The sequence below is a fragment of the Peromyscus maniculatus genome, chromosome 9 (genome assembly GCF_049852395.1).
Source record: "Peromyscus maniculatus bairdii isolate BWxNUB_F1_BW_parent chromosome 9, HU_Pman_BW_mat_3.1, whole genome shotgun sequence".
Taxonomy (NCBI): Eukaryota; Metazoa; Chordata; class Mammalia; order Rodentia; family Cricetidae; genus Peromyscus; species Peromyscus maniculatus.
In genome coordinates, this window is record NC_134860.1 from 30,743,447 (window position 1) to 30,815,306 (window position 71,860).

The window sequence follows — 71,860 nt, forward strand, 5'->3', positions numbered from 1 at the left end:
TCTTTAGTCCCCCCTTTTTTTTTGTTCCCTTTTTTTTCCGTCCCTTTTTTTTCTTTAGTCCCTTTTTTTTAGTCCCTTTTTAGTCTTTAGTCCCTTTTTTTCTTTAGTCCCTGTTCACGGCGCCATTCTGTGGGGCGTTTACCCACCACCCCCACAGCTTCCCAGAGTTTTCTTGAGTGCGAGCAGCAGGAAATATTAGATAGAAGGATTTATAGCGGAGAATCTTGCGGAGATAAACAGATAGAAAATAAAGGATAGCCTCGAGAGGGCCTGGAAACTATTCCAACAGGCCCGGACTGTCTCTGGTCCAGGGTTTTTATAGAGACGCCAAGGGGTGGAGCAAAAGACCTCCTCCCCCAGCATAGCCAAGTGCAGACCATCTCAGACACCTGCACTCAGGCCCGTGGTCCTGATCATCCTCTATTCGGACCTGCTGGGTAAAGCCACGAGGAACCCCAGAACGGGCTCCCACAAATAGGGAGATGGACAAGGTCCCAGATAGGAAGACACCTACCCAGAATCACCAAGCTTCAGAAGTCTTGCCAGGAGACCTGGCTCTGTGACTTCTTTCCCAATATTGCACAAATGGAGCAGGAGTTCATCTTTGTCACCTGACATTTGGTTCAAATTTCAGGTTGGTGATTTATTTATTGCACAACCTGGACACATGGCATTACCTAGGTCTTCACTTAACACATGAAGATTCACCCTACCTTCTCTGGGAAAGGGTGGAGGGAAAAGAAGCTCTCAGTCTGCCTCACTCACTTGTGGAGACCTGGTTCTCCTCAGTACCCTACATAACATACTGCAGTACTCCTCAAATACTGAGCCAGGAGTCAGGGGTCAGGTGTACATCAGTGATGAGCATGATACAGACAAGGGCACATTTAGAGCAAAGCCATTCACTTCACAGAGCAGTCCTTTCCCATAAGAATCACTGGGAAGCCTGCTCAGCTCATGTGACACTTACAGGCAAGTAGGGTCAACCAGGACTTTGTCCAGGATCTCCCTGTGGAAACACCACCATGAAACATGGCTTTAGGTCCTAGCACCTCAAAAGGATCCCCAGCTCTGAGACGGGAGGCTGAATCTTTCCAAGAGCGCCTAGCACCTGACACAGTACACCCCACCTGCCCAGGAACACTGGCAGGAAAGAGCAGGGCAGTGCTCTGGCTGGGCCTGTAAATTCCAGCCCTAAGGGAGGAGAAAGGGGTGGAGCCAACAGTCTGAAGATTGGGCCAGTCAGAGAGAAGCCAGCCCAGGCGACAGAGCTGCCCCAGGACAGAGGTGAGTGAAGGAGAGTCCCAGGCCGCAAATGGAGAACTGACAGACCCTACCTAAGGTGCAGCAGGAGCCTAGACACCCTTAATGGCTTTGAGCGCTGCTGTTCTCCCGTCCCTCTTATTTACAAGCACCTCCTAGAGGCAGCCAGTTTAAACTTTGGTAGGGGGAAGCTGGTAAGGGCAATAACAAAAATGTAATGAGTAACTTGTCCAGCCTGTTAGACGGTTAGAGCAGAGAGAGGGTATCAGCAATGTAGGTAGGGGGCTTGGGCTGTTAAAGGAGGTGCAGGGAGCGTCACTGAGGTCTGATACTGAGGCAAGACAGGGGAAGCCATGGTGACATCTGAGGAAAGAGTGTCTAGGCAGAGGCAGGGCCCCGGCAAAGGCTGGCCATGGCAGGAGGCTGGAGAGCTGGGGAATAGCAAGGGTATCTGGCACAGAGGAAGCTAGAGGCAAGAAGAGGCAGCTAGGCAGCCTCACAGGAAGGCAAGCAGACAAAGGGCTCTTGTACATGCCAGGTCCCTGTCAGTACCCCACAGCCCCACTTCAGAAGCCTGCCTGGGCTAAGGCCTGACAAGGGTACCCTTTCCTCAGTCCTGTGTCCTCACTATGAAATGGCTAGGCCCTTACTATGTAGGCTCAGGAGAGGAAGGAAAGGAAAGCAGGTGACAGCCACACTCTGGGACAAGGGAGACACAATGCCACCTTCCTAGCACTCACTGCTTGCCCAGTTCTTACAGGAATGTTCTGTTGGGAGGGTTGCATTTCTGTAAGGTCTCCAGAGGCTGGAACTCACTAGGAACACTGCAGAGCTGAGCCTTGGCCAGGGAGAATAGGGCAAAGATCAGGAAGAGAGGGGGGTTGGGAATAAGGTACAGAGCGGGCAGCCTAGCTGCAGGGAAGCACGTGGTCATGAAAGGACTCCTTTCTGCAACCGACTCCCTTCTGGACACTGAGGATCCACTCACAAACAAGAAAGGAAAACATGACCAGAGACACTGGGGCCAGGTGAGAGGTGAAGGTGGCTGAGTGATAGCCAAGGAGATGGCAAGGAACAGATGGAGTTTGGGTGCTCAAAGAAGGTGAATGGATGAGTCTAGCTGTTGACTCACTGTGAGAGAATAGGGGTTTTGAAAAGGCCAAGGGTTTGGTTGAAGGAGGCAGGAGCCACCTTGGCTATAGGGAACTCTGGGGACATGGGGGGGACACTTCACAGGAAGAGAGCAAACTCCCCCGCTCTGTCTTCTTTTTACAAGTGTCCCTTCTTCCTCCTCTTCCCTCCATCCTCTTCTTCTACAGTGACAGGAACTTAACCCAGGGCCTTGTATGTGCTAGGCAAGCACTCTCCTACTCTTCTATTACCATTTTGAGACACAGTGTCACTAAATTACCCAGACTGTCCTTGAATACATTCTGTACTCCAGGTAGGTCTTGTGATCTTTGCTTCCCAAACAGATGGAATTACAGGCCTATGCCATCAGGCCCCACTGCACAGTACTCATTAGGTATCGCAGAAATGGAGATGAATGAAGTGAGTGGGACCACAGCATCCCTGCAGTGAGGTCCCAGTAAGGTGATAATGGGGTCTGACACAAAGGTATATGCTTTGTGTCAGACCCCAGCCAGCTCTCAGCCAGCTCTAGTAGTAGCAGCTCACAAAACCTCTCTAGGACTGTCCTCTTCCACATGCCTCCCACTGACTCTTCATGAAAACTATCCCAGGCATTGCTATGACACAAGCTATAGAGGGTGGAATAGGAGCTTTGTGGTCAAATCATCATGACCTTGGCTACTTCACACAGCAACCCAGGCTGCATTCACTCATGAACAATGTATGGACCACAGCCAGTAGCCATGAGAACAGGGTAGGAGTGTGATGTCATTCGGGTAATTAAGACAGGCTCTGACTGACCTGAGCCCTGGGCAATGCCTTTTGCATGCAGGTTCTTGGCTCCTCCCAGTGCTCAGAGCAGACCCTCAAGGCAGCCAGGCCAGAAGTGTTTCTCTCTCAGACACCAGGCAGATCCAAGATGGGGAGCCCAGTGCACCGAGTATCACTGGGAGACACCTGGAGCAGGCAAGTTCACCCTGACATAGACAGCGAAAGGTGTCTACCATCCTTCAGTGTGGAGCGGCTCACCAACATCCTTGATGGAGGCGTCCACAACACTGTGCTGAGGAGGAAAGTTGGTAAGCAGAGGCAGGAGGCCAAGAGTTGACTTTGAACCTGTATGTTTTTTTTTTCTAGAATAGTCCTTTAATTCTGTACGCCTCCTTTAACTAATGGTCATTGTTGTTGCTTGCTTACTCTTTTGAGACAGAGACACTTATAGCCCAGGCTGGCCTCAAACCACTACATAGCCAATGATGATCTAGAACTTTCTGCCTCTACCTCCCAAATGCTAGGTTGAAGGTGTAGGCTGCTGTGCCTGGTTTCTATGGTTCTGGGGAACTGGTGCTATGGATCAAAGCCAGAACTTTATTCATTCTGGGCAGTCATTCTACCAACTGAGTTCCATCTATAAGCCTAGTCCCTCCTTCAAGTAACAAGATGGTCCTTGACACCAGACACCTGGGCAACAGAATATCCACATGCTGGTCCTGGTTCCACCAGAGCATAGCTTTGCATGAGCGGTCAGAGCACATTTCTCTCCTCAGGGGTCTCAATGGTTTCATTTGTTAAATGACAGTGACAACTGACCTCCTTCCAAAATCCATGAGGCAAGCGGGTGGGAAAATTTGAAGGTATCAGGAACCTTCTCCAAGCCACCAAAGTCCTCTGTTCTCTCTGCTGCAGAAAGCATCGTCCAAGGTGACCCAGTGTTCAACCTGAAGGACCATTACTTCATGACTCAGGATGAGCAATACGAGGCTGCAGTTCAAAAAAGATTCCACCTTGAGATGCTAGCCCGGCGTCTGGGCTGGTCAGAAGGCAGTCCTGAACGCAGTTATGCTGACAGGTGCTCATTGGGGCAGCCCCACCAGAGAGGATTGCCTGCAATCCCTGGGCCCATGAGACATTTCCCTCAGCAAAGGACGACTTACTGGAAGATTAGCATGCCAGATGGCCCTTCCCTCCTGTGCCCTACCCAGGTTGAACATTGATGGACCCATCTTCCAGAGGCTACTCATCTATAACTTCTCTCCCCCACAGGGTACTTTCTGGATATGCCAACTTAAGCTTACATGGTATTGCCATGAATGCTCTAAGAAGCCTGGGCTCAGATGAGCAGATTGCCAAATGGGGCCAACTCGGCAAAAATTTCCAAATCATCACAACATATGCCCAGACAGAACTGGGACATGGTGAGCCAGAGCTACTGCATAAGTGTTCAGACTACACAACTCCAGGGGACCTATTCATAGCTCATAAATATGCATGCTAATTTGGAAACGTCCCAGCAGATGGCAGTCACGGGTCTTGAGGAAGGAATGCCTTTTTCTAATGTGTATACATACATTGTATGAGCTACCAGAGGGGCAGGTTATTCCTCTTGGAAGTGTTAGCATGCATTCCTATGTCCTCACACAGCCCATAGATAAAGGGAGAGAGGGCTGCAAGTGCATCCAGGAGCTCACCTTGGCTCAAACAGTCTAATTCTCCTCCTTGATCCCAAGGGACATACCTGAGGGGCCTGGAGACCGAAGCCACCTATGATGCAGCTACCCAGGAGTTTGTGATACACAGCCCTACAATGACTGCCACCAAGTGGTGGCCTGGGGACTGTGAGTATCTTCCTTCCTATTTCCCTTTCTCTCCACAATGAAGACTAAGCTGGAGCTGAATAGCACTAACTTTGATGCCCAACAGACATCAGGTTGATTTTCTGTTCTAGGCTGATTACCTTGAAATCAATTGAAATAGGTAGGATGTAAGAACTTCCTTAGTAAGTGGCAGGAAGGTCTCAAAGGAGCTTTGAGTAGATAAGGAAATGCTCCCACCCTGTGGGTGATAAGGGCCAAGAACATACCACATATGCACTGCCCTGACACAACATATGTGTGATGCACACAACACACACACTACCTCACAGAGAGATATGCAAGCATAAAACACAAATAAACACATACTGCCCCCTACAGTCACAGATACATACAACATGCATTGTCTCACAACACAAACTTTGTCCCTACAGACATGTACACACTGCCCATACATAGACAACACGTAGATGTAAACATACACATACTGCCCCCCCCCAGACACACATGTGAGAAGAATCCTGTGGCCAGTCTGGCTGGTCTCACTCTGGCCCCTGTAGGAGGCTAGTTACCTTCATTTCAAGGCATTGTATTTCTGTTCTCAAGCAGACACACCTGTGCATATACACACCACACATACCCCAATGTGTATGTACATAAAACTGACACCCACATGTAGGTACACAGCGTACACTACCACCATACAGACACACCTATACATGTATATAACACACAGACACTACCTTTATCAACACATGTACACAAAAATATGCACACTACCCCATCACAGACACTCATGCATGTATAGAACACATATGCTGCCCCTCTAGACACACTTATGTACATATAACAATACTCATACACACACACCACCTAGTCTTATCCTAAGAGCTTCCCACAACATCATGTTTTAGCCCCTCAAGTTAACAATAAGCTTGCCACCTACCAAAACACATGCCCTGAAACTAGTTAGTGACTAAACATCCTCCCTGCCCCTGCCACTCCATACTCAGACAAGATCCAACCACATAGATAGCAGGTGGCAGCCACACTAATGTCACTGAGCTCCAAGACTGGGTCCTACCAAAGGCCCCTTTGAGAAATCATTTCTCAAGACTCCACTGCAGCACTTTAAGACCCAGTGAGAGAATGTCTGGTATGGACATTGAATAAATAAATTATTTGAATTCAACAAAAGCAGGGCAGGTGGCAGAATGGGGAAAGCAAGGCAGGAAAGAAGAGAGGGTAGGGGGGGGACAAAGACAATTGAGTGATCAATATCAAGTTTTCAGGGCAAAGAAACCCATCTTTAAGATCAGGCTGATGTGGTTTAAATTTCAGCTCTCCCCCTTCAGGCCAGTGACCTCCAGTGTGTCACTCTGCACAGAGCCTCAGCTTCCCTATCTAGAAAATAAGACTCCCCTTACCTGCCCTGCAAGAACCAGGAAACCTCAGCCAAGAGCTGGGCTCTTGCTAGGTCTTGATAAGGGATGGCTGTGCTCATCATGGGGCTGACAGCAGAGCGCCTTAGCTGTTGTGGTAGAGTACAACTATTCTTTACAAGTTTGCTCACTTCAAACTCCTTTGCCAAGTCACTGTTTCACTCTAGCTAGATTTTGTGTGTGTGGCAATTCCTTCTGTCATCAGTGACTTTCCCAAGCCCAGGAGGCAGGGGTAAGACATGGCACATAGGGCTTCCTGTGATGGGCCTCTCCTATTTCTGCCTAGTGGGACGGTCAGTCACGCATGCTATAGTCCTTGCCCAGTTGATCTGCTCAGGAGCCCAGCATGGCATGCATGCCTTCATTGTGCCCATCCGGAGCCTACAGGACCACACCCCACTGCCAGGTAAGCCCTGCTGCTTCCTCAAGAACCCCTCCTATAAGATGGTCCCACCAACTTGCCCAGTCCTGAATCCCCAAGAGATGTGCCAAAGAAGCTGGGGCACGTCTCTCTTCGCCAGAAGAAATCCAGTTGACAGAGCTGATAGAGCTGGCTGTTTGACTGGCAAAAGACTCAGCATCTGTCTGACTTCAGCTTGCTTACCTGCCTCCTGAATACCACGTGTGTGTGTGTGTGTGTGTGTGTGTGTGTGTGTGTGTGTGTGTGTGTGTGTGTGTGTATACCTGTGTGTACACCTGTGTGCCTATGTATGTCTGTGTACCTGTGTATATGCCTGTGTGTGTGCCTGTGTATACCTGTGTGTGTGTGCGTCTCTGTGTGTGTGAATGCTTGTGTCTGTGTGTCTGGCATACTATATGCACTCAACTGACAGGTGTTCTCATCTCTACCCTCTTCTAGGAATCACAGTTGGGGACATAGGGCCCAAGATGGGCTTGGAACACATAGACAATGGCTTCCTGCGACTGAACCACGTGAGGGTTCCCAGAGAGAACATGCTGAGCCGCTTTGCAGAGGTTAGGTGCTGGGAAGACTATAAACCCAGACTGCCTAGGGAAGGGGCTTTCCCTTTATGTACTTGCCACAGGCTCTGGTTTGCCTCAGCAAAGCTGAGTTTGGACCACAAGCCTCCTTACCCCCCAAAGAGGCTCAAAGGTCCCACAGATAAGGAAAAAACCCAGCTTAGGAGCATAATGGTGTTGGGAAAATCTTGTCACTTTAAGTCTCAGACTCCCCATGTGTAAATACTTAGCACATGGTTTTCATGAGGTACAGTGGTAAGGATATCCCCAGAAAGGGGAGGAGCTGAGGGTGAACATATTGCTTTCTACAATCAGTTACAGAACAGATATGACCCAGGTGCTGGCAGAAGTCCCCTTCTAGCCAGGCTTTACCTCTTTGGTGTAAAAGGTGGGGGTTTCTGGGGTATCTCATGCAAGCATTTTCACATGTCAGTGGTCATGCTGCACAAGGGATCTGCTTTACGTGAGCAAAAGTGGGTTGCCTGCAGGGATGGAGGCTCCTGGAAGAGCAGCCTGGGGAGCCTTGGCTCCAACCCAGTACCTGTCTCTGTTGCACACAGGTCTTGCCAGATGGTACCTACCGGAGGCTTGCGCCAGCACAGAGCAATTATCTGGCCATGTTGGTGACCCGGGTGGGGCTGCTGTTAAAAGCAATCCTACCTTACCTCCAGAAGTCTTGTGTCATTGCTGTGCGCTACTCAGTCATTCGCCACCAGTCCCATATTCGGCCTAGGTAAGGAGTAATCCAAAGGCTGACCCTGACAGAAATGGCTGACACTCAGCCCCACAGTGTCTGCACTGACACCACCTCTGCCAGAGCCATGGTGTTGGAGCAGATCACACACTTGCACGTGCACATGCACACACATGCATGCAGTCCAGATGGGGTCTTTGGCTCTCTCTACTCCAACACCAGACTGTCTGACGTAACCTGTTAGTCTCTTATCAGTGTGTGGTCCCATCAGACTCTCCGTGACCATGTCTTCCACGCTGCACCATCTGCTGTGACTCAGGCTGTTTGCTGAGTTCCAGTTTGTCCTACATGGCTTTGACTAGCTAGTGAGTTTGTGTCTGCCAATTGTCGAGGCTGGTTGGTTGTTGTCAAGTTGCATCTGATAAAAGCCAACTGCCTTAGGCTGCATGTGGCTAAGCTCGTGCTCCTTGGCTCAAACTCAGTGCCTAGCTGTGAGAAGGCTAAGTCTAGACCTTTCTTTTCATTACATCTGCTGCATCTGGCTCTCATTCCCTCCATTCTATGACACAGAATGTCAAGGGCTGCTATATGACATCTAAAAGTATATGTGTGTGTTTCCAGCAAGACTCCACTAGTTACCTTTAAATTCAGGGAAACAACAGTCTTTTGGGATAGGTCCCAAATGGACATAACTCTCAAGATGCAGCAAACTACAGTGAGAACAGGAAGCAGGAGCAGAGCATATCACACAGCCTTAGGGTCTGTGGCGCTGAGGAGAGTTTTCATCTCAGCCTGACTGACTAGTCCTGGACTTGAGGAGGCCCTCCTGGGTCTATGTTCTCCCTGTGCATAGTGAAGTCAGGAGGACTGAGCTTGAAAACATGCAGCCCTGGGGCCAGGTGTTCTTTCATGCAATGGGCCCTCGCCTGCACTGAGGATTAGATGCCAGGCAGACCTGGACATCATGCACTTCTTTCTCCTTTAGTGTCCATGTCTGCAAAATAGAGGTAACGGGCAGAGTTTCAGGGTGGTGATAAGGGTGAAATATGGAAAAAGTACAGAGCTTAAATCTCAGTTGCCCTTCCTCTAGAAACCCACAATAGCCTCAGAGTAAGGCCTGGGCTTTCAAATTCTAGGCTGAAGGCATCTTCCTTGGAGGACTGAGGACTGAGAAGAAGTGATGCTAGTGCTGCTGCTGCCGGCAGCAGAGGTTTCCTAAGGGCTATGGGATGTGCTGTGTGCACGTTGTGTGAAGAGATCATCAGCTTCGAGGGACTTTCTCTCTCTCTCTCTCTCTCTCTCTCTCTCTCTCTCTCTCTCTCTCTCTCTCTCTCTCTCTCCCTCCTCCCCCCTCCCTCCCTCCCAATCCCATTACTCAGGTCTCTACATGCTGGAGGTAGTCCCAGGTCCAGGTACTGAAGACATAGCAATAGACATGGACGACAGTTCCTTTCTTATGTGTCTTTGGGCCCAAGTTCATGCCCTAAGAGTTGTTAAGCTCAACACATTTCTTATCACACAGCAAGCACATGGTCATAGGCAGTGAAAAGTCATGAACTCTAGTCATCAGTGGGGTAGGGCCACACCCCTTCACCTGGTCTTTGGGTCCAGGAGGTTTGGAGTTCAGATTTTCAGATAAGATTTATATGCTGTATTTATTTTTACAGGAAAATGTGTGAATGTTGGTGATAGGTAAGGTTTAAACCATAGTAGCCTCATGTTGGCCTTTCAACGGTCCATTGTTATGACTTTGACAGTCTTGGGAATATGGGAACATGGTTTGGAGTGGAATTCTAAATCATTTGCTTCTTTTCCTCTCAGTGACCCAGAGGCAAAAATCCTGGACTACCAGACACAGCAGCAGAAACTCCTTCCTCAGCTTGCCATGAGTTATGCCTTTCATTTCCTGGCCACTAGCATCTTAGAATTCTTCCACAGCTCCTATGGTGCCATCCTGAACAGAGACTTCAGCCTCCTGCCTGAGGTATTCTGTTTGCTGAAAGCTACTGATGGAGGGTAGCTAATGCTGCTCCAGTTGTTGAGAAGTGGCTACAACCTGGCTCCCATAGGCCCTCACTCTCCCAGTGTCCCAGGGCAACAGGGTAAAATGTACCATACTACATGGGTCCACAGACAGTTGGCCCCTAGAGAGATCCAAGAATGTTTACAGTAATGTGAGTATAGAGTCACAATCCCCAGTGCATGATAGAAACCAAAACAACCCCAAACACAGTCATTCGAACTCTTTTGATGGCACAGTTTGACCTGAACTAACCTGATTTATTCTGCTGGGCACAAAATAACAGAACCATCAATATGTTCAACCATGAGTATAACATACCTCAGAGGCTCTGTGTTGCCTTTCAAAAAACCAAAGACCTATCAGGCCCAGAGAGAGCACCACAGTCCAGGCTATGCATTGATCCAATACCTCAGAGTCTAGGATGAGGCTGTGACTCACACATCTTCAGTCTGTGTAGGCACTGCGCTTTTAAAGCATTGCTTCATTAACCCTTCCCATAGTAGCTACCACTTATGTTCTTATTTTGCAAGTAAGGAAACTGAAATAGAAAAAGAAAAGGAGGCCTTTCTCCCATGGGTGTGAAAGTCTGAAAGATGGATAGGGGCTTTCAAGAACTAAAACCTTAAACCAACCTGCTGCCTGGCAACTTCTGCCAGCCCGTTCAGTTGCTCTAGCAAACGTCTATAAACTCAGTGGCTTGTCCACAACAGAAATTAATTTCTCACTCTTCTGGTGATGTCCAGCCTCTGTCATGGTGCTACTATTTGGGAAGGGCCTTCCTGATGTGTGGTAACATGGTGGAAGATATCATATGAACAGAGAAAGAGTAAGAGGGTACTGAGAAAGGGGACTCAGGTTTATAACAAAGCAACTTCCACCACACCAAATTCAGTCCCACAACAGCATTAACTTATCCATGACATAGGAACTCTCATGGCCCAGTCACCTCTTAAAACAGTTAAGATGGCAACTATAGGGCCAGCAACATGGCTCCGTGGAGAAAGGCACTTGCTGCCAAGCCTGATGACCTGAGATCAATCCCTGAACCCACATGCTAGAAAGAGAAAATTGACTACTGCTAGTTGTCCTCTGGCCTCCACACATGCACTGCCATCATATTACACACACACACACACACACACACACACACAGAGAGAGAGAGAGAGAGAGAGAGAGAGAGAGAGAGAGAGAGAGAGAGAGAGAGATACAGAGACAGAGACAGAGACAGAGAGAGACGGAGGTGGGGGAGAGAATGAAAGCTTTCAGCGGCAGCAATTGTGCAATTGTATTTCAACACACGTTTTGGAGAAGACATCCCAGCCATTGCAGCCATTAACACTCCTCATGGAGGTTTCACCTTATGACCTTATCCTTGTCAAAGGTCCACCTCCTAACACCATTGCTCTGGGATTCAGATTTCAACATATAAGTTTGGGTAGACAGTTGGACCATGGTACCCTCCTACAACCTGGGAAATGGGCTGATAGTAGACACATGTCTTCTTTGGCCACCTTTCCAAACTTCTGCCTGCTGGCAAGCCCCCATGACTCTTGTAGGATGGCAGACCCAATCCAGGAAGGCCCTTCTTCTGAAGGTCCTGGAGACACTGGCTAGGACAGATTTTCCTTCATTCTTACACCCCACAGCCACACTACCTAACTGTGTGACTTTGTATGAGCCATACCCTCTAAGCATTCACTTTGTCTGATAATCTGGGAAGCAGTGAGCTAGGCACAGTGCCAACCTCCTAGCTGTGCCAGCATGCAGCAGGTACTAAAGACTGGATGGCACTACAGGACTCTCACACTGCTCTGTCCTTGCAGCTCCATGCACTGAGCACTGGTATGAAGGCCATGATTTCAGACTTCTGTACCCAGGGGGCAGAGATATGTCGCAGGGCCTGCGGTGGTCATGGCTACTCAAAGCTGAGTGGTCTGCCGACATTGGTCACCCAAGTGACAGCCTCTTGCACCTATGAGGGTGAGAACACGGTGCTCTACTTGCAAGTGGCCAGGTAAAGTCCAGTGTTGTCCAGACCTCTGCCCTACACTGGGGGTCCTCTGAGCTTCTGCTTAGCAAAGGCTTCTGTCTGATGCCATGGAAGAAGTAAGCTTTGGAAAAGTACCATTTGAGGGCTGTCCAAATCCCAATGTGTCCCTAATCTGCCCACTTCCTCCAGATTTCTTGCTATTCCCAGCCAGGCTATCCTTCTGTCTCACCCAGACAACAGCATCAGGCTCCTCCCTGGGGTCTTGCTTCTCTCCTGTTCCCACTTCTCCATAGGCAACCAGGGGGCTCTTTTCAAAGCCTAGAGAAAATCACATCTTTTTCTTGTTTAAAATGGTTCCCTCTACTTGAAGGAAAATGCCACAGTATACACTATGCTCTTTCAGTCCTTACGACCAAGACACTGCCTGACCCAACCTGCTCTCAGGTCCTCCTGCCTCCACTGGCCATATTCTTCTTTCCAAAGTGCCCTTGACCCCCTGCCACTCAAAACTACGTTTCCTTTGGAAGTTATCACAATCCATAATTACCTGCAACTTTTTGCTTAGCTTTTTAGCTCTTTTTCCTAGCTAAACCAGGATTTCCTGCCTTGCTCACCAAGGTATTCCCTGCTCAGAAAAGAGCACACACAAAAACACCCTGAGAGGCAATTAGGCCTCACCAGCCTCCTCCAAATAGGCTGCTTCTTTCCAGCTACCCATGATGGTTGATTCTCTCATACTCATTTATTCTCTGGTGACTAAACGGCGCAGATACTTCAGTACCCAAGGAAAAAGGAGTTCACTGACAAATATGACATATAATATTTACTGGGTTTTTCTTTTTCAAGTTGTAAAAATAATATAATAGCATGCATTAGGTACCTAATGTACCTGCACTTGACAAGCAATTCACAAGTGTCTCATTCAGCTCTACACACCTGCCGTTAGACAAGAAGCATCATTCCTATCATTCATTAGAAACTGACCATCTTCAGTGGTCTCAGAAGAGCTAATGGAGTCCAGGGCTGTCTCACACAGAAGCAGCCTGGGGTCACCCTCATTCTTCCTAATGCCAGTACTCTTTCACGTGTCTGACTCGTTAGAAGGGCACAGACACTGTACTTACATCCTAAGCCCCCAGTCAGAAGTCCTGATGGTGAAGCTTCTGTTGGCACAAACCTCAGAAGGGCTTGTGCTTAGGATGTAAGGGAGTCTAGCCCAGCTTTGCATCCCCTGTCACCTGGTAAAGAAACTAGTACTTTGGGTACATCTCACTGAGGGTCCTACAGAAGATGGGGCGCGGGGGGGGGGGGGGGGGGGACAAGGAGGTTAGAGTGAAGAGTGGCTGTCAGAAAGAAGCTGGGAAGAGGCCTGGAGCCCTTGGCTCTCCTCACTGGAGTACAGCGTTCAAGTGTATGCCCCTGGGAATGAGGGAGCTGGGCTAGGTTTCCCACAGAGTCTCACACTGCCTCATCTGTCTCTACCTTCCCCCCACCAGGTTTCTGATGAAGAGCTACCTGCAGGCTCAGGTGTCCCCAGGCTCCACACCACAGAAGTCTCTCCCTCAATCTGTCATGTACCTTGCCACACCAGGGCCAGCCAGGTGCGCAGCCCAGACAGCAGCCGACTTCCTCTGCCCAGATCTCTACACCACAGCCTGGGCACATGTGTCTGCCAGGTAAGCCTGTGCTGAGGCATCAGCATCCCAGTCAGGGTGGGCTCCTTCCCACACGAGGACCATCAGGACCAGCTGGATGGACACTAGTGGCAGTGCTTTACAAACTCCTGCCATGGGTGAAGAAGGGACACCTTACCCCTCAGGCATCGACCACCATCGTTTCTTTATTCTGGTCACAGTAGTAGAAATGTATCTCCTCTCTGACTAGTGAGAGGAATTTTTTAAACCTTTGGGTTACTACAGTGATTTCTAATATAACAAGTGCACTCACACATAAATCACTATAAATGAACTGATATACAAATCAATGCCAACAAGTAAAGTAGTGTTTTAAGTCTGAACTATCCCACAATCTAAAAGTAATTTTTGGAGTTGATATCCACAGCACCCAGGTAAAACAGGCAGGCATAGTTATAAGAACTAGTAACCCCAGTGTTGTGTGGAGCAGAGACAGGGTGACCACTGGAATTTGCTGGCTGCCAGCCTAGCTCCAAGAACACTGAGAGACCCTATCTCAGGGGAATAGGGCAGAGATTTATACAGGAGGACCTCAGACACCCTCCTGGATTTTATGCAAGTACAGGTACCCTTTGGTACACACACACACACACACACACACACACACACACACACACACACACACATATATATATATATATACCCCACATGTATATAACACACACATTAAATAAATAAACAATAAAAGTAATTTTCAAAAGTGTAGTTATATCTCAGAAAAGAACTGGTTTATAGTTAGGGTCTAGTAGAGTCCAAGGAACATGATCAAAACCAAGGACTCAGAGCTAGAAAGATGCTTCAACAATTAAGAGAACTTACTGTTCATGCAGAGGACTCGGGTTTGATTCCCAGTACACATAAACTCCAGTTGGGGGAACCTGATACCTTCTTCTGGCTTCCATGGGCAGCTGCACATACATAGTACACATAAACCCACAAAAGCACAAATACATGAAAATACATGTCTTTTTAAAAGAACATATGTTATTTGTTGTTCTTTTCTTAAGTAAAGGTCTCACTATGTAGTCACGACTGGCCTGGAACTCACTGGGTAGACTGGGATGTCCTCAAACTCATAGAGATCCACCTGCCTCTGCCTCTTGCCTCCTCAGTGCTGGAATTAAGGGTGTGTATTACCATGCCTAGCTTAAAACATGAATTTTTTATTATTTATTTTACTTTTATATGTATGAGTGTTTATCTGCATACATATCTTTGCACTATGGGCAAGCAGTGCCCATGGATGCCAGAAATGGGCACTGGATCTCCTGGAGCTAGAGTTACAGACAGTGTGAGCTGCCATGCAGTTCTGGGACTTCAAACTAGATCCCCGGGAAGAGCAGCCAGTGCTCTTAATTGCTGAACCATCTCTTCAACCCATAACATGAATTCTATTAAAAAGACAAACAAAAACCCAAGAATTTGCACATACTGTCATTTAACAAATATCACCAAGTACTGACTATTTGTCAGAAATGACAGTGTTCCAGAGGCTGTGAAAAGAGACACAACCTAACCAACCAAATGCAGACACCATCACCGAAGAAATTTAACTACCTAGAAGGGAACTTTGTGAACTGTGCCCCAGACCAAAAAGCCAAAAACTGGAGAAAGTATTTCCAGTACACACTAAGAAGGCTTACTTCCAACTTGTAAACCAAGGACGGTAGCAGCTATTTTAGGATCAAAGGCAACTTTAGACATTTGCTTCTTCATTCCACAATACTTTTAAATGCCTTTAATATGGAAGGTACTGTGTTTACAAGTGGGGCTCTACCAGTAAACTAGCCTGATAAACGCACAGGACACACAGGGCTAGGGTCGCCGGGAAGGTTGGGAAGGGAAAGACAGACTTCTGGGGAATTAAAAAGGCACTCTGCATCTCCTTTCTTGGAACTCAATGTACCATCCGCTTATCATTTCCCTGACAAAGCAAACTAAATGTTGCTTAATAAACACACAGGGAGTAGGAAACAGACTAAAGGTTAATGTAATAGCAAATGACTGAGTTGGCGGCTCAGAGGACAGGAGGTGGTTCTCTGTTTTTGTATTAGGTTCCTCAGGTAGAACTTGAAGCAGGATTAGACTTAGAAGAATAAACAGTCTCCTTGCTCTTGTCATAAGAAGTAAATCAACAGAATGGCCTGAAGTTATCTGAGATCCTAAGGTTAAAAAAAAAAACAAAAACAAAAACAGGAAGCTAAAGCAGGAGGACTTAAAGTTCTAGGTCACTCTGGGCTATACAGCAATACTGTCTCAACAGAGAAAAAGAAAAATTTTAGCCCTATTCCCTACTAGCTGTGTGACCCTGAATGAGTTAATTAACCTCTCTGGGACTGTTTTTCCCACTGTAAATTGGGAATGCCTGCCCTTAAAGAGATGCTTATAAAACATTTAGCTTTATAACATGTAAGAGGTCAGTGAGATAATTTCCATTTTTGAAAGACCCCAGAAGTCCATCAGGTCTCCTTCCTGTTCATTCAGGATGCTAAGCCTCTTTTCTTTGATTTCCAGGCTCATAAAGGATGCGGTACACCATACACAGACCCTCATGAGATCTGGGATTGACCAGCATGATGCCTGGAACCAGACTGCTATCATACACCTTCAGGCTGCTAAGGTGAGATGTCTATCAGCTGAAGTTGTGAGGGGCTTGTTCTGTTTCCCAGGCAGGCCACCAAAGTAAGAAGGCTCAAGTTTACATTCTTCCCCACCCCTGCTCCACAGAGACTACCCTCATCTTACATCCAAGGCTGTAGTCCAGAAATTTTAATTAAAGGACTTGACTCCAAAGCATCTTTCTGGCAGCCTTTAGGAAAATGTAATGAGGCTTCGGGTTGTTCAAAAAGCTCCTCCCAGACAGAAAAGCAGCTCAAGTCCCCCCTTAGCCCCACAGGCAATCCTAGGATGCCTTATCTAATTTACATTGTCTTTTGTGTTTGTGCACATTTCACCATCAGTCAGCAAATATTTGACCATCCACTCTGAGCCAGCACTGGGTACTAAACAGCGAAGACACTGCCTACAAAGAGCCATAAGCAAGCAAGCATTAGGATGGGGTGGGAAATGGCAGCTGGCTGCACTCCCTGCAGAGCCCAAAGGACTTCCCAGAAGGGGTCCATGGGCTAAGATTTCAAGTAGCAGTTGGCTGTCTGAGGGTGGTGACAGCTTGGGAGAGGTTTCCCAACAAAGAGAGCACAGGTATCAAACCAGGAAAAAAAGGCTAGGTGCCTGGGAGGCCAAAGCAGGAGAATTGAACTAAAGTGAGGTAAGGAGAGCAGGAGGGAGGTGAGGTGTGAGGCCTTTTGGAGCATGGTAAGATGGCTGGCTCTTCCTTCCCTTGCAGGTGGAGAATTTAGGAGTAATCAGAGCTTCTACAAAAATTGTGCAGGGTGCAGGGGGAGGGGGAAGGACTGGAAGCCAATCAGAAGGAAGCAGAGGCAGTCTGGTCAGTCCTGAGGTTGGCTCTTCCATGAGCATGGTGGAGACTGTAGGGAGAACTGGGGAGATGCAGAAATACATGGCATAGGTTACAGGACTCAAAGTCATGAGGTGGGGAAGAGGTAGGATGCCCCCTAAGCTGGGACACCTGAGATGTCTCGCTTATCAACAACTGGAAGACTGAAATGTTCATTCCCGTTTTCAAAGCCCAAGCCTGAATGAAAATGGCACTCTCAGAACAGAGTCCTGAGAAGTACCTGCACAGGCATCCTAGGCCAGGCTCTCAGGCAGACTGAGCACGAGAGCCACCTGGTGACCCAACATTCAACCCACAGTTGGCAGGAATTCTGTAGCCCTCAGCTTCTGGGCATCTGAATTTCATTTAGTCTACTGCCTGCAGTACTGAGACCCCTATCAACCAGAGGGTTAGCCAGAACTGTACACTCTCCTTAGATCACAGGAAAGGAGACACACTTGCCCAATGTTCATTTGTCTGTCTTTCAAACCTTTGTGCTCTGACTTTAAACACAACAACCACCACTTGCCAGGACTCCATCAGTTAGCATAGGGAGGCTAACAGAATCCTTTCTAAGGTGGAGGACATACAGCTCAGAGGAGTGAAAAAACTGAGCCAAGATACCTTCCTTTCCCATGTGCCACGAAAGCACAGTTGTGTCTGTCCTCTGGAAGCTTTCAGGGAGAGACCTGCTGCTGAATATTGCCTCTCACTCCCTGGTAGAACTCCCTTGTCCTCCCTCATAAAGGAATTACTCCCTGCACCAGCCTCACATTCTAATCATTTAACAAACAATAGGTGTCCTGAAGGCCTCCCACTGAGGCAGGCTTTCACCCTTTAGTTGTTGGGGTGAGGAGAAAGGGAAAGAGTCCAAATGGCAGAGGTTTGGTGGCAGTGGTCATTTTGCTGATTCCCACTCTATATTAAGTGGTTAAGAACCACAGAGTCAGCCCTTCTTCCATGGCCTAGTGAACAGCACTGCTTACATCCCGGACCTTATGCTTCTGCTAATATACATTTTACACATACATTCCTCAGTGCACACATGTGCACATACACTGCCTTAACATGGCAGATAGTAAGTAGCTGTTTTCTTGAGAAAAGGGGGCTGCCACCCTCCAAGTACCACAGGCTAGCCTCCAATACACCTATATTCTTTCTTTCTACTTTCTTTTGTTTTTTGTTTTCTATAGTAAACAACAGTTCTTTTTAATGTCAAAAGGGAATACAATCATTTAAAAGTATTTTTCAAAGTTAAATAATGAATTAGCCCATTTTGAGTACTCTTTGCTGTAGAGTTAGTGATTTTGACATAATCAAATGCTGTACACTAATGATACAGCTTTTACAGGTAGCAGGAATGTGGCTGACTTGATTTTCACATTGGTGAAATTTCCTAGCATTGTTGCATTTGATATTTATTTGAATTTGCTCAGACTAAATAACATTACAGTTTGTAATCTAATTAAGCACCTTCCTAACACACTTTCTAACATTTCCAAGAGCTTTGAAAAGAGGAACCTAATGAAATATCCAGACACTGCAATGTATTCCTTCTCATCTTCCTGCTTTTATTTTCTATTTATTTATTTATCTACCTACCTATTTATTTGTTCTATGTGTTTTTCACATCATGTATATTGATCCCATTCATTCCTCATCCCTTCACATCCACCCTCTGCCACTGCACCCCTACCACCTAATAGAATGAAATTCAAGAGAAAAAAAAAAAAGGAAGAAAATAAAATGAGAAAAATAAAAAAAGAAGGGAAGGAATTAAAAATCCCATCATGGAAGCTGTACTGTGGCCCAACAAGTCATGCCTTTGTCCATACATCTCTAACTGGCAAGTGTTCATTGCAGACCGTCATTGGTCTGGTTGTAGGACCCTGGTCTTCACTACACATTCAATGCTGGGCCCCCACTAGGACTCTTCCTGGATATCCCACTCCACCTTGTGTTGTGGAGATCTTTCAGCTTTGGATCTGTGGGTCATGTCCCTTTATGTGCTCTAACAGATCATAGATGAGGTGGATGTTGGGGCAGACCAAGTCAGAACCCTGGGTCTGGGCCTGGGCAGCTGCAGGGTTGGTCTGCCAGGTGGGAGATGGGGGCAGCTCTCCCATAGTTACAATTTCTGGGCTGTCTCACCCACATCTCCACTAACAGTGTTGGCTCTATTGTGCTGCCCTGGTGAGGTGCAGGGCCTGCTCTCCCAAGTGTTGGCTGGTGAGGGTCAGGGATGGCTCTCCCACAGTTATCATCACAGGACCAGCTCTCCCACTGTCTCAGGTGTTGATGGGCAGGGGGGCAATTCTCCTTTGCTCATGCTGCCACAAGGCAGATGGGTAATGGGGACAGATGTCCCATACTCACGCCTCCTCTAAAAGGACTGGCTCTGTTGTGCTACCCTGGCGGGGTACAGGGCCTGCTCTTCCTGGTGTTGCAGCTGGTAGGGATCGGGAATAGTTCTCCCACTCTTATGACCATAGGGCCAGCTCTCCCACCTGCCCCAGGCGTTTCTACTTTCCAATGCTCTTGAACATGTCTCAAGTAAATGAGGATTCCAAAGGCCCAGTTTAACAGTCCACCAAGCACACACACACACACACACACACACACACACACACACACACACACTCATACATCAAAAAGGTTCAGTCAGACAAAAAATAACCACCAATCCTCTGGAAAGCATACTTACTCCGGCCATCTTGCCAAGCTTCCAGGATGGCCTGTGGATCTGGGAATGAGAAGGCTTGTGCATCTTTGTGTCTTTGTAGGCTCACTGCTACTACATCAGTGTGAGGAGTTTTAAGGAAGCTGTGGAGAAACTAGACAACGAACCAGCAATTCAGCAGGTGCTCCAACGCCTTTGTGACCTCTATGCCTTACATGGTATTCTGGCTAACTCAGGTGACTTTCTTCATGATGGTTTCCTGTCTGGGGCCCAAGTGGACATGACTAGAACAACCTTTCTTGACCTGCTCCCCTTGATCCGGTAAGTGACTGGGACTTGAAGCCATGTTAGACTGTGGTGCACAGACTGCTTCTCACTCCAAGGCCTTGCAAACTTGAGGTCTAGACAGGCTAACACCTAGCACAATTATACCAACAGAAAGCATTAGGGCTTAATGAAAAAAAAAAATTAGAGGAATTAGGAGAAAATTAAAAATTAAAGAATAAATTAGCCACCTCAGTTGAATTCTTCAACATCAGCAAGGTGCAGTGTCTAATAAAATCAAGACTCCTATATATGGGCATGTTAATAATAACAATTTAAATCATAACCAGTGTTTAATGGGTATTTGTATGCTAAAAGCTTTTATATGCATCATCTCCTTTAATCCATACAGCCTTTGAATTGGATTTAATCTTCCTGTTCTTTTGAGAAAGATTAGGTTTATGAGAGTGAACTTTTGTACCTTTGCATGATTAGCAGAGGAGGAGCTGGGAACATTCAGAGCTTCTGACCACTGAGCATCACTCTTCTCCTGTGGAGTACGGTGCCTGGGGAGGTCATTATTATGTATATGTTATGCATAGCCAGGTCTTTGTTGACTATGCTTTAAGCAAATTCTTACCAAGCTTAATAAATGTATTTTATTACTCCTTTATATCCCTTCAAGATGCTTTTTTAGACTCAGTAATTTATGTACTGATTTGTACAGCAATAATACAGATACTTTTTAAATGTAGACCTGATCCTGTACAATTTAGAGACATGAATACTAGTGGCATTTATCCTGGTATTTTATACATAAAGTAAATATTGCTTTAGGAACACATCAAGGGGCTGGAGAGATGGCTCAGAGGTTAAGAACACAGGCTGCTCTTCCAGAGGTCCTGAGTTCAATTCCCAGCAACCACATGGTGGCTCACAATCATCTATAATGAAATCTGGTATCCTCTTTGGCCTGCAGACATACATGCAGGCAGAACCCTGTATACCTAATAAATAAATAAATAAATAAATAAATAAATAAATAAATAAATAAATAAATAAATAAATTAAATAAATTAAATAAATATTTTTTTTAAAAAGAAGAACACATCAAAACCAAAGTCTGTCCTGACCAGATAACTAGAAGAAACAGGTATTAAAACACTATGAATTGCCAGGTGGTGGTGGCGTTCGCCTTTAATCCTAACACTTGGGAGGCATAGCCAGGGAATCTCTGTGAGTTTAAGGCCAGCCTGGTCTACAGGACGAGATCCAGGATAGGCACCAAAGCTACACAGAGAAACCCTGTCTTGAAAAACCAAAAAACCACTATGAATTATTTACTAGTATCAGTATATATAAAACAAAAAAAAATGGGTTAATTTGAGAACACAACAGTTTTGAAATTTTGCTGGGCAAAACATATGATGTCTATTATGTGTGGAGGGAAGTGACTTTTCCCCTGGGACTTCCAACAGTTCTCATTATTAGTAAAAAGACTTTAAATATGTATAGGTTTTTATAAGAGGTTAAAAAATTTCAACCAAATGCCTTTTGTTTCTACAATGTAGTATTAACAAGCCCCTGTGGCTAGATATCAGCATCTGACCAATAGCTAGTGGCTAGTAAATGTTTATTTAACTATCAAATATGGGGCCAAAGAGATGGCTCATGGGTCAAAATGCTCCCCACTAAGCCTGACAATTTGAGTTGGATCGCAAAGAGTGGAAAGCTAGTTCCAGCTTCCATTAAGGCATTTTCTAACCTCCAAACATATACCATGGCCTCTCCACCAGAATAAATAAGTAATAATCTAAACAAAAATGGTCAAAAGTATACCTAATACAATTATACTAGGTATTAAACTTACCTTAATGTGGAGGGATTCAGTATGGGACTGCTAAGGGTGTAATTTGTACTACCAAATTCAAATGCAAGTTGGCCTGTCTTTCTGAAATGAATAACACTTTTAAAACACATGGGGAAAAAAATTACCTGGGCCTGGCTGGAGAACCATAACACTTCATAAGCATGGTGCACTCATGCCTGTGTGTGTGTGTGTGTGTGTGTGTGTGTGTGTGTGTGTGTGTGTGTGAATGTACATTCTGCTTTTCTAAGTGCTTGCCTTGCCAGAGACATAAACTGCCAACTCACACCTAGAAACCACAAATTGATTTACTTACATTGGGTCCTAAGTTTCCTTTCTTACTGCAAGGTAATTATGTGCAAAACAGATCCCATGCTCTTATCAGTTCAGCATCACAGCTGTGTGCCTGGATTAGCCACTGTCACCCTCACATTTTGGGGATGACAAATCAAGGGCAGGAAAATTCTGAGAGACACCAAAACTAGCTCTCAGTGTGAAGCCAATGAACTGATCCAGCTCAGTCTTAGTACCTTAAGTGACGATTAAAAACCTCCACTGAGGGACTTCTGAGTAAAAGTGGCAGGCTGAACATATGCATTCATTTCCAAAGCCCTACTAAAACATCAGTATAAACATCAAATACTTATTTGTTTTGAGACAGAGTTTCATGTAGCCCTGGCTTTGAACTTGCTGTACAGCCAAGGATAGCCTTGAACCTGTGATTGCCCTGACCCCGTTTTCCCAGTGCTGGGATTACCAGCAATACCCAACACATCCAGTTTTTATGAAGTGCTGCAGTTTGAACCCAGGGCTTTGTGCATGCTGGGCAAAGGGGCTACACACCCTTATCCCTTAAAACATTAAGAAATTTAGAGGTATCAACCCACAAAGAGGAAGACAGAAGAAGCATGAAAGTTGGAGGACATGTGGACAGTGGCTGGCAGACAGGTTCAGCAAAGACAGTGCTGTGTCTGACAGTGGGGTAAAGGTGAGATGACAGAATACACTGGACTCCCAGTTTCCTCCTTCCTCTTGAACCTGTTCTGCTAAAAGGGTAAACAGCAAGGCAGTGGACTAGAAAGCATTGAGCACAGCTGAGGACGAGACTGTCCTACAAAAATCACTTCACAGGCCCTTCCCAGCACATTTTCCATTGGTTCCCAGAAGGCTGGCAGCCTGTACTTACAAAGATGGCAAGATAGTCCTTCAAGCAGCCAAGGAGGAGCTAAAGATGCAAGCCACTTTTAGCATTTACAATCCATCCAGCTCACTCCACAGTGACCCCATTAAAAAGTAATCCCAGGCTTCTACTAGTTTGGCTAGTTAGCACCCCACTATCAGCTAAGATCATACACTCAGGATCACCATGCACCAGAGGAAAGCCCTTAATCTAAAAGATGGAGACCCAAATAAGCAAGAATAAGACAACTTGAAGGATACAAATAAACCTGCAGGGAAAGTAAAACTTAAAAACAGAAAAGAAACACTTGTTAAAATCACCAACATCTTCTAAGAGATAAGAAGGTCGAGATACTGCAGCTATGAAATAAGAACAAAAGTACCAGACGGGCGGTGGTGGTGCACGCCTTTGATCCCCGCACTCAAGAGGCAGAGGCCAGCCTGGTCTACAGAGCAAGTTCCAGGACAGCCAGGGCTACACAGACAAACCTTGTCTTTCTTGAAAGATCAAAAAACAAAAATGCCGTCAATATTCAGAGAGCAGAAAAAGGGTTCTGAAAGTTTAAAATGATAATATAAATGAAACATCAGTGAATGGATTGGAGATGGAGTTGTGACAACCTCAGAGAAAGAGACAAAAAAAAAAAAAAAGGCTTTTAAAAAGAGGGCCAATCAATAAATTTTTTAACATATTTTAAAGAAAACTCATATTCACAGTCCATCATGTGAAAGACAGGTCAAAAAAAAAAAAAGACAACCAAAAGGTGGCAAATCATCGATAAAATAATTTACAAAAATTTATCTCAAGTAAAAGATACAGAGTTTCAGGCTGAAAAGGTCCACCGTGCCTATAAGCAGAAGGAGACAGGTCCTCACACAAGCAAGCATTGCCGTTTCAAATGTTCTTGTTTTAATTTTTGTGTGCTCCTGGAGATCAAAACCATGGCCTTGAACATGTTAGGCAAGTACTCTACCTGTGAGCTCCAGACCTTCAAGCATTTAAATAGGCTGAAGAAGGAGGGTGGCTAGGAAGGTGACTTCCCAGGAAAGGGCTCAGAGTTCAGGGAAGCGCCTTAGGGCAATCAAGAGAAATCATGTGGCTGCCAGGAAAAAAGGGCCAGACAAGCTGAGCACAAGACAAGGAGACAGGAAACTAGAATGCTTGACTTATCTACCCAGAAGCCAGAAACAAGGCCAACAGAGGTGGGAAGCATGGCTATGGTATGGTAGAGAAGACAAAGGTGTAGGTGCCAGTGAGACAGGAGGAATGGGGTATACAATTGCAAAGACTTGAATGATCTGGGCTCTTACTATGTGTGAGAATGAGAAGGTTTTTACCGGGCGGTGGTGGCACATGACTTTAATCTCAGCACTTGGAAGGCAGAGGCAGGTGGATTTCTGTGAGTTCCAGGCCAGCCTGGTTTACAAAGTGAGTTCCAGGACAGCTAGGGATACACAGAGAAATCCTGTTTCTTGTTGGGGGAGGGGTGGGGAGGAGAATGGGAAGGTTTTGAGCATAGCACAGTTATTATAACCTGAAACAACCTAACCTTGTGTGTATATTCATACCTAGGAGGTATGTTTGTTGGTTTTTAATTTCAGGTTTGTTTGTTGTTGTTGTTTTGTGTATGTGCACACCAGAGGACAGCCTCAGGTGTTCTTTCTCAAGCGCCAATGGCTAGACAGACCAGCCAGTGAGCCCAGGAGCGATCTGCCTGTCCCCATTTGCCCAGTCTAGGATTACAAATGCCCCAGTGATAAGTAGTGGCTCATGCCTTTAATCCTAGCACTCAGAGGCAGGCAGATCTCTGTGATTTCTAGGCCAGCCTTGTCTACAGAGTGAGGTCCAGGACAGCCAGGGTTACACACAGAGAAATGCTGTCTCAGAAACAAAACAAAGCAAAACAAAAATAATGCCCAACATGACACTCAGCCCTCCCACCTCCCCCCCCCCCACACACACACATAAGTACTGGGAATGAAACTTAAGTCCTCAGTTTATCAACTGAGCCACCTCCCAGCCCCTTATAGATATTTTTGAATAATATAAAGCAGGGGCTGGGAGTACAGCTCTGAGGTAGAGTACTTGCTAAGTGTACATAATGCTACTGATTTAACTCACAGCCCCAAAATTAATCATCATAAATAATTAATAAATAGCAGCAAGGAAATGGGTCTGAAAGCCAGGTGAGAGATGATCATGGACGGGACCAGAGCAGAGCACTGACTGATGTGGTGGGAAGTAGGCAAAATTTGGACATGCTTTGAAAATAGAACAATGTTTGCTGACCATTAGATATGGCACAAGATAGAAAGAGGAAGTTGGGCCATTTATCATAAAAGAGAAAACTATAGAAGGGCTAGGCGTAGATAAGACAGAGAAGATAAGGAGTTTGTTTTTGGCATTCAGTGCCTGTTAGAAATCTAGTACAGAAGCCAGTGAGCAGGTGACACAGCAGGGATAAATTTGGAAGTCAGTGGCATGTGGCTGATATTTAAAGCCATGAGAGAGATGATATCATCAAGGAGTAAATGGATGAGAAGTACCCTCCAAAGACAGTAAGGAGACCTAGACAAGAGTCGTTTCCATGAAGTAAGTGCTGGAGGTAAAAGTGAAGTGAATCCAGTCCTCTCCAGAAAGAGCAGAACTGGAGACAAGCAAACAAAATACTCCCAAATTCAGTCAAAAGAGGAGCCAAGATCTAGGGTGGAGAGGGAAAGGAGGAGAGCCAAATGTTTGTTTGTTTTCATTTTATTTTTTTTTAATTTTACAAGTATGCTTCCATATATGTAAGTGCAACACACCTGTGCAATGCCTGAGGCGTTAGAGTTGTGGGCCACCAACTGACTACTGTCAGCTAAACTAAGGTCCTTTACAAGAGCAGCAAGTGTTATTAAACACTGAGCCATCTCTCCAGCACCCCTACCAAGCTTGTCTTAAGAGAAATGACAGCAAGTTTCTATACAGATGGAATGACCTCAAGGGGTTTCTGACACCGTACAGGATGGAAAAGTATCCTCCTGTAGGTAAGGGCTGAAAGCATCTAGTGCACCAAGAATAAGCAGACTAGGAGAGGAGATCAGAGCTGACTAGTGTAAAGGAGGGCTATGTATAATGCTCAGAGGCGGGAACCTATGGGAAGCTCATCTGACTTCTACTTGATCAGTGAAATAGGATGCAAAGTCACTCTGGTAAGGAAGAGGAGCTGGGTGCTGTAGACTTGAAGATGTAAGACTATGAAAAAAAAAAATCACTAGGAGAGGGGGTCAGTGAACCAAAGCAATGGAATATGACTGTTAGGCTGTGTCTCAGCTACCTGAACTCTTTGGACAGCAGCATAGGCTGGTTTTTCCAGCCACATACAGTCACAGAGGCGGTGGTAAACAGTGAAAACAAGGAGTGGCCTGGGCTATACCAGCATGACAAGGAAAAAGAAAAACTGTTGAATATATTTTTAGGGGGAGAATACAATGGACCATGGAATTTCACATGACTACAGAGAGACCTGAGCCCATCAGGGTCATAGGGGATATTAAACAAGAAGTACTCATTAAACTCATTAGCTCTGGTCAAAACAGGAGGCTCATTAGTTATTGTCAAAACAAGATTAAAGGCCAGCCAAGATGGATGGCTTGATGGGCAAAGGTACTTGAAGCCAAGACTGACAAAGTGAGTTCAATCCCTAGGCTGATGATGTAAGCTTGATCTCAGAGACCCACAAGTGGAAAGACTGACTCTTGCATCTTGTCCTTTGACCTCCATATGTACTGCATAGTTCTAGACCAGCCAGAACTACACAGTGAGACCCTGTCTCAAAAACAAACAAATAAGAACAAAACAACCAAGGCCAAATTGATCTATATGGGAAGTTCAGATCAACCAGACCTTAAGCAAGACAAAACAAACAAAACAAAACAAAAATTTAAAACACACAAATATAATTAGGTTTATTATTCTATCCACCTCAAATGTTTTAATGCCATATAGTCATTATAATGTCAACATTAATTTTCAAAATTAAACTACATTTGAAGGCAGGAAAGCTAAGGGGAGGAAGCATGAGGTTGAGGAGATAGAGGTGAAGAGAAACTTGCTCAGTCCAGACAAGTGTGTGGAACATGCCTGTAATCCCAGCAATCAGGAGTCTGGGGGTAGAGCATTGAGGGGAGTATAATATACCAGACTGGGTTGCATAGAATTCCAGGTAAGCCTGGACTGCATGATAAGATTTGTCTCCTTTTACTCCCCCAAAAGGAAACCCTTGCTTTTATAACAGTCAGCCAATACCATCTAAAACTGAAGCATCAAGAAAAAAAGAGATATTTGCTCAAATATCAGCTAAAAGTCCAACAGTGTTTCCAAGGAGAAGAAACCTGGAACAGAGAGGCTGGTGCACTAGTTGCTTTCCCTTGTTGTAATAAAACACTGACTAAAACCAACCTGGGGAGGAAATGGTTTATTTGGTTCTCAGGTTATAGTCAATCATTGAAGGAAGCCAAGGCAGGAACTCAAGGCAGCATCTGGAGGCAGGAACTGAAGAAGAGACCATGAAAGAGTGCTGCTTACTGGCTTACTCTCCACAGACTGCTCAGTTGCCTTTTTATATAACCTAAGACCACCTACCCAGGAATGGCACCACCCACAGTGGGCTTGGCACCCCCATATCAATCATTAATCAAGAAAATGTTCCAACAACATGTTTACCAGCCAATCTGATGGAGGCAATTCCTCAGCTGGGGCTCCCTCTTCCCAAGAGACTCTAGTTTGTGTCAAGTTGATTAAAAAAAAAAAAAATTAAAAAAAAAATAAATAAATTAAACAAAAAAAACACCCTAACCAGCGCACTGCTAGATAGGCTGATTTTTTTTTTTTTCATTTATTTTTTTCCAATGTTGGGAACTGGATACTGGACTTTATGCCCAGTAGGTAAGCCCTATTTTTTTTAATAACAAGCCTTAAAGAACTCTATGATTCTTTATTCTGTGCATATATAACTAATAAAAGTAAAACCCACAGGGCTGTAGAGATAGCTCAGCAGTTAAGAGCACTGGCTGCTCTTCCAAAGGACACAGATTCAATTCCCAGCACCCACATGGCAGCTCACAGTTGTCTTTGACTCCTGTTCCAGAGGATTCAGGACCCTCACACAGACATACATGGGAGCAAAATACCAATGTACATAAAATACAAATAAAGTTAAAAAAAAAAAAGAAGTTTAAAAAAAATTAAAACCCAAATAATAAAGATGAATTATTCAAACAGCAGATAATGATGCAACTTCTAATATTTCCTGTGGATCAATAAGGTGAAATGCTCACAATTTGTCTCCTCTCTCAGGAAAGATGCGATCTTGTTAACTGATGCTTTTGACTTCACGGATCATTGTTTAAATTCTGCACTCGGCTGTTATGATGGACATGTCTACGAACGTCTATTTGAGTGGGCTCAGAAGTCACCAGGCAATACTCAGGTAGTTGAGTGAAAACCATTATAAATTATGTAAAACAGCAGAGAACAAGCAGTAAATACATCTCCATGTTTCCCATTTTAATCAATTCCGCTTAGGTTGAAAATCACTTAACACAGAGCATCTGTTTAAAATACTTTTAGGGAGTACATAAAAGAAACCAGGGGTGCGACTTGGCAGGAACTGAAATCAGCAAAATGCACAGTTCAGAATGTGCAAAGGGCATTAAGAGAAAGGCTCATTTCTAAATCATGGCTTGACATACCCAAAGGCACACACATAGAGCAGCAAGCTGGCTTTTACATTAACAGAACTAAGATAAATCATATCAGTGGTAAACCATTTTATTTTCAGCCTTTTAGCTCCATTTTATGTAAATAAAAGTGGATCAGAGGTAACAGGAAATTTGAGGTACTGCCATATGTGGGCAGGAAAAGTACATACATTATGAGGGGGATGGGGATAAGACTGTTCTGGATGGAATACGAGAATTCCAGTTATCCCAGCCTCACTGGACAAAGTTAAGAACATCAACCAGTAGTACTGTACTTCGAATTTAGGGAGCCCATCCTGAAGAGCAGATTTGACACAGATGATCCCAACAAGGGACCTATCTATCTATAGGCACACACAGTGTTGGGTATATTCGATTTTAAAAACAAATGTCTTTCAGATGGAAAAACTTTCTATTTAGTCCAGCTTCAGAAGGTGTCTTAAGAAAGAGGTGACCAACACTCGCACTTAGCCAGACTTGCTCTTGACAGTCCGTATTCTGTCATACGTCAGAGCTTAGCTTAACATTGTCACCTAAAGTTATAACCTCAGAACGGCTGCCAGACAGGCCAGTCCATTTCAGTCAAGTGCCATCCACAAGATAACATTGTTTTAGCTCAAGGAAATATAAACAATTTACCTACACATTCACTGCTCCTATAGTTAGCCTACTTCTAGCACATTACTTTTCTAATGATTATTCCTCTGTCCTTGCTAATGTTTAAATCCTGGCATAAAAGCAAAGCAATCCTTCCCAATCCAGCCTGCTTCCCATGGTCTCAAGAGAGAATTATGTCCTTTGGTATTCCATAGAACCATCATGCCTCTCCCTGTTCACCTGTCAGAATGCTGAGACACATAGCTCAGACCTGTTTTATTAACAACCCAGGCAACATTCCACTCCCCTAGATTCCTCATGGTCACCAAAGACTGTAGTAGACCATCTTGTTTTTGTTCGTTCTTAAACACTTTAATCTGGAAACCATAGCAGGTTTGTAGATATGACTGACCCATCGTACTGATTCTGTAAAATGCTGACATACTTCATCCTGTTCTTTAGTCTCTACTTCCTTCTATTTGAACAAGGATGACCTACATGATACAAGAGCAGCCAGTGCATCCAGACACCACAAATACTCATAGCCAGCCTTATGTTACCTTGTTAAGTGACAGGTGCAGCAGTGTGGCTCTTTCATGAATGGCAGTTTAGAAATGTGAGGTTACAGATGACTTTGACTCCCACTTGGTCAAAATGATACTTGGTTGACTGCTAATACATAGCCACATGATTATACTTTCAGATCCTTTGAAAAGCACCAACATTTTTAAAGCCTATTTTTTGATCTGCCATAGTCTGAAGTGCAGCAGACATTTTAATAGAAAAAGGCACATTACAGGTAAAACAGCAGGCTATGTTGTACCCTGTGGACACAAAAGTACAAGTAAGAATATTTCTCACTGGTGATCTTATGCTGGAAGTAAAGCGCTATGTGCTAGGCTGTATGTCTTAGTGCCACAGGAGCCTCTCCTGTCTGGAGCAGGCTATGCTGAGCTTTCTCCCTAAACAGGATGACATGTGCTTTTGGCTTTGACTGATCTAGAAAACTGCCACAGAAGATTCTCCCTCTTCACATGAAATCATGTCCAAGTGATTCCCTAAGGAAGCAAGAAGGAATCATCGGGGGTCAAACCAAGAAACCCCTTTTTTTAGTGTTTAAGGGTCTTGTGTAGCCTAGGCTGGCCTTGAACTCCTAACTCCCAAATGCCAGGATTACATGTGTACATCATCACACCCCAGCAAGAATCCTAATCTCTCAGTAACTATATTGTAAAAACATGCCCAAGGAATATTGAGAAGTGTTAAACATTCTGATTCATTCCATCATTCAAAGAGTATTTATTGTGCAATAATGATGTGCTAGTATTGAAGAAATGGTGGAGAACAAAGGTGTAGACCTGTGTTAAGGACCTTAGGATTTTTGTTTTGTTTTGTTTAAGATTTATTTATTACATATACAGTGCTCTGCGTGCATGTATGCCTGTGAACCAGAAGAGAGCACCAGATCTCATTACAGATGGTAGTGAGTCACCATGTGGTTGCTGGGAATTGAACTCTAGTGCTCTTAACCTCTGAGCCATCTCTCCAGCTCCCAGGACCTTATAGTTTTACTGTAAAAGAAAAGGAAATAAACAAGAAAATAGTATGGAAGACTGAAGTTTAGCTATGAAGAAAAGAACTCAGATGCTGCAGTAGAGGATGATGGGAAAGCCTATTCACACACAGAATATCACCTACCTGATTCTTTCTGGTTGCCTGCTTTGTGGTTCATGTTCAGTTTCAAAGAGCCTCAAATACTGAAGGCTTTTATTTGTATTAAATTCCAAAAACAAAGAAAAAGCTGTAGGTTTTTCTTATAATTAGCCACCTGCATGCAGTTTAAAATCTGAGAAAGGAGGCTTTTTGGAAAAGTGTTTACCATATGTTCACACAATGTGAATTTTAAAAATAATATGAAAAATTAAGAATCTTGGATAATTGCCAGGTGGTGGTGGCACACACCTGTAATCCCAGCACTTGGAAGGCATGGAGGTGGATCTCTGTAAGTTCGAGGCCATCTTGGTGTACAAAGTGAGTTCCAGGATAGTCAAAGCTGTTACACAGAGAAACTCTGTCTCGAAAAACAAAACAAAAAAGAATCTTAGGTAATATTACTCTTTTAACATGAAGTACTTAATTTGAAAGTGAAGTTATTAATTCTAGAAGTGTTCTTCTAATAATGTGATTCCTGTAAACACAGGAGAACCCTGCCTATGAGAAATATATCCGACCGCTGCTACAAAGCTGGAGACCCAAGCTATGAAAAGCCAACAGTACTCAGGATCAAGAAGCACTATGGTGGTTCTACGCATACATGTAAAGATTGAAAGTGAAAGCGAAGGCAGAGTGGCTAGCTCCTCAACTCTTAGTGAGCTGGTACGTGAATGAATGTTCATCACATTATTCTACTGAGTATATCTGAAATTTCCCTTTGTCTATTTGTAGTATGTATTTGGTTAAATGCTAGAATTTTCCTTTAAAAATAGCAGAAACCAATAAACTCATTAGTCACTACTTATGTTGTTTATTTATCAAGGGTATGCTGGGATCAAAAAGTCTGATGGATGTCAGCAAGCACTCTACCACTGAGCTACCCCTGTGGCCCACAACTTACCTTTAGCATTTACCCTCAGGTTTACAGGAACACATATGCAGCCTTTCAAAGCTACCTGGATGTGCTATAATCTAAATAAAATATAAAGGCTCAGAATGCAACATATCATTTTTTAAAATCAACTCTTCCACAGTAAAAATTATTTAAGATTTCATAAAGAGGCAGAATCATCTCAATATAATCAAATATAACCAAACTACATTTTTCATTTCATTTTCATTTTCATTTCATTCATTTTCATTTCATTTCATTTCAACTACGCAACAACTACACAACAGTTATGGCATGAAATACAGCTAAGTGATGAGCACTTACCTAACATGAACAAGACCCTGGTCAATCCTTAGGACTGAGGGAAAAAAACAAACAAAACTTAAAAATCTTGCTAGCTGCTTTTATTCATAGAAGCAATCATTTACCTGCTAATAATTAGTGAACCAGAGAAAACTTGCCAACAGCAAACTTCCCTTTTGGGAGAATGGGGACAAGGAAGAGAACTCAGTAATTTTTCTTTTTCCCAAACTTGAAACTAGTATTACTCCTACTTCCACAACTTTAAACATATATATGCATATATATATGCATATATATATATATATATATATATATATATATATATAGTGTGTGTGTGTGTGTGTAAGCCAGTGGTGCCAGATCTGCCTAGAGCTAGGGTTACAGGCAGTTGTGAGCCACTGATGTGGGTGCTGGGCAACAAATTCCAGTCCTATGCAAGAGCAGCAAGTGCTCTAACCCAGAGCCTTCCACAATAGTTCTGAAACCAAATCAATTCTTCATATTGACTTCAGCTAGCTCCATGGCACATGACCAATTTGGATCTTTACTTAGGAAACCATACATCAATTTACAATAGGAGCAAATGTTCCAAACAGTAACAACTTCTCTCCAGTTCATCAATATACTGAAACTATAGCAACCGGTCAATAACAATGAAGTATCCTAGTTTGAAGATGAGGTAATCATGGGTTTCTTGTATGTGTGCGGGAGAAGAGGTGGTAGTTTGGCAATCTTAAATTTTCAGAGACACGTAAGTAAATATTTTCATCTTCCTTTCAAAGGGAGAATCTTAGAATAGTCTCAGAGAAGAGGAAAAGTGTCTTGTCTGCCCTAGGGCCAAAACACAGAAGTCCACAATTCCCTTAAAACAGGGAAGTTGTTATGTGATGTTCACAAACTAGAAAGTCTCACCATAATTAACACACTCCTTCCAATGAGTAACAGAATCACATCAACTCGACCATGAAATAAGCAAATGTACATACATTTTCCCAAGTGTTTCCAATCCTTCACTGCAATTTATTTCTTCTCAGAGTTGAACTTAAGCTTGATAAAAACATACATTTGCAGCTACCACAATACATGAGAATAGAATCGCTGGAGTCATTTTGTCCCCATGTGCAGCACAGGCTGGAGTGAGTCATATTCATAGCTGTGGCAGCTAAAACCCTGTAATAGTCACTGTAAATCTGATCTGAAAAGACAAAACTGTTTATCTCTGGTAACACAGCTGGCTTTATGAACTCAAATCTAAGGTTCTACTGAGTCCTGTCAACTCTATTACAAATGTTCTATAAGCAGTTTAATTGAGACATAAACAATGCATACTTTTGACAAAGAATATGATTTTCCCCTTACATAGCAATAAATACAACCCTTAATGTTCATACTCCATTTTTTATTAGATTTCTCTTTCCTGGTAGACAGTACACTTGGGAATGAAACTGTACCAGGCATAAGGTTTCTACCACAGGGACATTCTGTATTGAGAATCCAATATAAATATTTCTAGTCAGACATTTCAATGGCTACAGATATTTGGTTGCTTGATTTATATGCATAGAAAGAAACAGTTGTCAAACTGTAGGAAGCGGTCCTTAACAAGTACCAGCAGATGACTGGCCAGGTTTCCTTTAATATACTGCTGCCTACTGGTCTGGAAATGAGGTCACCCTACATGATATTCTGATTTTTCTCAAAGACATCATGAATACTCTGCTTAATCTTTCATTACTGTATTTTTAGCCTTCCAGTTGAGTTAGGGACCACATTATCAGAAATCATTTTAGCACTGTTAAGGGTAGATTATATATCATAATGATTTTCAGATCTCTTTAAAAAAAAAAAGGTGTCTGGAGACTCTGAACAGGCACATGCATACTTGGGAACAAAACAGGGAGAAGACTGCTCACACATGGAACTTCTTTCTGGTCCTCAATGCCTTCAAATAAATACAAATATTAAAAAGGGGGGGTACACTATGATTTAAAAAACAGTAACAGTCTCTTCCATGTCCCAAGAAAACATGAGCTTACAGGAAGTTCTCCTGAGGGTTAGTGATCAGTCATCTGTCTTCCGGGCCAGTCTACAGAAAGTCCAGTTGTGCTCTACTGTGTTCTCATTGGCCCGCTCGCTCATGTGATGCACCCGAGTATTTCGGATAGTGAAACCTTGCTTTGTAATGTATTCCATCAGGTGGACCCGGAGAGAGACTTCCTGGTGATAATCGCATGGTCCAAAGGTGAAGGAAACCTGGCAGTCTCTCGTGTCCATCATGTGCTTATTCCACTTGGTGAAATAATTTGAGATGCCTTCTAGTAAGGAATGGACCTTGGTGGTGATGGTTAATTGAGTTATGATGACAGCCACTGGATTGGAATATTTAGAAAGCTTCCGAGTACTAGACAGCTCTACAACTTCTTCAAAAGTATCCATAGGATACAATGGCTTAGGGTCATTGAGACACTGAATTAAGGGTTCAATCTGGTAAAAATCAGCTTCTTTCCGAAGCAGATCAAATTCCTTAAAATCCAAGGGGAGGGTCAATTCTGAAGTTCGTAAGAAGTTGAGGACATAACGGAAAAGAGGTCCATCTCGATCAATGAAGTAATTGCCTTGAGGGTCTCGGGCTGTGGGGAAGTCCCCCCCAAACATAGCTCCAAGCATGGAATCTGGGTAACGTGTCAATGTGGTAAGGGACGTTGTGTACAAGTGTCCACCTACATTCAACGTGACTGGGTCAGTCATCTGAAATTAAAAAAAACAATCAGTCACTTGAAACCTTAAAATCTTAACTTCAACAAATTAAGAAAATAAACACCAATAAGCAAGCATAAGATCCCTTCATGCCTGTTGGGGATTTAGCTCAGTGGTAGAACACTTGCCTAGCAAGCGCAAGGCCCTGGGTTTGCTCCTCAGCTCCAAAAAAAAAACCAAAACAGATCCCTTCAAGCTATAATATATCTGGCAGTTATAGGGTGTAAAATGGCTTTACTTTCAATAATAAAACTCACCCAGGAGAAGGGCTTCAACATTTGCTCTCAAATCACATAAATCCAATCTTTTAAAAGTTACTCTACTTCTGCCAGGTGTGACCTTTAGTATCATACAGTCAAGTCCAGACTCTGTAGAGGTTTTGGGTTAGATCTGCCTGCCTCTACCTCCCTAGTGGGATTAAAGATATGTGCCACCACATTTGACATGACCTTAAGATTTTTTAAAAATTTAACAGAAGCTAGAATAAAAATAATCTGATAATGTAGCAACAATTAACTCTGGGACTTCTTTGGGTTTTTCTCCTCAAAGGAGACATGTATTTTTTTTTTTTTTATACAAAGTTTCACATAACTTAGGCTGGCCTCATATTCACTGTGTAGCTAAGGGTGGTCTAGAATTTCTGGTCCTCCTACCTCTGCCTCAATCCTAAGATCACAGGTGTGCACCATCACACCCAGCTACAAAATCGGTGTATGTATTTATTTATGTATTTATTTTATGTGTGTGAGTGTTGGCCTGCATGTGTGTATGTGCACCTCATGCAGGCCAAAGGTATGGACGGGTCTAGGAAATGGAGTAACAGGTGGCTGTGAGCCACAGGCTAGATGCTGGGAATCAAACCCAGGTCCTCTGCAAGAGTATAAGTGCTCTCAACTGCTGAGCCATCTCTCCAATGCCAAAATGTATCTTAAAGACAAAACTTTGTTTAGAATTAATCTTGGTAATTTTCTTCATGGAAGCAACAATTTCTTTTTCTTTTCTGGTTTTTGTTTTTGTTGTTGTTGAGATAGCATCTTACTGTGAAGATAAAGCAGGCCCAAACCTCACAAACCTCCTGCTTTTACCTCCCAGGTGCTGATATTACAGGCCTGAGCCATCATGCCCAGGAAATAAGTTCCCAAAACTAAATTAAAATATATAAGGTTTGGTGGATACAATCTAACCTATGTCTACCCCTAAGCTACCATATACCCAAGGGCTGGTAGCAGCTTCAAAATGTCATAATCTGATTGTGTATTCACTTTTATAACATTAATGCTGCAATCTGACCTTTAATTCTAAGAAGGAAGCTTCTCAAAATAACACACCTCCAGCTTTAGAAATCCTATTTAAGAAAAAAAAAAATCAAACACGGTCTTCAGGTTCTAAGAAAGTGAAGCATTTCTTACCAGATGAAGAAGGAAATAGGGAGACATAGACACATGTGAAAACTGCATGTGAGAAGAAACTCCTTCTACCTATTAATCCCTTTACTACATGCAACAAAGAATTCTTCATTCCATTCTCCCCAGTCCTTTGGACATTCCAGTCTATGAACAGAGAATTTAAAAAGTAATATACACCAAAGACCAAAGCATCACGGTCTACCTGACATTAGTGATTATAAATAGTTACTAGGGGGTAGAGAGATGCCAGGAGTTAAAAGCAATGTAACTCAGTGGACCTAAGTTCCATTTCCAGTACCCATGTCTAGGTGGCCCATAGCAGCTCCAAGAATCATACGCCCTCTTCTGGCCTCCAAGAACACTGCTTCACCACACATAATTAAAATAAAATAAAATTTTAAGCTATTTGGAGAATATGCATTGAGTCTTTCACTAAAACATCAAACCAAATAAAAAGGCTCACCCCAAATACATCTAGACAAATTAGATGGAGCTGCACAAATTCATAGTTTTCATCCATGTAAGATAAGCCTATGAATGTGCAACTGAGAAAGACATCAAAATCATTTGCCAGCCTTCAAAGTGCAAGAACCACTCACCATATAGCCCCAGTCTCCATTATCCATCTGCTCCAGCACTGCGTCTTCAGGAGCCCAGGAGCCAGAAGACTCTGGAAGAAGAAAAACAAACACATAACTATGACAATGGAGAACAAAGGCTATTCTGCCCAAGGTAACAGATCAAACTTTACAAAGACTAGAACCTACATCGGGCCAAAGGTGTGGGGAAGAAAGCTATGCCATGCTGTGTCCTTACCTCTGGAGCCCACTGGGCACAAAGAACTAGCCTATACTTGGAGAAAGGAAAGGATCATTCAGTCTCTCACTCTCGGCTGGCAAGATGGACCAGCAGGTAAAGCTGCTTACCTGGAAACCTGAGTTTGATCCCTGGGACCCTCATGGTGGAAAGACAAAACTGACTTCCACAAGTTGTCCTCCGACCTCCACACACACAGTCACACGCACCACATGTAATAAAAAATCTGACAAATTCTGCCACTCTTCTCTGAAGATGTAACTTTTAGATTTTCAGAGAACATTATGATTAGGTCTACAACTTTACATTGATTCAGACCTATAAGATGCTTTACATCAAAAAAGTCATTTAAGAGAAGGGACGGGGGTGGGGGTGGGGGTGGGGGGTTCTTTTGGATCAGCATGCCAGTAGTATAAACTAAGCATATCAGAAAGCATTTAAAATCATGAGTTTCAAAAGTAATGGTCACTTTCCCAGGGAAAAACACCAGAATATTATTTTCTTATAATGTAAAAAAACAAATCGGGCTTAATAATGAAGTATTTCTCTTTGTATATTCATCAAAACAGACAGAAACCAATTTAAATGCCACACTGTTAAGGCACAATTTGGTACAAAAAGAACCTTACAGACCTGGCTGAGGGTCCCTCAGCCAACGCCATCGAGAGCCAGGCTTAGGCCACTGGCAAATGCCCCTGTACTAATGATGCCGGCTTCAATCTGCTTTTATCTCCAATTCAAGGGCACGCCACAGTTCCCCATCTACTGAACTGCCTTCATCAGTTCCCTCTCACACACTCTATTCCCAAAATCAACCTGCAAAGCAAATTTCAAAACCTAGCAAAGATGCCAAGAAACATGGATTCATCAGTCCTTTCACCAGGAAAAGCACCAGCTTTGTATGAGGTCTTTGAAGATGCATTTTTCCCATTTTTAGTGGAATCTGGTCCCCATTTCCAGAACAAGAACAAGCCCTGGCTAGAGAAGATCACAAAGGCTCTTTCTCAAAAGGTCACTCAGGCATGTAGAGAACATTTGCATAGCACAGCAGGGGCTGAAATGGGAGCCTGCAGGAGCTATTCCTCCACCTTTACAATTTCTTCAAAGCAAACAAGCTAAAATGTGTACCAGAGGAGACTCAGTCAGCTGTCATTCTTTACTCTCAGCAGCTGGGTACAGACAGTCAGGCCTCCACATACTTTAGTGAGATGGAACAAACATAAGACCAGAGCTATCTTACCTTTTCATTCTCTGACTTACTCCACAAACCACATCTGATGTAAATGGAAGAAATGAGCTTTACCAATTTTTTGGTTTCATTACTAATAACAACAAATCAACGATGAAGTGAGTTAAAAGGCATTTCCCCAAACTCAAAGTATTCTTTCCCCAGTGTCTCAATAATCATTCAGCCAAAATTTATTTTAGGACTACTATCACGGGGCAGGGGAGCCCATGTGAAATACAGACACACAGGAATAAGATAGTGTAACCCTGACCTCGTGGAGCTTTCGATCTATGAAGGAAGGCAACATGCAACAACTGAAGTCCACAATATAATCCTAAACTGCTCTATACTAAGAACGGACTGGTGGAGCCCTCGGGAGGAAGAGACCTAGACTCCAAGTGGGAAAACGCAGGGCTGAGAGAAGAGCTGGCCGAGTGGGACAGGTGCAGCCTGAGATGTGTTCTAGAGTCTTTCTGCTGGGGAGCACAGTCCTGTTTAGTTTTAAGATAAAGAGGGAGGAACACCTGAACAAGAACTTGTGTTTTCTGACTCCTAGTCTAGATTTTTCCAAAACGCCCCTCCTATAGTAGAAATTCAAAGAACAAAATACAAAAAAACAAGAGAGTGAAAGCAACTTTGTACTCCCTATAGTCAACTATTAACTCCATCCACCTGGCACTTTATTTACAATTTTACAAAAACTTAGGCTAACTAACTAGTTATAATGAGTCTGTACAAATTTCCACCACTAAATAAAAAATGGCAAGAACCTACTCAGTAGTGTGACTGACTGATGGCTGCTGTCCCATCTTAAGCAACAGGAAGGTTCATGAACATTCAAATGGCTCATGAGGAATGCAAGCCCAAAACCTAAGAAAATCAGCAATGTCACCGCGCTGGATTTTTTGTTGTTGTTGTTGTTTGTTTTTTTTTTTTTTGTTTTTCGAGACAGGGTTTCTCTGTGTAGCTTTGCGCCTTTCCTGGAACTTGCTTTGGAAACCAGGCTGGCCTCAAACTCACAGAGATCTGCCTGCCTCTGCCTCCCGAGTGCTGGGATTAAATAAAGGCGTGTGCCACCACCGCCCAGCAATGTCACCACTCTTATGCCAGGACTAACCTTTCATGTTTATGTCTTCACTTCTAAATCAAAACAAGATAACTTCTTGTGCAAACATTAAAACAAACAAGCAAAAAATTAGATGTTTCTGAATCTCTTCCATAGCAAAAGCCAAGGTCTGGCTACAAACATATAACGTTCCTCAAGCTTAATAATTTAGGAAAGCGGTCATGGAAATGTATGTGTTCCCTCCCTCCCTTCTTTCCTTCCTTCCTTTTTTCCTCCCTCCCTCCCTCCCTCTCTCCCTCCCTTCGTGTGTGGGGGTTGGAGGCTGAGGCACTTGGGCCTGGTTGTACCTTACTATGAAGCTAGCTCCGTGATCCAAGCTCAGGTTTCCTAAAAAGCACCTCAAGGCCTTGTATGTAAAATACATCAAAATAAAATGAGACAGTCTCTGCTAGTCATTTCCAATATAACTAAACTACCTAAAAAAATAATAATAATAAATTATTCACTAATAAACTCAAAAAGGGAAAAATGTACTCTTGATTCATTTAAAAATGATCTCTGCGCCTTGCTTGTAAACATCTGCTGCAGTGGAGCATCTCTACAAGAATCCTAGAGACAGGGAGGGGCAAGATTCTTGCTTATCCAACAGCCAGGTTCTGAGCTGATAACTATGAGGGACATCTCAGACATGGATGCAGTAACAAACAGCCGAGAAGACTTTCCAGAACAGCTTTAGTCTCTCCCACTGAACCCTTCCCAGGGTGCTAACAATTCAATTCCTTTTCATCTTCTCTCCCATCCGGCACAATCTGCAGTGGAGGACTTAATGAGAAGTTTAAATAACCACAAGCCAGGCAACAGAAGGCCATCAAATGGGCATCAAACAGGCCTGTTTTACTTGAGGGGAAGGTAAAGAAATACTTTTTAATAAAATCTGTGAGACAGTCCTCATAAAATTCCTTTAAAAGTATTTCCCTCACTAAAGATCCTGCAACCAAACAACAACTATAAAGTTCAAAGAAAGGCTTTCTGACTTTGTAAAATCAGTTCACCTGAAAATATCTGACCTTTGATACACATAAAACTCATATCCTAAAGACTAAGCTTCTAAGGTTATTGTAGCTAGTGTATAAATGAATAGCATGTGAGAAGGTAGTTAAGAAAAACAAATCCTGAAGAATCTCTAGGAGGCTGAAAGAAATTATGAACTTACTGACCTAGCAAATCTGAAGAATGCACAATTCAGTAAGCTAACTGCTTAAAACCATGTGAGAACCCCAGTGGCATCCTTCTTAGCACAGCAAAGTGGCACTAGGGGCTACGATAAATTAACACAAATATTCTAGACTTTCTTACGCTACAGACTGAGGCTCCCCAGGTCAAAAGTCCTACTCCCATGCAATAGTCTACACGCTGTAATGCTAAGGAGTAATTAACAGTAATCGCTTCCTTCCCAGGGTTTCTGAGTAGCCCTTTCAAGTGCTTTTCTACAGGGATCTCTGGACCTGGTATCCCAAAACAAGGACTCAGTAAATTCTCTCCATCTATACTTACCTTCCAAATTGCCTTTGTACTAAGTTTCTCTGTTCTTGGAAACATGGGAGTTTGAAAGTGAAATATTTTTTATAATAGTTGGTTCAATGGCATCTAAAGGAGTCATATGAGTTAACAACCACACACAGGCCAGCACAAGCTGCCAAGCACACCAGGATAATAGAATTATAAAACTAAATTACCGATAACTAAACCAGAAATGGACTTTTTTTCTCTTTCTCCCCCTCTCTCAACCATGTGGGCTAGAAAAAAGGAGATGAAGGCAGAAAGCAGAAAGTCTTACAAGAAATTATAAGTTTTCTAAAGGATCAAAACAGAAGAATACACACACTCTCCAGTTAAAGTGTTGTCAGTGTACAAAAATATAAAGCCATAAAATTCCACTTCCCCTTAGTTTCCACATAAAATGGGCAATTATGACCTTCCCAGAACTAAACACAACATAGGTAAAACTAGCTGGCAGGGCAGTGATGAGGAATGGAATTCTGAAGTCACTGTGCTGCCTCCCAGCAGAGAAGGGCTAGCTATGAGTAAATGAGAACCTGAATAAATCGCTCTTTACTCTTGGAAGCACAAACAAAATTTGAGTATCGAAGTCAGGCACAGTGGCAAACACGGAGTTCAGTCTGTGCTCCCAATTGCCCAGGCCCTCCTTCCCCAGGAGTTCCCGCAACGGCTGCCTGCGATAGGAAGAACTAGGTAAAGGATATCCCAGCGCTCACAGACACATGAGCTCGCAGAACTTCTAGAAAGCATGACTCAGGGCTGTCTCCAAGATAAAGCAGAACACAATTATATGTGGTCCATTTAAAATAGACCCCAGCTATTAAAATTCAAGATACACCAAACGATTCATAGGAATGATTATAAGACTGCTTTATATGATACTGTTTCCGCTAAAATGTGCTTGACGAAAATTCGAGCCACAAACCTTACTGATGGCATCCTCTATGGCTATCTTTCTTTCTAAGGCATTACAGAAAAACGAAGAATCCGTTCAGGCACCTCGTTCTCAAGGGCGATTCTCCTACCCCACCTACCTGCCCGCCTGGACCTTTGCTCTTTTGAAAACACTTCTCGGTTTCAGGCCTGTGCTACCCCAGCATTATTAACCTACTAGATTATTTGCAACAGAGAAAAAGAAGAGCCTGCCAAGGGTGATACGTTGGAGACAGATGCTTGGGATATCCCAAACATTCTTAGCCAAACCAGATCACCCCGGGTCTATTTGTCACCCAAACCCCTTGCATCACCAAATACTACAACTGGGTTTATCAACTTGCTGTGTGAACTGGTGTACTGAACAGAAACATGACAACTTCAGCAGAATAGCCAAACAGGATCTCAGTCACGCTTCGTTTCTCCGTCCCACCCCCAGACACAGCCTCCTCTGCCATCGCCCAGCAGGTGCTGCAGGGGCTCCCCACGACCTCGCCATGGTTCACCTCTGACACCCAGCACTGAAACACCGTGACATTCCAAAATCCCAGCAGAAAGCTGCAATCTGTGCAGAAAACCCCAAAGGCGGGGCTTTAAACTAGGGCAGTGCCGACTAATAAGCGCCACTCCCAAAAACAATCCTTTCCCCGCAGAACCCGCGGGGCCGGGCCGGGCCGCACTCCGCGGTCGCCCGCAAGCCAAGCCCGGCCGGCCACGCGCACCGAGCCCCGAACCCGAGAGGGAGCCCGGAGCCCGCGGCGGCCGCGCGTCCCCGGAGTCCCCCGCCCAGGCCCCGCCGCGGGCTCGCGCCGCCCCCGCCGTTCTCCTCAGCCCGACTTCCCGCAGCCCCGGCCCCACAGGCCCGGCTCCCGCCCCACTCACTGCGCGAGCGCAACGGCGACCCGGCCGGGAGACGCCGGCAGCCCGAGAGCGCGAGCGCGGGGACGAGCGAGCCTGCGCCCGGCGGCGGTGGCAGCGGCGGCGGCGGCAGGGACGACTGAGCCGGCGCCCGGAGTTGCGGCTCCAGCTGCCCGGCGCGGGCGGCGCCTTCTCAGCAGAGTCGCGGCGCCGAGAGCGCGGACGCCCCCTGTCGGCGGCGCGGGGCGGAGGCCGGGGAGCCGGGCGGCCGCGGGCGCTCTGGGCGCTGCGGGGTCGGCGTGGTCAGGCCCGCTCTGCAGCAGTCCCGAAGCCCCGCCTCTGGGCCGCCCCTGGCCCCGCCCCGCCCAGGACTCCCTCGAGGAGCCCCGCCCAGACCCCGCCCCTAACTCCGCCCCTGCACTCCGGCTGTAGTCCTCCCTGCCGCCGGAGTCTCTTCCGCGCGTGCCACGGCTATCGTCTGTTTTTGCAGCCTTTTCTCCTCAGCTGTTTTCACTAAGTTGATAAACCTCATCGTATGCTGGGCTTGGAGAGTACACTCAGACCGAGGAGAATCCCGAGACTCAAGAAAGCAGCCAGTAGACAGAATAAAACAAGTTCGAATCCTGTTGGGAGGGGCCTGACTAGAAGGATGCCTCGGAGAATTAGGGAAGAGGGACTCCTGCTTTCCGATGTGAGGCTCTGTCTATATGGCCAGAGCCCCCACTTTGTACATTAATGGCTGTGAGGGACCTCCTATCCGGCCTTTGGGGAAGCAAAGAACAGCCGGTTAGAAGGGCAGAGCTAACATCATCCTGTACAAAGCCTCTGAGGAGCTTGGCCTGGATGGGGCTGGCAAGGATTCTGTCCCCACTTCAGGAGGGAGGCCAAGGCAATAGGGACTTGATGTATAGACGAGTTCCAAAAGCCATTCACTTCTGGCTAGTTGGGTCGTGATCCACTTCTACAAGGATGAAAAACCACTGGCCTTAGAAACTCACGTGGGCCAGGCATGGTAAAGGTGGTGCATCCCTTTAATCCCAGCACTGAGGCAAGCAGGTAGGTCTCTTGTGAGCTCTGGGTTAGCCTGGTTTACATAGAAAGCTCCAGGCCAGCCAGGCTACATAATGAGACTTTGTCTCAAAAGAACAAAACAGAAACTCACCTGGTTTACACATCTGCATGTTTCTGAGGTAATTCTGGAATCTAGTTTTTATGGATATGATCATGAGGGTCATATCTAATTTTCTCCAAAAATCAAATTGATAGGTTAAATAAGTAACATGGACTGCAACATAATGGAGGGCTACACTGACATGTTCACTAAGTGAGAATACAAACTAAGTAAGTTTACTGGGAAATGCTTCTACAAGTCACTATACAAAATAATGCATGCAGTATTCTAACATTGATTTTTATTTTTTATTTGTTTGTTTGGGGGAGGGTATTTTGTTTTGTTTGGATTTGGGTTTGCTTTTTTCAAGACAAGGTTTCTCTGTAGCCCTGGCTGTCCTAAAACTCACTCTGTAATGACTGGCTTCCAACTCAGATCAGCCAGCCTCTGCCTCCAGGGTACTAGGATTAAAGGCCTGTACCACCACTGCCCAGCTAATGTTAATTTTTAAATGAATATACATAGACAAAATTTTGAACGATAAACCATTGAACATAGTGTTCCAAAGTAATAGGCTACAAATATCAGTGATTAGTGACTTATTCTTTTTTTTAAGATTTTCTCAAAAATTTTGTGTGCATGGGTGATTTGTTTGCCGCAGAAGCTTTGCACAGGGTGATGTTAGCTCTGCCTTTCTAACTAGCTGTTCTTTGCTTGCCAAAAAGCCAGAGAGGTGGTCCCTCACAGTTGTTAATTTACAGAACTGCCTGTAAAAGCAGGGGCTCTGACCATAGACAGATCTTTCATGTAGGGGTGCTACCTGTGTGCAGTGCCCATGAAGGACAGAAGAGGGAGTTGCATCCCCTGGAACTGGCCTTATAGATGGTGCTTAGCTACCATGTGGGTGCTGGGAATAGAACCCTGAGCCTCTGGAAGAGCAGCCAGTGCTCTTAACTGTTGATCCATCTCCCCAGCCCCTACCTGATACTTCTTAACGTTCTTCTGAATTTTATTCATTTTCTAGAATATGTGGATATTGTATTTACAGTCAGAAAAAATACAATAAGTATGTATGCTTGTCTTTGTGGTACTAAGGATTGAACCCAGGACCAAACAAACTAAATGTACCCTCTACTGCTAAACTACACCACTGATCCACAATGTACTCAGAGAGAGAGAAAAAAAGGAAAGAAAGAAAAGAAAAAAGAGAAAGAAAATACAGAAATCACTCATGAGATCTCTAGGATTGCTGTCACTACAATTGCTTCTGATTTACTGGCATCCCTGGAAGATTCACCTCCTCTATTTCTCCAAATAAAGACCTTTTGTTTGTTTGTTTTTCAAGACAGGGTTTCTCTGTGTAACCCTGGCTGTCCTGGAACTCACTCTGTAGACCAGGCTTGGCCTCAAACTCACAGAGTCTGCCTGCCTCTGCCTCCTGAGTGCTGAGATCAAAGGTGTGCGCCATCAGCGCTGCTGGCTTTTTTTTTTTTTTTAAAGACATGGTTGGTTGGGCAGTGGTAGCACGTGCATTTAATCCCAGTACTCAGGAGGCAGAGGCAGAGAGGTATCTGTGAGTTCGAGGCCAGCCAGGTCTATAAATCGAGTTCCAAGACAGTCAGGGCTGTTAGAAAGAGAAATGCTGTCTTGAAAAGGAGGAGGAGGAGGAGGAGGAGGAGGAGGAGGAGGAGGAGGAGGAGGAGGAGGAGGCAGCAGGGTTATCAAGTAGACCAGGCTGGCTTCAAACTCACAGAGATCTTCCTACCAAAGTGCTGAGATTAGAGGCATGTGCCACCACACCCAGTTAAGTCTGATAATTCTTGTCTTAAAGGTTATATAGATATTATAAATTGCATTTTCAAATTTATGACTTATTAAAGTGACTTTGACTTTTTGTATAATAACATTAAATTATATATATTATATATCCAGCAAACTTAACTCTTAGTTTTAATAAGACTTGAGGTATATTTAGATTTTCTGTATAAATAACCATCGTGTCCAAAAGTAATAGTAACTCACAGCTCCTGTCTAGTCTTGATCTAATTTTGAAGTGAGGATTTTAATTTATGGCGGAATCCTAGGATTACGGCCCCGGCTCATAGTGGGATAGCCATTCCTAGGTTTATTGATAGTTGTGTTGTTGGGGTAAATGTGTGTGGTAGGAGGCCTAAGAGATTTGTGGATCCAATAAATATCATTAGTGATACCAGTATTAATGATCATGTGTTTCCTTTTTTCTGCTGACTAAATTCGCACACATTGAGCTGAATACCACCCGTGACAATAGGCATCATTACATTGTTTTGCTTCTAACATGTCACCACTAAGTATGGTGTTGGCTATCAATTTTATCAGAGAAATCTTTGTAGAGTTAGGAAGCATCTGCTTTGCTATGAATGGGTGCTAATATAAGTTCTAGTCTTGAACTGTTGTTAAACTATTCATAGATTCTTGATGATTTATTACTTTTTTCACTATACTGCTGAATTTTCTTGGCTAGTATTTTATTAGGATATTTTGCTTCCATAATATGAAAGAGACAGGCCTACTTTTGTACATTATTTTTATATTACATTATTTTGTATATCCTTATGCAGTTTTGCTATCCAAGTAACCTGAGACTCTTAAACTAAGAAATTGTTGCACACAGCAGAGCTGCAACAGGGGTTTTCTGTAATTTAGTTCTGTAAATCATCCAGAGCTCTTGGTCAGGGATTGAGAGTGGAAAGGTTGCCCTGGTAACTATTTGACTCCAGACAACTCAGGGTTGCAAGCCTGTAGGGGAACACATGTAGGGGAACACAGCTCCTGGCTGGCAAATCCCCACCCATGCACCCACACTCCATTCCAATGATTCCTAGGACTCTTATTTTCCTGTGTAGCCTTTAGGTATCAAGGCTTCTGTGCTGAAGAGAGTCTGGATGGTCTTGTCTGCCCCAAGGCTGGGCTAGCCTGGAAGAGGCCGTTACTATGGCAGCTGCAAATGCAAAGGGAGGGAATCCAGACCAAAAGGCTGGGAGGCAAAGACAATGGAGAAAAGAGAGCCACAGCTGAAAAACCTGACCATGGAATTCAGCCTGCCATTCTGGGTTATTCTTTACCTCATTGCTGGTTGGTGGACCTCACCTCCCACTTGTCAGAGAATGTTGCATCTTCAGTGGAACTCCCAGGATCCCTCCTCTACCTGCTCTGGATTTACCTGCCTTTCACTGTTCTTTCTAACTAAGATGGCTAAGGGATTCTTTCCTGGCCAGGTGATGCCCACCTAGGTCCATCCCTGTTCTAGCTCTTTAGCCTCCCTAGAATGAGTTCTTCCACTCTGCCTCTGCCTACTCTGTCCAGATAAACAGCCACAGGACTCTACCTGATACTGACCAACAGATCTCTCTCTTGACCTAGTGACCCCTCCCTTTATTCTTTTTTGATACATCTTCCTGTTACAAATCCAGTCTCCTCATAGGGCCCACCTCCTACTTAAATTGGTCTTGCTAACACTAGTAGGACCTTCCTTGGTATTGAACAATCATGACTCAGGCCTCGGAGGTGGAGGTACCCAGTGTTCTGGGATGCCATACTCTCTGCTTTCCCCTTTTCTCTCTTCTCTCAAACTCAAAAAGACTTCTCTTGCTTTTCCCATTCTTTACACCCAAGTTTTGATGGCAACCTCCCCTCTCTATCCATCATTCTTCCCAGACTGGCTTCAGCCATTTCTATGAAGTTCATGGTTGTTTCTAAACCAAGCATTCCCAGGTCCATAACACCAGCCCAGCCTCTTCTGACCTCTAGAGTGGAAGATCTTGCATATATGACAGCCCCAACAATGTGCCAGACACTATAGGAAGTATCCCTGCAACAGTTAGTTATCTCTTGCTTGGTAACAAATCATATCAAAATATAGGAGTTTACAGCACCTAGTTATCACTCATGGTTTCATGGCCTAAGAGCTTGCAGTCCACCCTTCATCAGGGGTTACAGTCATCAGAAGACTAGAGAACTCACCCCTTCACTCATGTGACTTTTAATACAAAGCATTAGTTCTTTGCCACATGAGCTGCTCCTGACAAATGACAGCCAACATCCTCAGTGTAAGTGACCTGCTAGACAGTAGCCTTGCAGGCCAACCTCAAAAGTGATATGCCCATATTGTTTTGGTCTTACAGACCAAACCTTTTACAATAGGGGAGTTGTGAATAGCAGTAAGTAGAGGTCATTGGGGCCTACTCTGCAGGCTGCCACAACTGCTGTGAGGATTGACTGGCCTCCCCTACCTACCGTACACACGAGAAAACTACATGGGATGAGTGAGAGCATCGATGAAGCCACTGGGCTGGGTATGTAAAGGGGGGGTCGGTTACAGCTACCTCTGCTTAGCTTCACGTGGTTCTTCCTCTCTCACAGCCCACCATTTGCCAGCCCACCCCCAGCTTCATCCTTGATAACTTCAAAGCACACTCTTCCACCACCCTCCAACCTCCTCAGCCCTGGCTAAGCTCAGCAAATGGTACCACTGTCCTACCATCTGCCAAAACCAGCAGCTTTGAGTCATGCCTGCTCCTCCCTCCCCCTCACTCCCCACTGCCAGGAAGCATAGGCTTGCCAAGTCTCCCCCTAAGCACAGCCAGGATCCATCTCTCCTCCTCCCTCTTTGTATGCATCACCAATTGCACCAGGCCATGCCATCAACAGTACCATTATGGACATCTGTAGAAGCATTCACTCTGGTCTCCCTCGTTTTTCTCTGCCTCACACCTCCATCTGTCCTTCTCTCTTCAGTATGAGTCACTCAAAACTGTCTGTGTCGTCCTGCTTGCTTTATATATCCTGCAGTGTTTCCCTGGACCTAGACCCCTGGGTGTAGTCTGGTCCCACTCACTTGTCCAGCCTCCTCCCCTGATCTTCTTTCTTCTGGTTGGGCCCTTGCCTCTCTCACAGTTCTATTCTGAGACCTACTGCCCGTTTGTCCATGTCAGGAACACCATGGACAAATCTGCTATTCCCTATATCCAGAACACTGTGTCCTAGCCTTTGAATTTCCATTTCCTCCTTCCCTCTGTAGCATACTGTCACTTTCTGACCTCCCCCAAGAGTCTCAGGTCCTTCAGCTATAAGTTGCACAGGGCCTGCCTTCCCTCTCTTTGCCTCTCTGCTTTTCAGTTGGACTGTGAACTCCCTAAAGGCAAAGGCAGCGTCTGTGTGACTTAGAACAGCACCATACAAAGAGAATGAGCCACACCAGCGCCAGGTACTTCTCACATACTCAACAGCGGCGTGACAGTTTGGGGCGTTGCTCTTTTCTCCCAGGTTCCTCCCACTCCAGTGGAGTCGACAGCGTTCCTTTTATTTGAGTCCTGGGATACCTCCTCCACTGCCACTTCCAGGTCTTCGCATATGCTGTTCCTTTGTAGGCTTACCCTTCCTTTCTCTCTGTTCATTGGGGTAACTCCTATTGATTCATCAGCAATGTGGACTGCCAGATTTAGCAAATGAAGACAGGACACTTGGATCAATTTGGAGTTTAGCTTAACAACCTTTTTAATATAGGTATGCCAACCACTGTGCTAAACACATCTTATCTTCTGTCTGGCAACCACATCAGGAATCAACACCACTGATTCCCTCTTCAGGCCTCCAAACTGGCAGTTTGGCTAACATAATGGTGATAGAGGTAAAGAGGAAGAAGAAAAGATGGATCCTCTGCTCACCTTCTATCCCCACTCTAGGCTCTGAAACTAACCCCCTGCTTGCCCCTGCCAAGCACAAACCTGGTCTACAGAGGGAAAACATAAAAAGCAACAAGAAGCAAAACAAACAAAAAACAAAAAAAAAAAAACGAAGTTAAGGAGATGACAAAAGAATCCACAAATGAAATGCTGCTGGGAAGACACGAAGCAGGAAGAATGTTCTGGACAGCTGCAGTAGAGAGCTCCCCCCTTAGCTTTGCGTCTGTTTCTTAGTCCCACCACCCTCCACCTCAGAGCATCAAGGTACCTATGAAGCAGAAATGACACAAAAAGAAAGTGTCTGGATCCCTTCAGTTTTCCAAGTCAGCCACATGAGCATTAGAATGGCGGACTCCAGAAGGATCAAGGCCCTAAGGATGCCAAAGCAGGGAGGCACTCTCAGAGGTGAGCATGAGGTCAAGCTGCTGTGGAAATCCAAGACAGTAACCTGAGGGCTGAAGCCACACTCTCATGCCGACTTACATTACCTCCCACAGCCCCTCAGAGCTGAAAGCATCCCTGGGGACCACAGTGGTAGACACCCCACTAAGGCAGCTGATTGCATAGACTCTCTGCACTCAGATTTGGCTGAATAGCTCTGTCTCCCCATCAGTCCCAGACCCTTTCTACATGTGTCCCAGCCCACAGGGAACCCCTTTGGCAGAAAGGACCTGGAAGCAGCAGTTTCCAACACCTCCCCCACTTCCAGCCACAGAGCCACTTAGGTAAGTTTGGCAAGAGTGTTTTTCCTTTTTATAGGATTTATAATTGCCTGCTGTTCCTGGCCTTCTCTTTTAATCAGCTTCCAGAACTCTGCTGGGAGTGACAGAACCAGAGAAAGGAATCTGGTTCTCACCAGTATGAGGCCTGTGGGTGTCCTTGGATGTCATCAGCCTCTTTACCATTATGACTTGAGTAATTATAGAGAATGCCCAGGACTCAGAAGATCCAGATTCTCTCTTTAGCCCCATGAGTGTCTCCACATGTCAGCTTTGAAAAGTTTCCTGGTCCTGACAGGCCTTCTGTGTCACCAAAGCTGCATCATCAGCTGGCCTGTAGAAGGCTTATGAGAACTCCGGATTCTGAATCTCCTCCCTGGCTGCTCTAGAACCCACATACGTCAGTCCCACATTTTCAGCCTTGCTTTGCCCTCTTACCCCAGCCCTAATCCAAAGTTTCCTCGCATGTCTGTTAGTTTAACAGACATGTTCTCTAACAGACATGTTCTCGTGCAAAGCCCTGCCTTTGTCTGTTCGTTCCAGCCCCTCTCAGGCTGCACCTCTCCAGTCCTGAAAGTGGTCATGCTTCTTCTTCCTGTGCGCCTGTGTCCTCCCTCAACCAGCAAGAGCCATCCATACACGCTCCCCACCTCAAATGCAGGAGTTCTGCATGACAACGTCAAACATGTTTGTTAGAATGGAGTTCAGGACACAGCACTTTGGCTGGAGGAATTCATTTTGTTTTGTTTTTGAGATAAGGTCTCAGGTAGTCCAGCTTGTTTCAAACTCGCTGTGTAATGGAGACTGGCCATGAACTACTGATCCTTCAGTCTATACCTTCTGAATTCTGGGATTTCAGATGTGTACTACTATACCCAGCTTTCAAGAGGAAGTCATTTAAGAGACAGCCAGGTACAGAAAGGGGTCTCTTGATCCCCTAACCAGTTTCTAAGCCCCTCATGTGAGAATTGTTCTCTCTTTGTCCCAAACACAAGGAATCTGATAGAGATAGAAAGACTTTTAACAAAATCCAATATCCATCCATGTTAAAGTCCTGAAGAAACTCAGAATAAGGAACATATTTCAACATAATAAAGGCTATAAACAACAAAGCTATACCCAACATCATTAAATGGAGATTTCCATTAAAATGGAATTAAGTTTCTATTAAAATGAGGTCTACTTTTCCCACTATTGTTCAATATAGTGCTGGAATATAAGGTTGAGAGACATCAAAAGACAGTTTGGGGTTGGTAATGCAAGTTAGGATAGAAAGTGAATTAGGTACAATACTTTGGACTCACCAAGATAGGATAGATAATGGAGTATTTTCTCTGAATTTGTCAAATGCAAATGGACTAAATGTTGTTAACATAATTATTGCTTAATAATTGTAATTATTACACAAAATAACAAAAAACAAAAAAAATATACTACTGGAAATATCAGCCATAGCAAGAGAAGCAAATAAAAGGAATACAAATAGGAAGGAAGATATTAGAGTTTTTTACTTGCAAATGGTATGATTCTATGTTGCGGTAACGCCCGCGTTACCGCTAACCGTTCACCATGTCTGAATGAAGGGCTGCGGATTAAAAAATAGAGACAAGAGACAGCGAGTCATTCGTACGTTTGGATGTCGAATGCTGTTTATTGAAAGAGGGGAGAAACCTTAAATACATACAGGCTTACAGCACAAATGGAGGAACCCCCGGAGGGCAGAAGTTCGCTGTCAATGGTCTACATTCCAGACTCAATGTTAGTAAACGCCCAAAATGCAGGATACACAACAAGGAACTTCCCTCAAGCATTCAGAAGGGTGGATACCGGCAGGGAATCCGAATAGGGAGGACACAAGGAACTTCCTTTAAGCATTCAGAAGGGTGGATACCGGCAGGGAATCCGAATAGGGAGGACATCTGATCAAGGTCAAGCAAGCAAGGCCGCAGCCACTCCCAGTCGGGGGCCAGGGCCCATGGCGCCCACAATTCTACACGTAAGGAATCTAAGCACTCTACCAGAATACTTAGAAGTGGTAAACAGTGTCAATAATGTATAGGATGCAAAGTTAACATACAAAAATTAGTGGCTTTCCTACATACCAGTATACAGAGAAGGGAATCGGGGAAACAATTTAATCCACAGTAACTTAAAAAAAAAATCTTGGAATAAACCTAACCAAGAAAGTAAAAGAGCTCTGTAGGGAACCGTTTAAAATACTGAAGGAAGGATTGAAGAAAACACATGCTTATGGCCATTTGTGAAAAGTAATCTACAGTTTCAGTGTAATTCCAACAAAAATTCCAGAGCCATCCTTGGCAGAAAAAAAAAAAAAAACTCGTATGAAAGACCCAAGAAAGCCAAAGCAATCCCAAGCAAAAAGAGTAGGGCTGGAGAAGGGATCACCATACCTGACTTAGTTATAGAGTGATAGTAATAAAAACAGCATGGTGTGGGCACAAAAGCATACATGTGAGTTAGAATAGAGGATCCAGCTATAAATCCACACAACTATAGCCACCTTATTTTTTAGAAAGATGCCAAAAGTACATACTGAAGAAAATATAACATCTCCAATAAATGAAAATAGGAAAACTGGCTATCTGTACAACTCGAAATGGATGAAGGTTCTCAACGTATGACCTGAATCTCTGAAAGTACTAGAGGAAAAAGTAGGGAGTACTCTTCAACATATACGCATAGGAAAAGACTTTCTGAATATGACTCCATTTAGGAAACATAGGCAATAATCAACAAATGTGACCTCATGAAATTAAAAGCTTCTGTACAACAAGAGAAAACTGTCAAGTGAGTAAAGAGGTAGACTAAAGAATGGAAGAAAATCTTGGCCGCCTATACATCTGACAAAAGGTTAGTATCTAGGATGTACAAAGAACCCAGAACTAGACATCAAGAAAACAAACAACCCAGTGGGGGGAAAATGGGCCATGGAATCAAACAGAGATTTCTCAGATAAAGAAATACAGGGAGATGGCTCAGTGGTTAAGAGCATTTGCTGCTCTTGCAGAGGACCCAGGTCTGACTTCTAGCACCCACACAGCGGCATGCTATGAGCTGCAGAAATATGAAGTAGGGATTCAGCTGTATATGGTAAAGCTATACCTGGAAGAATCAAGGAATTCTTCCAGAGGAATCCAAATCTCAAGGAGTATTTGGTGTTGTTCGGCTTTTACTATATCAGCTGTTTCCTGCTATGGATTTCATGTGTACTCTCATAACTTCCTCCAAGAACTTCTAACAGTGTATTTTATCTGAAATACCTCTCAAGTATTCAAGATCAAAATGACAGTTAGAATAAGCATTTCAGATAAGGTAAATAACCATATGGAGACACCGCCTAGGTTAGGCAGAAGTTAGGTACATAGCTTTGTTTCTTGTGCAAATTAAGCTTTTGCTTAATTTAACTTTTGACATTTAATTTAGAACAAAAGGGTTTTTTGCACACCAGATACATCAAGCTGAGACACAGCTGCCTAGAGATCCCTTCCCTGCCAGTAAGGACAGAGCCGAGTTACTGAGACAGTTAAAGCCCCAGAGAAATATAAGCAGTTTTATTTTATTCATGATTTACACTGACATTATAGAGTAATAACATTTTACCTAACAACTTCTAGGAATGTAGTTTGAGCACATAAATTCCCTTATTCTCTTTTAACCATTCCCATTTTGAGTTGTAAAGAAAAGCCTGACAGTCACTGCCTGAGGAAAACTCTTGTCTGCCTTAATGACCCTGCAAGAATTCAAGCCTGGTGACCTTGCCTTAGTCAGAGCATTGCTATTGCATGGGTGTATAACTGTCAACCTCAGAGACTTGGGAGAACTAGATTGGAGGATGAGAACTAGAAGGATGAAATGGAAGATGAGGAAGAGCTGGAGGTGGAAGAACGAGGTGGGTAAGAATGAGATGAGAAAGACCAAGATGGGGTAGAACTAAGATGAAGGAATTAAAATAGTATGTAGAAGCTTGGTGGTGGTGGTGGTGGTGGTGGCGGCGGCGGCGGCGGTGGCCTTTAATCCCAGCACTTGGGAGGCAGAGGCAGGCAGATCTCTGTGAGTTTGAGGCCAGCCTGGTCTACAAAGCAAGTTCCAGGAAAGATGCAAAGCTACACAGAGAAACCCTTTCTCGAAAAACCAAGAAAAAAAAAAAAGATAGCGCATAGAGGGAAAAAGAGCTAAGTAAGAGCAGAATAGAAGCAGTGTAGAGAGAGAACTGACTCAGAAAAATAAAATGAATGAACTAAAGAGTTTAGTGTACATGTTCACTTAATATTGTCAAAGATTAGATTATCAGCTGATTGTAGATTCTTCCACGGACCCTGGGAGAGGGCTACCAAGGGGCTGGACCCTAATAGTCCTCAATAGTTGCATACAACCATTTGTAACTCTGGTTCCAGGGGATCTAGCACCATCTTCTGGGCTCCATGGGTACCAGGCATGCACATGGTGCACATACATACATGCAGGCAAACACTCATATCTTAGTTATAGTTTTATTGGTATAATGAGACACCATGACCAAATCTTATAAAGGAAAACACTTTTTGTTTGTTTGTTTTGTTTTTTAGAGACAGGTTTTCACTGTGCAACCGTGGCTGTCCTAGAACTCACTCTGTAGACCAGGCTGCCCTTGAACTCAGAGATCTGCCTGTCTCTGCCTCCTGAGTGCTAGAATTAAAGGCATGTGCCACCACCGCCCAGCTGAAGGAAAACGTTTAATTGGGAATGGTTTATGGTTCAAAGGCTTAGTCTTTTATTATTAGTATATTTGTTTTGTGTTTTTTGAGACAGGGTTTCTCTGTATAATAGCCCTGTCTGTCCTGGAACTCACTTTGTAGAACTGGACGGCCTTGAACTCACTGAGATCTGCCTGCCTCTGCCTCTGAGTGCTGAGAATAAGTGTGCAGTTTAGTCCATTATTGTCATGGCAAGAAGCACAGCAGCACATAGACAGACACTGTGCTGGAGAAGTTGCTGAGAGTTCTACATCTGGATCTACAAGCAACAGGAAGGGAGAGACACTGAGCCTGACTTGAGCATCTAAAACCTCAAAGCTTGCTCCAGCGACACACTTCCTCCAACAAGGACACACTTCCTAATAGTGTCACTCCCTATGAGCCTATGGGGGGGCCATTTTCATCTAATCTACCACATTCCACTCCCTGGCCCCCATAGGTTGGGAGTCATATCATAATTTAAAACTTCATCCAGTCCAATTTCAAAAGTCCCCATAGTCTATACAGTCTCAACAATGCTTAAAAGTCCAAAGTTCAGTCTCTTCTGAGATTCAAGTATTCCCTTTACTACAATCCCCTGTAAGATCAAAAATGAAAAAATAGATCAGCATACAATGGCACAGGATATACATTACTGTTCCAAAGAGGAGGAAAGGGAGCATAGTGAGGAAATACTGAACCAAAGCAAGACTGAAAACAAGCTGAGCAAACTTCAAACTCTGCATCTCCATGTCTCATGTGAAAATGCTCTTCAGATCTCCAACTCCCCATGGCCAAAGCTGCCAAGTCCTGCTGCTTCCTGGGGCTGGAACATCTTTTGTACAAATACATTTTATCTGCTTTCTGTTTTCAGTGGTTTCCTTCACTGCCTAAGCTTGGCTATCCTGGAACTCTCTCTGTAGACCAAGCTGGACTCGAACTCAGAGATGCGCCAGCCTCTGCCTCTGGAGTACTAAGATTAAAAGTATGCACCACCATTCCTAACCTTAAGCTTTTGTTTAATTCCTTTTTTTTTTCTTTAATTTAATTCCAATTCTTTAATTCCAATTCTAATCATCCAAACAAGGTGGATGATTAGCTGTGTTTGGGCTAGCTCTGAGGCCATCACTCCCTTTATTACACTTAGCATCAGACTTTTCTTTAATCTGTTTATCTGTTTATACTTCCTGACCCCCCTTTTCTCCTCCAACTATACAGTTTGTGTTTCTCCTTTCTCAGTTTGCTCCTTTTCATTATAGATATGCATAAGGCTTGCCACTAATAGCCATGCAACACAGTCAATGCTAAGTTGTTTTGACATCTCTGCCAAAGCTGTTAATCCATAACTCTTCAATTTAGCCTCAAGCAGATTTTTTTGAGGGGGGGAGGATAAGGGCAGAAAGCAGTCACATTCTTCAACAAAAGATCACAAGAATGGCCGGGCGGTGGTGGCGCACGCCTTTAATCCCAGCACTCGGGAGGCAGAGGTAGGCGGATCTTTGTGAGTTCGAGGCCAGCCTGGGCTACCAAGTGAGTTCCAGGAAAGGCGCAAAGCTACACAGAGAAACCCTGTCTCAAAAAACCAAAAAAAAAAAAAAAAAAAAAAAAAGATCACAAGAATGGTCTCTAGGCCACATACTAATATTCTTCTCCTCTGAAATCTCTTGAGCTGGGCCCCCACAGTTCAAATCATCCTCAGCATCACTGTCTTTCATGCTCCTACTATAATGACCCATTAAGTCTCACTTAAAGGATTCAACCACTTTTCTAATCCCAAATCCCAAAGTCTACATTTGCCAAACAAAAGCATGGTCCAGTCTATCACACCAATACCCCAGTCCCTGGTACCAACTTCTGCCTTAATTATGGTTTTATTGCTGTAATGAGACACCACAATCATGGCAACTCTTATGAAGAAAAACATTTAATTGGAGGTGGCTTACCATTCAGAGGTTTAATCCATTATAGTCATGGTGGGAAGCATGGCGCACACAGGCAGACATGGTGTTGGAGAGGTAGCTGAGAGTTGTACATCTGGACAGATAGTAAGAAGAGAGTGACCCATTGGGGCTGGCTTGAGCATTTGAGACCTCAAAGCTTACTCCCAGTGACACACTTCCTCCAACAAGACCATACTTCCTCCAACAAGACCATACTTCCTCCAATAAGGCCACACTTCCTAATAGTGGCACTCCCTATGAGCGTATGGAGGCCATTTTTATTCAAACCACCATGACTCATACACATAAAATTTAAAAGTCTTTAAAAAAGGAAATGCAAATGGCTAATAAACATTTTTTAAGTGTTCAACTTCATTAACCTTCAGTAAAACTACTTTAGGATACCATCTCACTGAAGTGCAAACAACCATCATCAAGAAAACAATGGACAGGACAAATTCTGACAAGGATGTGCAGAGAAGGAAACCCTTACCCACTGATGATGGGAGTAACTTGGTACAGCCATCGTAGAAATCACTGTGGAAGTTTCTCAGAAGTAAAAAGCATAACCGTTCTGTGACCTAAGCATACAATTCCTGAGCATATAAATCTGAATGACTCCATGTCCTACTACAGAGATGATTGTCCATCTATATTTACTTTGTTCTGTTCATAATAGCTAGAAAATGGAATCAGCCTAGATGTCTGTTTAGTTAGGGGTTTTTTGCTGTGAAGAGACACCATGACCACAGTAACTCTTATAAAGGAAAACATTTCATTGGGGCTGGCTTACAGTTCAGAGGTTTTGTCCATTATCATGATGGTGGGAAACATGGCAGTATGCACACAGACATGGTGTTGAAGAAAAAGATGAGAGTTCTTTCTGTATCTTGATCTAGAGGCAGCAGGAGAGACTGTGTGCTACACCAGGCATGGCTTGAGCATATAAAACCTCAAAGCCTGCCTTCACAGTGACACATATCCTCCAACAAGGCCACACCTCCTAATAGTGCCGGTCCCTATGGACCATGAGTCTCTAGGGGCCATTCTTATTCAAGTCACCATAATGTTCATCAGCTGATGAATAGATACACAATGGAATTTTAACTCAGATGGAAAGAAAAGTTAAATCATTAAATTCATAGGAAAACAGATGGAGCTTGAAAATATTGTCCTAAGTGAGGTAACCTCAATTCAGAGAGACAAATATCTGTTTTCGTTCTCATATGTGGATCTTAGCTTCAAACCTTTAGGTTTGTTTGCTTAATTTAGGTTGTCTATAGAGGTCAAGTAGTTAGGAAAGGCCCAGGAGAGTGGGAAGCGAAAGAGGCCATAAGAGGGAAGAGAATGGGAAACAACTGATATGTAAGTAGAAGGGGGAATCTGAGGATAGGAGATGAGTGGGAGAATGTGGAGTGGATGGAAATGGGGAAAATACTTGGGTTTGAAAGGTTTAATCAGTGATGGGATGGATTAGGAGGAAGAGGGGGTAAGGGAAGGATTAACCAAACTAAGGATGCATGAGAAGTTCTAAGAAATCCTACTACTTAGTAAACTAATTTAAAAAAAAATTATAGGAATTTGAATGGAGGTAATCATCATGGGTAGATAATATTCTCTCACAAGCTACAGATCATTATTTAAAAAGCAAAACAAAAAATAATAATTCCAGGCATAGAACACCTCAGTATGAGTTATTGGTCAGGGAGGCCCCCTAAACAATATAGGTTATTGTCCTTTCAGTTGCCCACCAGAAATCAAAGGTAAGATAAATCAGTGTGGAACTAATATGGAAACTATCCTCTTGACTAGATTTCTTAGTTCTATAGAGGTCACTAGGGGGAAAGTCATCAGTGGTTTTACTCAGACATGGACTCAGCATTTACAACACAGACCTGCCAGCAAGGTGTGTCAAGTGGTGAAAAGTAGCTTGAAAGTTATAGGATTAACCAATCATTTTTTGATTGGATGTGAGGGCCCCTCTGCAGGAGGGAAATCATACCTGGTACTGTCAACCAGGTCAAAACCCCAGGGCTGGGGAGGTCATAGGTCATAGGCCATAGAGAGGAATCTACTATTATTTTGAAAAATGCTGTGGGACTGCCTTCTAATGTTCATGTTAACACCCATAGATCACACATCAGTGCTGCTCTTACTCTTAGTCCAGAAGCTTGTTTTTGCAGTGGGCAGAGATGAATGCGGAGACTCAAAACCAGTGAAAGTGCTGAGAATCAGGATGGCTGAGTGCTCAGCTCTAAACAGGACATCTATTGCAAACCCTATCCTCAGGGCTCTGGGAACACCATGCAAAAGGAGGCAAAAAGAATATAAGAGCTGCAGGATGGGGAGCTAATGTGAAATGCTGTGTTTTGGACACTACAAGGCTTTTTCACTCATGAACTCACAGCTGCTGTCACACTGGATCAAAACAGTGAAATTTCCAGCATGGATGGGGGAGGGGCACATGAGGCCCTACACCTTGGCTGAGGAGCTATTGGTAGTTAATGATGGCTTGGGGAGGAAGGGCCATTTTGTTAAGGATGTAGCCACTGGCAAGTTGCCCGAGGGTCAGTAAATAACCTTACACTCCTGTGTATATAAGCAACAGTAATTAAAATCAGTGGGTTGCTTTGTTTTATTTTTGTAAAAGGCCTGAAAATAGGAGGGGGATGTATTGGGAAGAATTCCAGAATTAGTGGAAGGGGGATAAGAAACCAGGTGTTGTGATTCTAATCAAAATACACTATTTACATATGTATGAAATTGTCAAAGAATAAATTTTTAAAAATATTAAAAACAAAACAAAAAAGTTAGAAAAACAAAAGGTATTCAACACCAGCCTCTTGCACACACACACACACACACATACACACACACACATACACACACACACACACACACACACACACACACACACACTAACAAATCCATACACACAACAAACACAACACAGAAATTCAGGTTTAACCATTCCTTGAGGTCTTCATTTCTTAGAGACTCCCTTATCACAGAAAGCTCATATGAAATAAATTTGTGTTTTGTTTTGTTTTGTTTTTCCTGTCAGTGTGTCTTTTGGTACAAAGGGCAGAAGGAAAGAGAGCTTTCTTCCCCTATAGTCACCTGTTTTACACAATGTGCAATAGACAATGTTTGTGAAGCTGTGCTAGCATAGACTCTGCCAGTGTCCTAGGAGCTCCTGAAAAAATACATACAATGGCAAGAAGGCTATTTTACACCTATTAAATGTCCCTGAGGATTTTTGATAGTGATGGGGGGTGAGCTCCTTAATGGATAACAGTGGATCCATTGTCATCTCTGCAAGCAATGAGAGCATCATGAGGTACAATACTATAGCAACAGTAAGAAGAGCCATGTTTGGGGTTTCCAAGTCATCTCACACATGTCACTTTTCCCCTGTTATTGACACAAATCGGAGATGAGTGGGTGAGATTCCAGCTTCTTCTGTGCTTCTGTCATCAGCTCTACAGACTTGGACCCACTTAGAAGCCTATCAGCTTCAGTTTCCTCAACTGTGGAACAGAATAAACAACTCCTTTCCAGGACTGCTATGACAGTCAAATGGGACAATTAAGGTACGGAAAACTTCGATAATGCAGGTCCTGGCATGAAATCTGTGCAGAGTAAATTAGCAGCTCTTATTATAATAACTAATTGCTGTATACTGCTGATTTGAAAAGATAAATATAGAATTGAAATTTTGGCAGGCAGCAGGGGAACTGGGCTGAGAAAGATGACTGATGATTTGACTGTTTCAACCAGATCTCTTGAAACATCCATTTATTTTGGTTGCACGTTGAATATTGGTAATTGCTATGAATAATTAAGGGACAATGGCTTCCACTGACATTCTTGAGGCCCTTCTGTGATTAGAAAAATGTATCTTTTTATAAGTCTTTCTTTAGTAAGCCACACAAAACCTGAACGGCTACCTTCATAAAACTAGTTGGCAGAGAGCTATAATTACACAAAACAATAAGAAAGAGTAATAACTCAGTTTCATTAACTACTTACGAAGTAACTGGGAGAATTGACATCCTTGTTTGGCTGCATATTTTTTAGTAAATTTTGTTACAGGAGTAGAATTAAGAAAGAAATATGCACAAGACACAAAAGAATACTTTAATAACATTTTATAAAGTGAGCATTCCCTTGAAACCACAGTAAAGAAATAAAACATCATTGGTGTTCCAGAAGCCCCATCGTGTCCCTTCCTTTTTCCTTTCTTTTTATATTGTTATGAGACAGAATCCCTTACAGCCTGTCTGGCCTACAACTCTATATTTAGCCATAAACTCCTCATCCCCTTGCCTCCATCTCTAGAGTGCTAGGATTACAGACATTTCTCTCCACACTCAGCTTCCCTTTCTCTTTTCCTTTCTTTCTCCTCCTCCTTCCTTCTTGAGACATAATTCAGAAGCCATGAGTCATGCCCACTGAAAATGCACACACTATAGTTTAGGTAGGAAATGTACCCCCAGATATGTTAAAGGCAAAGTCCTGAGCTTGTCATCACTGGAAGCTGCTGGATATCTAAGAAATATGGCCTGACAGGGGGGCTTTCAGTCGGGAAATGCGCTATCCCTCCCCAAGGGATCACACACACACACACACACACACACACACACACACACACACACACACACACCCTTCTTTCTCTCTTTTGCCTCCTGGCCACCAGACAGTGGTTTTGCCCCACTAATCATTTTCACCACCATATGTTGCCTCATCATAGGCCCTAAAGCAACACAGTCAATCCATCAGACTAAAACCTCCAAAGCCATGAGCAGCAATAACCTTTTCCTCTAGAAACTGGCAATCCCAGAAACTTATTCCAGTGACAGAAACCTAATTAACATAGTTTGATTCTATTCTAAACATCTACAATTGTGCAGTCATCACTACTAGCCAGTTTAGAGTCTTTCCACCATTCTGAACAATTCCCTGGTTCAGTCAGCTGTGCTGTGGATAGTTTGACCCTACCCTCAGCTCCAGAAAAAAACTCATGTGCTTTCTCTCTGAAGGGTTTTGCCATTATTAAAATTTTCGTTTCAGTGTGAGAACACAAGCATAGTCTTCTGTGTCATAACTGGCTTTTTAATCACAAAGTCTGTCAATCAGCATTTCCCAAGCATGGCATATGACATAACTTTAGATGGTATACAGACAATTGTATGATAGCTTGATGTGTGTTTTTAGTAAGTAACCAGTTGATTAAGTATTTCTAGTAAGATCCATGAGCTAAGTAGTAGACCAAGTCCACGATGTCACAAATAGTACCATGAAATCTAGAGTGTCCAAATGTTAATCAACATAAAGAAACATGATGGATAATAACACAGATAGAAAATGAGATAGAAACTTCTCTGCAAGTGATTGGTGCCAGTAAAACAGTAAGCTTGCATTCAGTAAGAAAAATGGTTCCTGTGAGACCTGAAACTGTATATTCATCAATACATAGCCTTTAAAGACAATTAAAACTTCATGTTCATTGAGGCATTTTGACATTTTTCACTTAGTGCTTTATATGTGTTAGATAAATATTTGTTTAGAAATTCTACTTAAACATCTTTTTACAATTACATTATAAATAGTTCTTAAAATAGATTAATGATGCAAATCAACTATGAAGCTTGTCATGATAGTGCATGTCTATAATCTTAGTACTCAGGAGATTGAAGCAGGGAGGATTGAATTGAGTTTGAGGCTAGTCTAGACTATATAGTAAGGTTTTTGTTTTTTGGGAATTTTTTTGCTTTGGTTTGTTTTTTTTTTCCCTTTGGTTTTCCAAGACAGAGTTTCTCTGTGTAGCCCTGGCTGTTCTGGAACTCACTCTATAGACCAGGCTGGCCTCGAACTCACAGAGATCTGCCTGCCTCTACCTCCCGAGTGCTGGAATTAAAGGTGTATACTACCACCACCTGGCTTTATAGTAAGGATCACTGTAAAAACTTGTCTCAAAAAAGGGTGTGTGTGTGTGTATGTGTGTGTGTGTGTGTGTGTGTGTGTGTGTGTGTGTGTGTGTTTTACAGGAGCTAGGAAGATAGCAATTGCCACACATGTGTGAGAACTAGAGTTCATATCACTAAAATCCACATAAATGCCAGGTGTATGTGTATAGGTACACCTGTAACTCCAATCTCAAAAGGCACAAACAGAGAATCCTGGAAAACAAGCTGCTTAGCAAGCAAGATTAGTTATATCATCAAGCTCTGGGTTTTATTGAGAAACCCTGCCTCAATGAATAAACTGGAAGCACTATAGAGAATGATTCCTGATACCAACTTAGACTTGTACATACACACATGTGTGTGCCCACACTTATACAAAAACACATATACACACAGACACACCACACACACACAAATGGAAAATAATATTGAAAAACTGTCAACGAAGCTTTAGGAACATGGCAAAATGCTGGGCTATCCCTTCCCCAACCCAGGCACTGAAAGGGGTGAAAAAGCATGCAGGAGAGAGCCTTGGCCCTCAGAGAGTGACACAGTAGTTAAGAAGGGGTAGGAATAGAAAGATCAGAATAGTAAAGTATAAGGAGCAGTGCCCAGGGCATACAGTCACACACAGTAGAACATGGTCACATACACTCAGGAGCTGCTGCCAAAGACTCTAGGATAACAAGAGGAACCATGTGTGGTGCAGGGATGTGAAAGAAAGGGGGTGGGGCTGATAACAGATTTGGCTCCAGGATGAGATAGAATTTTGGCATGTAGGGAAGAATCTCATGACAGTTCAGCAGAATCAGAAGCAAACTGGAGGACTGCATAATCAGGGTCATTCAATTGATCTACTAACTAGTTCAGAGTTGGATAGGATAGAGAGTTGGTCACAAGATTGGAAGGACTAGTATCAGTCATGACCACCCACAAACAATTATGTTATTGGACACCATAAGAAATAAGACAGCTGTATGTACTGGCACTCATTCCAGGACTCAGGAAGTAGGAAGACCTCAAGTTCAAAGACAGCCAGTCTCAAAAAAAAAAAAAAAAAATCAAGAGGGAAAGAGAAAGAATGGATAGATGGATAGACACTGGAAAACAGGGGAGATCCATTTCAATGATGTAAGACTTAACATTCAAGTTTATTGGTGTGTAATACTTTTTGGACACTGTGAGCATGTATTATTCTCATTGCTTAATAAAGAGCTGACTAGACAATAGCTAGGCAGGAGAGGGTTAGGCAGAGACTTGGGTACAAAAAGAGAGCATAGAGTAGAAGAGGGTGGAGTCACAGAAGTCTCAAGGAAATGTGGATCTCTGTGAGTTTGAGGCCAACCTGTCCTATGTAGAGAGTTCCAGGACAGCCAAGGCTACATAGTGAGACCTTTTCTCAAACAAAAACAAACAAAACTATCTGAAAATGCAAAGTTGGGGCTGGAAAGATAATTCAGCTACTAAGAGTGTTTGTTGTGCAATCACGAGGACCAGAGTTCAGATTCCAGCACCTATGTAACAAGCTAGACATCCTGTGAACATCTCTAACCTCAGCTCTTAGGAAGACAGATATAAGAGAACTGCAGGAGGTTGCTGACTTCTAGCCTAGCTAAGAAAACATGAGCCCTGGTTTCTGGGAGAGAACTTGTCTCACAGGAATAGACAGAAAGTGATAGAGAGAAACACTGGATGACCTCTGAGTGTGCATGCACAAATGCAACAACCACACCCATGTGTGTACTGTGTGGGGCCCAAAACGGCTTGACCACACAGCTGCCATAAGAGGGTTAGAGGCCCAGACACAGCTTCTGTGACAGGCTTACTGGCAGGCAACACCTGGATCCAGAAAAAGCCAACCCAGGGAGGGCCTGCATCTGTAGCTGGAGTTTTCCTGTATCCACCCAGCTCCTGCAGCCGCTCAGAACCAAGTAAACACACAGAGACTTGTATTACTTGTATTAATATTACTTATAAACTGTATGGCTGTGGCAGGTTTCTTGCTATCTAGTTCTTATATCTTAAATTAACCCATTTCTATAAATCTATACCTTGCCACATGGCTCATGGCATCTTATATCTTACTTCTCATGGTGGCAGTGGCTGGCAGCAACTCCTAACTCAGACTTTCACCTCCCAGAATTCTCCTCTCTCCTTATCCCACCTATACTATACTTCCTGCCTGGCTACTGGCCAATCAGCATTTTATTTATCAGTCAATCAGAGCAACACATTCAGAGCATACAGAAAGACATCCTCAGCATGCATCCAAGGAAAAATACCTGACATTCGAAACATTCCCAGTACCTCTAGCCAATCAGGGTACTGAACCCTGGAAATCCCCTCACCCCAACCTCTGCTACAATAAAAACCTCACCCTGCCCTGGCTCAGGACTCTCTGCTCTCACTGCTGTGTCAGACAGACAGGGAGACCAAGCTCCGAGCTTGAAATAAAGGCTCTTTGCTTTTACATATGGGATTTGGTCTCCATGGTGGTCTTTTGGGGTCCCTTTGATTTGGGCATAAGATATACATACATACATGGTGCTCACATACACAAATAAATAGTATATATTTTTAAATGGGACAAGTGGGATAGTTATGCATGATTGACAACCTGGGTTCAGTCCCTAGACCCATGGTAAAAGAAGAAAACAGACTCCTGAAAGTTGTCTTAGACCTCTACCTTCACATCATGGCACATGGTTGTACCCCTGCATGCTTACACACACACACACACACACACACACACACACACATACATTTTTTTTTTTTTTTTGGTTTTTTGAGACAGGGTTTCTCTGTGTAGCTTTGCACCTTTCCTGGGACTCACTTGGTAGCCCAGGCTGGCCTCGAACTCACAGAGATCCGCCTGGCTCTGCCTCCCGAGTGCTGGGATTAAAGGCGTGCGCCGCCACCACCGCCCGGCCATACACACTCACATTTTAAAAATAAAATTAAAGCGTAACATTGCTTTAGATGTACAATAATTAATCAATCAGCAGTATTTATTGAGCTTGTTGCACTAGCTTGGCAACTGGGAGAACTACTGGGTGGTGTGTTTTACTGTCTGCTGAGCAAACAGCAGGACTATAGTACAAACTGTAGTACAAGATGAGGATAGTCATCAAAGTGGAATTTTAAAGCCCTCTAGAAGGCTGACAGCTCCAGCATTTGTAAAGTTTTAAGATGTAACAACACTGCTTATAAGTAGGACTTGAACTCTAGAGTCAGGAAGCCTGGGGTTCAAATCCAAGCTCTCATCATTTGCTGTACGACTGAATGGGTTCCTTATCCTACTGAGTATCAATTTTTCTGTTCTATAAAATGGAAATAATATTTCATTCAAAAGGCTACAGCTCCAAGTCCACTTTGAATCAAACAGATATTACAAAGCATTACTTTTTGTCTTTATGCACATGTGTAGGTACACACACACACACACACACACAAAAAAAAAAAAAAATCACAACAAACACAAGGCACCCTTGGATGCTGTTCCTTACATACCATCCACCTTCGTTTTTGAGAGAGTGTCTCTGCACCCTGGTTTTCATTCATTAAGATAAACTGGCTAACCAGCAACCCCAAGGGCCTCTGTCTGCTCCCCAGTGCTAGGATTACAAGTGCACACTACCAGCCCTCGTCTTTGTTTTAGACTGGGTTATGAAATCCACACTTGGGCCCTTGTGCTTGCACAGTAAGTGCTTTACCAATTGAGCTGTCTGCCACCTTAAAAAAAAAAATAAGAAGAAGAAATTTTACTATTTTTAAAGTAGATATCTATAATGCCCACCTAGAAACACAGAGCTCACATCAAAGGAAGAGCTGGCATCAGACTTGGCTCATGGTGGAAGGTATTGATCCACACTGTTTGCCTCCCTCCCTCACTTCCTTGTAAAGAAGAAAGCTGTGCCAGCCATGGTGATCCACACCTAAATTTCACAGCACATGGAAAGCTGAGGCAGAAGAATCACCTAGGCTACATACTGAGACTATCCTTGGCTACATTGAAGGACCTAGGGAGGAGAGAGAAAGAGAGAGAGAAGCAAGGAAAGGAGCTGGCTCTAGGACACTGTCTAGAGCTGGAAACCTGTAAAAGGTGTTGCAAGCAACATCTGGGCAGCTTCAGGATGGCAGGAATGTAGCAGGGAACCCTGCAGCCAAGAGGCCCACTGAAGGATCAAAAGATTCTTCAACCAGCTACATGGACTGATGACCCAAAGAAGACACTTTCTTCTCCCTTTCCTTGGCCTCTCCACAGTCCCAGGACTATGGGAAACCTACCCATGTGCACAAGCACAGGAAAGCCCTCAGGGAGTTTTTAACTCAGGCAAGGAAGGTGGAGGCCTGCTCAGAATTTAGCATTAGAAAAGAAAGCTTTGTTTCTTACCCACTGGAGTTATGTATTGGGCTTCAGATCAGTTTCAGCAGTATGAAGAATTCTGAGTTGCTTGTTCTAGGAGGCAAAATGGGTAATAGATTCCAGCCAGGGGTAGCAGAGAAGGTGAAATTACTGCTTGGTCACTAGGAGACCATCCCAGCTGCCTAGTCCAAGAGGCTTCTGGTGTGGGCTTGAGTATACACAAAGCAACAAGCGAGGGCATGAAAGAACAGAGAAACCTGCTGCTGTTGGCCTCCATTCACACTCAAACCTCATTAAATGCAGACATTCGGGTTAGCAGCTCAGGGTTAGCAATTAAAACTGTTAGGCAGCTACACGTTCTCTGTTTAAAGCGAGGGGAAAGCATACAGGCTGTGAAGATGTGGATTTGACACACAGCCTTCTGTACAAACATCTGACTCCATCTGAGCACATGGTGGGGGGAGAGTGGCCCGCACTCTGGTATCACCATTAAACCCCAACCCTTCTGTGAATGTCAGTTCCTCCCCAGAAGCAAAGGGAATAAAGCAAATCTCTTTAAAGCAGTACCAACAGCCTTTAAGCCCCAGTTTATGAAGGTTCAAGCCTCAGAGGAGGCCCTGTGCTCTGGTGGTGCACTATGAGGGTGAGCAGCTAAAACCTAGACACCAGTGCGTTCATCACCATGACATTTACATTCTGAGAGCCCAGGGAAATGGGTCTTTGAGATGACAGACCTTTTTGTAGAGCAAAGCCTAGGATATTTCCAATTACCTGAAACAAAATAGTACTCTTATGTCCGTCCTAGTTGCAAGTCTATCTGAAAAGTCAAAGGTCAGGGCAGGGGGAAAGCTCTGACTGTCAGGAGCCACTGTGGCATTTTATGCATCAGTGAACTCAGATTGAGGGGAGTTAGGGAACTCCAGCCAAACAAGTCACATTGCAGAGTGGCCGACGAGTTGTGACTGCAATCCTGCCTCAGGTCGGTTCATCACTAAAATTTATCTCTTACTGTTATTTGAAAACCTCTGTGGTCCTGTAGGTCATAATAAATGTAGCAAACTTGCTCCAAGTTAACTTCTCACCACTTTCTGGGAAGCAGGGATATATTGCACTCTGAGTCAGTGGACATGCCCATCCAGCCCTGTGGTAACGTTTGTGGGAGAACAGATATGTCACTCCAGACATGGCACTTCTCCTCAGTGGCCCATAATAGACACCTTTTGAAGAATGATTGAACAGTCCTGTCAGGTAGTGTTGCTGTTTTCCATCACCTCAAATGTTCAGGTGAGAAAGAGGTTTAAGAGTCATCTGTTCATGAACACCAGGAAGGGCAACATGGCCTGGAGCCCAGACTCCTAACACAGATAAGCATGATCTCAGGCTTGTGCTCTAAACAGAAGATGACTGACCAGAAGAATTCAAAGACCATTTGAATATGAGGCCCAGTGTTGGGCGACTAGGATGTATAGGGACAGCGATCTCTCCATGGGCTGGTTCTGAAATGACTAACATCCCTATATGTTTGTTTGGTCTTTTTGTTGTTTTTTTTTTTTTGGGGGGGGGTGTTTGTTTGTTTGTTTGTTGGTTGGTTGGTTGGTTGGTTCTGGTTTTTTGGTTTTTCAAGACAGGGTTTCTCTGTATAGTTTTGGAGCCTGTCCTGGATCTCGCTCTGTAGACCAGGCTGGTCTCGAACTCACAGAGATCTGCCTGGCTCTGCCTCCTGAGTGCTGGGATTAAAGGCGTGCGCCACCACCGCCCATCCCTATATAGTTTTAATGCTGGGAATTTGGGACATAACCTTCCAGAATCAGTCAGAGCTTCAAAGGTTACCTTTGGACAGACTGTGAACCTAGGTCAGAGGTCAAGGACACAGCCAGATGATCTGTGCAAAGTGTTCTTGTCTAGGCTATCCAACAGAAGCTTAGCATGATGGTGAGGAGATCGTTTTGATAAGCCATAAGCCAAGCATGAGATCTTACAGGCAAGCAGAGAAGTTCATCTTGACTTTCTCTCTTTGTCTTCTTCATCTAAAGTATAGCAAACTGATTTTCCTAGCAACATAGAAGTGTCTCAGTTCCTCATGTGCCTCTGGCCTCATGCCACTGCTCACAGTAGTCACTAACATTTTGTATAGAAAGAAAACTGTGATTGGGAATGAAAATGGTACAGACTCTGGAACAAAATTTGGCATTTTCTCAAACAACCAAGCGTACAATCATCCTACAGCCTAGCAAGTATACTTGGGCATATATCCCAGAGAAGCAGAAACTTATGTTCACACAGAAACCTGTACAGGACTGTTTGTAGCAGTTTTTTTTTTTTTTTTTTTTTTTTTTGTACTAGCTCTAAACTGCAAACAATCAAATAATTTCACAGCAGGTAAATAATTAAATTATAGTATAACCACATCAGGGGATCAACAGCATCCAACAATAAAAGGAACAGACTGGGGCTGGAGAGGTGGTTCAGAGGTTAAGAGCACTGGCAACTCTTCCAGAGGTCCTGAGTTCAATTCCCAGCAACCACATGGGGTTCACAGCCATCTGTAATGGGATCTGGTGCCCTCTTCTGAACTGCAGGTATAAATGCAGATGGAGCACTACATACATAAAACAAGTAAATCTTAAAAAATTATCTTTAAAAAAAGGAAGAAATTGATGCCATAGAAGTCAATGACATTGTCCTCCATGGGAAAAACCAACCTCATACTGTGTTGCTCTTACATAAATTTCTCAAAATCACAGGATAATAGAGTTGGAGAACTGATTGACAGTTCCCAAGGTCAAGGATAGCAGAGGGAAGGGCCAGTATTGCTATGCTGGGGCAGCATGAGAGCGAGGTCTGTGGTGACAGAATACTTTTGTATCTTATTCGCCTTTTCCTTCTCCTCTTTTTCCTTCTTCTTCTTTACAATTTATTTTGTGGTGTGTGTGTGTGTGTGTGTGTGTGTGTGTGTGTGTGTGTGTGTGTGTGTGTTCATGCAAGTTACAGGACAGTTTGTGAGAGTCAATTCTCTCTGTCCACATGTGGGTTTCAGGGACTGAACTCAGGTCATCAGACTTACGTGGCAAATGCCTTTACACACTGAGCCATCTTGCATGCCCTAATTTTTCAGCATCTTCAATGTCATGGTGGTTACCTAATTCCAGTTCCACAAATGCAACACAATAGCACAAAAGGTACCTGTCTTGGTCAGTCTTCTATTGTTCTTAGAAAGAGAAAACATTTAATTAAGGGCTGGCTTACAGTTTCAGAGGTTTAGTCCATTATCATCAGGGTATGGAGCATAATGGCATTCAAGCAGACAAGGTGCTGAGAAGTAGCAGAGAGTTCTATATCCAGATTCAAATGGAAAAAGAATGATAGAGACACTGGGTCTGGCTTGGACTTTTGAAACCCCAAAGCCCACCCCCAGTGACAAACTACTTCTAACAAAGCCACACCTACTCTAACAAGGCCACACCTCCTAATCCTTTTGAAGTAGTGCCACTTGCAGATGACTAAGCATTCAAATATACAAGCCTATGAGGGCCATTCTTATTCAAACTGACACATTCTGCTCCCTGTCATCCTCTGTGGGCTTGTAGCTGTATCATAATGGATCCAACTTCAAAAGTCCCGATAGTCTATCACAGTATAATCACTGTTTAAAAGTCCAAAGTTTGGTCTCTTCTGAGATTCAATGCAATCTCTTAACTGTAGCCTACCCCACAAAAAATCAAAATCAAAAAGCATATCACATACTTCCAACATATAATGGAACAGAATATACATTGCCATTCCAAATTGAGGAAAAGAAGCATAATGAGGAAATACTGGACCAAAACAAGATTGAAAACCAGCTTGGTGGTGGTGGTTTTTACCCTTTTGGGGTCCCACCACTCAGCTCCCAAATAAACCACACACAGAGGCTTATGCTTAATTATGAATGCCCAGCCTTAGCTTGGCTTGTTCTTGGCAGCTTTTCTTACCTTTAAAGTATCCTGGCTGCCGTTTGCCTCTGGGCTTTTACCTTTCTCTATTTTTGTACACCTTTCTTTCTTACTCCATTGCTGGTTGTGTAGTTGGGTAGCTGGCCTCTGATGTCCTTTTCCCTCTCTTGCTCCTGGATTTCCCCTCTCCCAGATTTCTCCTTCTATTAATTTTTCCCGCCTGCCAACCCTGCTTATCCT

The 71,860-nt window shown here is 43.8% G+C and overlaps 2 protein-coding genes across 5 annotated transcripts; one reads left to right on the plus strand and one right to left on the minus strand.

The window, feature by feature from the left end:
• Nucleotides 1–1,182: 1,182 nt before the first annotated feature.
• Nucleotides 1,183–32,109, plus strand: Acox2 (acyl-CoA oxidase 2). 2 transcript variants are annotated; one of them, XM_006994742.4, is made up of 15 exons: nt 1,183–1,287; nt 3,227–3,473; nt 4,081–4,243; nt 4,438–4,589; nt 4,902–5,009; nt 6,714–6,833; nt 7,287–7,402; nt 7,969–8,141; nt 9,924–10,086; nt 11,949–12,139; nt 13,612–13,791; nt 16,324–16,429; nt 20,050–20,267; nt 28,595–28,727; nt 31,796–32,109. In XM_006994742.4, exons 2-15 carry the CDS (start codon nt 3,314–3,316, stop codon nt 31,856–31,858), a joined length of 2,046 nt encoding a protein of 681 aa, XP_006994804.1. In that variant the 5' UTR covers nt 1,183–1,287; nt 3,227–3,313; the 3' UTR covers nt 31,859–32,109. The 2 variants fall into 2 exon arrangements, with proteins under 2 accessions (XP_006994804.1, XP_042140337.1); XM_042284403.2 differs by having other exon boundaries at nt 1,263–2,291.
• A 1,393-nt stretch (nt 32,110–33,502) lies between these two features.
• Kctd6 (potassium channel tetramerization domain containing 6) lies at nt 33,503–43,331 on the minus strand. 3 transcript variants are annotated; one of them, XM_076544550.1, is made up of 3 exons: nt 43,152–43,331; nt 37,266–37,336; nt 33,503–35,251 (listed from the first exon to the last, which is right to left on the minus strand). In XM_076544550.1, exons 2-3 carry the CDS (start codon nt 37,290–37,292, stop codon nt 34,565–34,567), a joined length of 714 nt encoding a protein of 237 aa, XP_076400665.1. In that variant the 5' UTR covers nt 37,293–37,336; nt 43,152–43,331; the 3' UTR covers nt 33,503–34,564. The 3 variants fall into 3 exon arrangements, with proteins under 3 accessions (XP_076400665.1, XP_015843709.1, XP_006994805.1); XM_015988223.3 differs by lacking the exon at nt 43,152–43,331 and adding an exon at nt 41,513–41,703; XM_006994743.4 differs by lacking the exon at nt 43,152–43,331 and adding an exon at nt 41,331–41,464.
• Nucleotides 43,332–71,860: the final 28,529 nt, after the last annotated feature.

Excerpts from the sequence above, each read along its gene's own strand:
- Acox2 (XM_042284403.2), top strand. The coding sequence starts at position 2,196 with ATGAAAGGACTCCTTTCTGCAACCGACTCCCTTCTGGACACTGAGGAT. Across the intron at positions 16,430-20,049 it reads TACACCTTCAGGCTGCTAAG|GCTCACTGCTACTACATCAG; the intron begins GTGAGATGTCTA and ends GTGTCTTTGTAG. Across the intron at positions 28,728-31,795 it reads AGTCACCAGGCAATACTCAG|GAGAACCCTGCCTATGAGAA; the intron begins GTAGTTGAGTGA and ends CTGTAAACACAG.
- Kctd6 (XM_015988223.3), bottom strand. The coding sequence starts at position 41,567 with ATGGTTGAGAGAGGGGGAGAAAGAGAAAAAAAGTCCATTTCTGGTTTA. Across the intron at positions 37,337-41,512 it reads CATTTCTGGTTTAGTTATCG|AGTCTTCTGGCTCCTGGGCT; the intron begins GTAATTTAGTTT and ends TTCTTCTTCCAG. Across the intron at positions 35,252-37,265 it reads ATGGAGACTGGGGCTATATG|ATGACTGACCCAGTCACGTT; the intron begins GTGAGTGGTTCT and ends TTTTAATTTCAG.